Genomic DNA, 63168 nt, shown 5'->3' with positions numbered 1-63168 from the left:
CATGAATGTAAAAACTGCAGACTCTCTCTTCCTTTGAGCTGGAATACCTCTGCTGTCTCTGGCATTTATCTAAACACCCTGCTTCATTTGGATTTGTGTGCTGCTGTGCTGTGTCTCTTCCACCCAGAGTAAAATCCAACAGTGGAAACTTCACTGATCCTCTCAAAGAGGATCCTTCAGTTTTCAGGGGAGGTGGGTCTGTGGGGAATGCCACCTTCCCCACCAAACCTCCCAGTCAATGTTTCAACTGGCATCTAAACACTACAGCACAATAGGTGAGAATTTCTTGGGACTCCCCCCTTTCAGGGAGGGGCCCAGACAGCCACACCTCAGGTCAGGGCTTGTTATCTAGGGAACCATTAAAAATCTGTGGGGTTGTGGGCTGTCCTTTCTGTGGAAACCCCCAGAAGTCCAGGGTAATGTCCGCATTTCTCTTTGTTGACGGTTTACCTCCGTGCCATCCACTACTAGGCAGGAATAATGCTTCTCTGGTAAGAAAGAGAGAGATGGTAACGACCGAGTTTTCTGATGGGGATGTCATCGGTAGGGGTGTCTACACAAATCCATGAAACCACATCATTGCTGACATTTTCCTTGGTCCTGTTCTGTGTAGACGCTAACCAAGCACAAGTTCATTCATCCACAGAAAGCAAAAAGGAGTATCATGTTTGGTCTCCTTTGGGACCCTCTGACTTGGGCAGCATCTTGAGTTACTGACCCTTGGAAGGGATGGGGGTGTTTTGTTCACCCTGTGTGGCCTCCTTGGTAGGGTTTTTCGCATTTGCATGGCACTTTGTCCTTTACCAGGGGTGTATTCGTTTGTTTGTTTTTACATTCCTGGGCTCATTTACTCTGCTAACGACCCCACAAGACAAGGATTATTACAGATTGGGAAACTGAGGCATGGGTGCATCAAAGGATTTACTAAAATTATACAGGTGAGAATGGCAAAGCCAGGGTCTGCACCCAGGATGTGTTGATTTTGTTCATCTCAGGGACTCCCAGTATTTCTCCAGAGACACCAGATGGCAGGTGGTTTGGAATGGCTGCTCTCCTATCCCCCACATGCATTTGCCTCTTTTTCCTTCCCTATCTGTCTCCTGCCCAGAATTCTCCTTTACAGGAGACCTGTTTCTGACTGGCCCCCTGGGTGTCCACCCTCCCTATCCCTGCCCCATCATGCTGCCCCTCCTGTGCCTTCATTCCCCTTATTTATTAGGCAGCTTTCTCAAGAGGTCATGCTGTGTCCTGGGATCACAAACTCCCAAAGCTGATTCTTAAATAGGGGTCTGTGGAGCTATCCATAAGGAGATGGAAAGCTTGGGGTCTTTGGGGCCAGCGGGTCATGCAGGTGAAGACCCCATGGTGGGAGTGATGGTGATCTCCACCTGGGTAAAGTCCATGGTTGGGCTTTAGGGAGTCCTTGTAAAATTGGACATTTACATGGGGGTGTGCAGTTTTGCCAAGGGGAAGAAGGAAAGCTCATGCCAAGTTCTCAGAGGGGCCTATGACCCACATATATTTAAACACCACTGTCCCGACTTGATCTCCCCCCATCTTCTCCAGGCCCTGGCTCCCAGAACCGGCTTCAGCACATGATGTTGCCCAACAAATGTGCTGATGGCTCGTCTCTCTTAGCCACTGCTTTCCAACTGCACCTCAGGATGTGCATGGAGATGCCTTTGCAGTGCCAAGAGGTTCTGGGATTCTGCTCAGAGGACGGAGGAGGGTTGCTGCGGATGTGGATCCAGAGGGATGATGGGGGCAGGGGGGAGGTTGTGCAGGGGAAGAGTGTATGATAGATTATCAGATGGGGAGTGAATAGGAGAGGTCCTTCCTCTCGCCTGTGCCCCAGGGAGACCACGTGTCATGAACTAGAAAGGATGGGGAATCCTTCTCCTTCATCCCAAGCGTGAATTCAGCTCCCAGCTCTTTTGGTGTGTCACTGCAGGAGACCACAGGGAACAGCTGAGAGCCTTGTTAAGAGCAAGTTGAAGAAGCGCAGGCCCTGTTCTCTTTGGGGCACAGGCCCTGACATAAACTGACCCCTGGTATGCCTTGAACAGGAAGAACTAGCAGGAGAGGCACTCACCCTGCCCGATACCCAGAGCCCCACGCTGGGTGCAGTGGGAAGTGAGGAGTCGACCAAGGCTGCTGGATGGGGAGTCACCACCCACATTGTACAGAAGCCCCCAAAGCCTCTGTGGGGAGGGGGCTTCAGCTGTTGTGGGAAAGCTGGGAGATGGAAAGCTTGGTGTACTGGGGGTCAGTGGGTCATGCAGGGGGAGACCCTGAGGTGGGAGTGATGCTGATCTCCACCTGGGTGGGGGTGGAGGGGGAGAGCTGGTAAGGAAGCAGAAAGAGCAAGAGAAGGGAGGCCCAGGCTGTCTGCACAGTCATTTAACAGCTCCTGCATCCTCAGAGTTTGGGCTCATACTCTCCATCAATTTTCCTCCTGTGCTTTCACCTCCACTTCCCTTGCCAGCTGGGAGATGGAGCTCAGCTGGGTTCCCATGGTTACTTACCATCGTCCCAATCTGCAGAAATGTCCTCCACTCCCAGTCCCTCACCCAGACCCACTGCAGTTCTGCCTGGCACCCCGGCCATTCTTGGGGACACCTGCTTCCGAGACACCAAATTGGGGAATGTCATGTTACAGCAGGTCAGCTGCTTAGGTTATCTTTCTCGCTGTGCTGGGAAAAGCAGATTTTGCCTTTGCCCTAAAACCTGGACAACCATCTGCCAAGGGATGAACTGCCTCCCCTGTTTCCCCCGAGAGCTGGAGGAAAGGAAAATGCCAGATGACGGCAGGAGGCAGGATTTAGGTTGGGCCTGATGATAAGGTGAGAGATGCCAGGCCAGGTGTCCTCACTGGAGGTTCAGCAGTGGCACCCGGCCCTCTGCCTGGCATCTGTGGGCAGCATCCCCTCCACACCAGGGCAGACCAGGGGCCCCCTCAACTCCAAGGCCGAGTTGCCTGCTCTAAACGAGGTGGTAACAACCCCAGGCTTTCAAAACCTGTGGGCACTGGTTATGTCAGATACACCTGGATGGGCTCCCAGGCCCACGACATCTTAGCCTCTGGACCTTAGAAGGCTTACCTACACTTTTATGGCCTCCATTTTCTTATCTGTAAAGTGGGGACAACAGTAGTATTTATTGAAGTAAGTAAATGAAGTAAGTAGACTTACTTCAGAGGGTTGACATTAACATAAATGAAACAGTATGGGCAGCACTTAGCACAATTTCCAGCACTCAGTAAATCTTTCTACTGTCCCATTGTCTGCAGAAGTTGTAGAAAATATCCGGAAATTCCACCACTGTGGTCATAAAATACAAACATTGTCGTGTTCCAGGCTGCATCTCGCCGTCTGACCGTGCGCCTCCCAGCTCATCCCTGCTCGGGCAGCATCTGGCCATTAACTGCAGAGCTAGAGGTGAAGGCTTTAGGGCATAAGCCCTCCCCACAGGAAAGAGAATTTCTTTTAAAAAGAGGATTTTTTTATACTTCAAGACCACAAGAATGAAGCTATAGGGAGGAATAAGAGGTGGGATCCCCCCCTACCTCCTGGGACGTGCCTGGCGGCACCCCTGTTCACTGGCTCGGCCCCCCATACTCGGTGCCTTCTCCGGGACATCAAGGACGTCGTCAGCAGGGCACATAGCTCCTTACATGTAACTCTTCAGATTCCCCACACGTGTGTCATTCCATTTTGACATCCCCCACTGGAAAACATTGGGCAATATTACTATCCCATTTCCCACCCGGGCACACTGAGCCTCTGGGAGAGTGTAGAGGTGGCCACAGTCCCAGGAGGAGCACTGAGGGCAGCCTAGGACTTGCACCAAAGTTCCAGAATCCCACTTCCGCCCACTCCACCCTCTTCCGCCTAAGTCCCTGCTCCCAGCGGAGAGTCTGATGTGAGCCCTCTGCCCCTTTCTAGAACCCACACTAATTACCAGCTCAGAAACATGCCAGGGATGCCTGGCTAATACCTTCTTTTTTGAGATGAAGAAACTGAGTTTTGGTACCAGGTGGCCACACCACCCCTGACAGCCTTGAATTTCAAAGCTGGAAAAGGCCTCAGGTAGACCAGCAGCAGGGGCTTAGTAAATACCACAGTCACTCTCAGGCACTGTGTCTTTATGGCTTTCTGAGTCTGGGTGCAGTGCTTCCCCCGGGGCAGTTAAGGCACCAACCCAGTGCTCCTTCCGGTTCACACCTCTGTGGAAGGGAAAAGAGCTAATAGGGTGCGTTCAGGGCAAGGCAGTCCAGCCCTTGCTTCATCGGACCCTCAACAACCAGGAGCTGGTGACCGTCCTGCTATGGGATCGACTGCATAGCCCTGGTCCTGCCAGTGCCTCTCCATGGTGGCAGGTGGCAGACCCCAGGTACCGATGAGGTGGAATGAGGTTCCTGCCATATCACCTTGCCCCAAAGCCTGATATCCTTACCACAGAAACTTATTTTATCAAGCGAGAGAGGATTACTGAGGAGAAGGCAGCCAAGATTGGGGCACTACCCCCTGGAGCCCAGAGGAGTTTCTCTAATCTCAGTCAGGCATGCCCTAGCAGTTAGCACAGCGTGAGTGAAGACACTCAAATGTTAATCTCTGAATGTTGGTAACAGGTGGTTTCAACTGCAGGATCATCCCATTCACCCTTCAAGGAACACCTAGAATGTTCTTCTAGCTCCACCAGGCATAGAACAAGAGGAAATCCACTGTGATGATAAGAGGAGAAACTCAAGGCTGATAACAAAAAGGACTAACCAACTACCCCATCACATGCAGAAGAGGAATGTGGAGAGTAGGAACATATAGATTGTTGGATCTAGCAAGCCAAGTCAGGGACCTGTCGCCCACACATCCCTTCCCATCTTCCATATATTTGAGGCTAACTTAGGACCTAGAGCTGAGGCAGGGGACCAGATGGCCTCACCTCAGTCCTTATCTCATGCACTCCTCTGCGTGCAAACAGGTGACTGCAACTGAATGTGGAGACTGCCTCCCAGGATCTTCTCCCCAGACGAGAATTCCCTTGTACTTGAATTGGTAATATGTCCAGGGATCTCACCTACCACCCCTCCTTCCCTTTACCATCTACCCATCCTCCAAGACCCAGCTAAGAAGTTACCTCCTCCTGACCACATCTCCAATGCTGATTGTTTATCCAATTTATTGAACAAGAATTAATCACTTGCTGTGGAACATACATTCTGCTGCATCCTTGGGTTGAAAAGATGAAGAAGACACAGTCCCTGCCCTCAAGAAACTCATTGTCCCCTAGGGGAGAGAGACTCATAAGCAAGGGAGCTGAGCAAATGCACAGCAATAGAGGAAGGTGGTGATGTGCGGGTCAATGTTTAACAACTGGTTGTCCTGGGCAGGGGGCTGATTTGAAGGAGTTCGTGATTTCTGTGGTGTAAGTACACCTACCATGGTTGATTTCAAAATTCTCAACATGATGTTACTGAACACAGAGCTGGGAGGAGAGGTGCACAATTGGTTTTGGCAGCCAGTGCAAGTCGGCTCCCGCACGTGGATGGAGGTACATACCAGAAGCCAAGGAAACACAGATAGAAGAGTGATGCAAGAGTCCAGGGAGACTTTCTAGAAGGAGGACATGTGAACTGACTTTTAAAGGATGAATAAGAGTTTAACACACAGTAAAGGAAAATAAAGGAACATTCAGAAAAACAGAGAAGTATTCGCCAAGACTTAGGAGTATAAAGATGTGTAAACTTTCTGTGTGTTTGGAGAACAGCCATCCCTCTCCTAGGCCTGGCCCAGAGGAGAAACCAATTGGCTCTGACCCTCCCGACAGATGCCCACCAGGGTTGCCCCCTGCAGGTTTTCAGTGATGACCTTGCCTCCCACCTCCAACCTGTTTCCATCCAACTCACTTCAACAGGGCCTGGCCCCTGAAACGCCCAATCTCAGGAGAATCCTCTAGGTGTCTGAGCAAGGGGCAGCTGAATTGATGAGCAAGCATCCCAAACCAGAGTTTGGCCAGATATTCTCCTGTATGTTTAATCGCTCCCATTCTATATTTGGTGACCTTGAAGGGCAGGACCTAAAGAAAAGGAGGGGATGCCAAACCTTTCAGCCCAAAGGCCACTCATCGTAGGCCTAGCTAACAGTGACTGTCCATGGCTGAGGCCAAACGTCTTTGGCCTTTTTGCTCCTCTCCCTAGTAGAAAGCAAGACCCTGTGCTGTGGGTGAGGAATCTAGCAGCATCCTAGAAATGGCCTCAGAAGCGGGGCCACCCTGACTGAACACAGCTTTCCCTGTCCAAGTCTTCTAGAACCTACTTCAGTAGCACCGAGTGAGGAGACACTTTTACCTCTGAGACAAATTCTCCACTGGTGAATTATGAAACTGGCTGCACTCTCCCTCCTGAACCCCACTTTCGGGAAGTGGCAGCCTTATCTCTCCTTGTCCCCTCACCGTGCTGGATGCTTGTCTTCCTAGAGGTGGTCACTCAGGGTCTTCTCCAGCCCAGGACTGGGCAGGTGGACCTAACTTGCCAGGAGCAGCCCATCCCATGCCACAGGAAACACTAACACTGGCTTTGGCAAGACACCCAGTAAAACTAACGGATGCAGGTTTTAGACCCTGAAGTGTGCTTTGCCATGACAAGTCTCCTTGCTTGAAACAGACCAGAAGGGCTCAAAAGTTAAGGACTTTAAATTTTTAAATTTAAGGACTTTGAGGGATTTTAATAGCTTTTGTTTGAAATAATCAGAAATAAATAAAGCATACCCTCCTCCATCACCATCATTTAGGAGATTACAAATCATTGGGACAGACAGATATGTACACAGCTAACTATATCATATTATAAATGTTAATATATAGGCAGGGAAATATGATAAAAACACGGAAGAGTGCTTTTTCTGTCCTGCAAGGGAGGAAGGATATGTCTCAGAGATTGTGGTGTTTAGCTGGGCCTTGAAGAAAATGTCAATGTTAGTTCACTATTAAAATGCACACTGACAAAAAAAAATGCACACTGACCAGAAGGTAGTTGTACATACTACTGTATGTACATACAAACAAAATCTAGAACAAAAACGAAAACAATGGTTTTTAGGTGAGGTGAAATTTCCTTTAATTTTACTTTTCTTCTGTATTATTGCAAACAATAATTGCTGTTTGTGCAATTTTTTAAGCGTAGATAAAAAATTCAAGGAATCTTACTTGGAGTATTTTGCAGCCCTTCCCTTCCAACATCTCCATGGAGTGGCTGGGAGATGGCAGCACAAATACCTGCAGCTCCTTCACACCGAGTTTTTTAATAAGCGTTTCTGCCACATTTCTAAAACTAAAAGGACTGAATGGTTGAGAGGAGGGGGCTGGAGATGCACCCCCAGTCTGGACTCTGCTCCACTGTAGTCCCCACCTGCCAGCACTCAAGGCTCCCAGTGGGTACGTAACAGGAACTTGAATCAAACCATCAGCAAACCATGTTTCATGGCTGAAAGCCAACATTTTCTCAACTGAGCAAACAAAAATGTCTTCCAAAACACCTGTCAGATTAGCTCAAACTAAAATCAACCTTTACGCTTTTTAAAACAATCAGTCAAAATATTCTGGAAGTTGAACCTGAGACTTAGGGAAGGAAAGGAAAAGAGAGAAAGAAGAACATGGGGTGGGGGGGGGGGAGTGTGGGGTAAAGAGACAGCCATGGGGTCTCAGTTCTTAAGTGATCCAACTTCACAACCAGGTCTTGAATCTCCCCTCTCGCGTCCCTGCCTTGGGAAAGGCCACTGTACTTGCATATCTCCAATGGCGATTAACTCATCAGCTCACAAGGGAGCCTCTAGCATCTTCGGATAGCTGGACCTCGGTGAGAGTTCTTCTTTAGAGCAACCCCTGTAACTTCCAAGCAAACACAAGCCTGACCCTCTTCCTTACAACAATTGTGTGGGTCATCATCAGTGAAAGTGAGCATCAGGTTTCACCCTCAGTCATCTTCCGTGATCTGCTTTCAAGTACCTTCTCTGCTCCAGTTCTTGTTTCCGAGCCCACACAACTTTTTCAGCGGGTCACTCAAACTTTCAAAATGCTTAGGACTGATCTCAACACCCAGGAACAGTACCTTTCTCTCACTATCAGGGAGTCTTTGTACCAAAAAAGGATTTAGCTGCTTCTTTATGGATTTATGATTACCAGAATGGTACCAAGAAAAAGTCTATTTCTTTTCATTGTTCCCAAGAAGGTTTTTGAAATATCCAAATAACCTACTTCCTTATCTTTCCCACCTCTGGGAGCCACTGTCTTGTGGTGACCCACACAGATCCCATCATTAAGTGTAGATGAGCCTTTGCACCAGCAGAGGATGCTCCACACCACTCAGACAGAACAAACAGGGCCTATTGACAGATTGGAAACTGGGTGTGGGCACCAGAGAGGGGAGGGGATAACCTTACCTGAACCCAGGAAGGTCACAAGTTGACTAAGGCTGCGCCATTTTTCCAATAATGGATTGTCAGGGAGTGCCACATTTCCTCCAGCAGATATGGGAGGGGCAAACATGGTGACACAGAGTAGCCCAGGGCATCGTAGGCATCTATCCTTTTAATGCAGAACTAACAATTGTTGGTGCTCCCCAAATATCTTGTGGGCATCTTTGTTCTCCCTGGCATCTGGCAGGAGACTCCAGCCAACTGCGGCTCCAGGAACCAACTCTGTGGACCATACTTCTGGCCTCCAACCATAGTCTGCCTATTAGCTGTGCCTTCTCCACATGGGAAGGGGTCTATAGTGCCCACTTCCTCTCGTCCACCTACCCAAATCAGTATTCTCAACTTGTAGCTCCTCAGTGTACCTTCAGCTCATATTGACCTCTTTTCCGGCTACTTCTTGAAATGTGCTCCCTTCTTGGTTTCCATGACACCAAGCTCTCACTTTTTTCCCCTCTTCAAAGACTCTCACTTTTCCTCATCTTCCTCACCTTCAAAAACTCTTTACACTCTTTACTGATCTCTTTTTCTTTGTCTGATGCTTAGGCAAAGAGGTCCCTGAATTCTGTTCTTACTTTATCATCCTTTTTTAAAGAGAATAAATTTCTTTAATAGCAAGAGAAACAAAGTAAGGGAGACATTTACACAATTCAGGGGTCTGCATAGTATACTCTGGGATGGAGATATGGCCTTTCCACAACCCCTTCCCCCTTCAGCACACACACACACACAAAAGAAAAAAGTAGAGTTGAAGTATGTGCCCCTTATTCTCCCCTGAATGCTCTATAAATGTCTCAGCCACAACAATGTCCTCAACAATGTCTAAAGCAGCAGTATTTCCCTAGGAATCTTTTTGGAGATTTCTGGGGACATTTTTTGCTTGTCACCATGATGTGGAGGACAGTTACTGACATTTAATGAGCAGAGGTCAGATTATACTAGACCTCCTATGCAAATTTTGAAACCCCCACCTTTCATAATTGTTGAGCACAGAATCCAACTCCACATCACATACAGCTATACAAAGTGTTTTTGCACAATTTGTAAAATATACTGAGCTGTTGAGGAATGCCACTCTGTGTAAATCAAGGGGAGACTGCACTTTCTTTTCACAGAAAAACTTAGAGGAATTTTTTACCTCTTTGGAAAACTGTGTCATCAATGGCAAAACTGCTTGTAGTATTTAGGTTGCCAATACAAGATAACTGTATCGGCCTGAATTTGTAGCTAGTTGAACTCGTGATGATTATGCCTACGGGTGCAAACATCTGACTGCTTCATTGTGACTTCTAGTGCAGTCTTGCCTAAACACTTTCAAAGTGAAATTTATATGATAGTATTGCCACCATTTCCCTTTTGTGTCTTCTTTACATTATACATTTAGGGCATTATATTGATCTTTTCAAAAATTACATGTGACCATAAGATATATTACGTAAATTTTTATTTTCCTGACATTAAAGTGGTGTCACTGTAATTATTGTTATTAAAAGGGGATAATGAGACTGATACCTTTACACTTATGGACCTAAGAAAGAATATTCTTTTTCCAAAGAGACTTATATCAATGTCCATAAAGTCCCTGTTAAATTTCCACACACATTTTTGGTAGAACTGAGCAGTTGTGTGGGACTTCTTCATGGTCCCTCTAAGGGGGCAACAGAAGGTTCCTGTGGTAGACAGGGTTTTCTAGGGAAACAGAACCAACACGAGATTATACATACATTATATATATATATATATAATGTGTGTATATACATATATCTAATGTAAATATTAGAGATTTATTATAGGAATTGGCTTGTGCAACTGTGAGGATGGGCAAGTCCAAATTCCGTAGGGCAGGCCACAAGCTGGGAATTCCAATGAAGGCTTTCAAGGAATTCCCCGGGAGAAGCTAACTAGCTGGCCCAAGTAGAGAGAGAAATTCTTCCTTCTGATTGTTGAAATCATCATTTCTCCTTTTAAGGCCTTCAACTCATTCTCTCATTGTTGAAGGTGATCTCCTCAGTTGACTGTAGATGCAATCAGCCATAGACACAATCAGTTACTGATGATTTAAGTCCACAAAATATCATCATAGTAACAATCAGGCCAGTGCTTGTTTGACCATACGACTGGACACCATAACCTGGCCAAGTTGACACATAAACTTAACCACCACAATTTCCAATCCAATGAAGTCTGTCCAGGGGAGTCTGGGTTCCAAGAAATCCACAGGCTCTGGTTCTCACTTTTGGAATTCTCACTCGCGAATGCTAGTGAATACCCCTGAGGCCAAGAAGACCCTTCCCCAAGGGAAGAATAGGGATGGAAGAGGAGCTAAGCTGAACTAGGATTTGAGAGACAAGAGTTCCTGGATTCTGCTGTTTTCCCAGCACCAGATTGTTGTCTTAGGCCTGAAGAAGAGAAGGTTAGTGGGGGGAGGGGTGAATTTGGGGGGAAGGTGGGAAATCCAGTATTCTCTAGAGTTAGTTGAATCCCAGTGCTCTATGAGAGAAGTGACTGTGCAAGAACCACACAATAACAGAATAAAACTTTTATCAGTTTTGGAAGGAAAACTGGCCACTGAACTGAGGTCTGCAAAGTTATAGCCATTCAAAGAAGAAGAATGGCCCAGAGGGAGCCCCATGGCTGGGGGCAGGATCTGTCCTTCCAGCTGCCACACAATGGGGAAGACATGTGGATCTAGACTCAGGGAGAGGAGGTGTCTTTGACATCTTAAGGTAAGGACAAAGTGCAGAAGTTGGCTCATAGGCTGTGGCACATGGGCAGCAGCCACAGCCCAATTTCAAAAGGCTAATCTGCTGAAGAACATGCAGTTCAAGCCCCAACTGAACATAGAAAGTCATATCTACTGAGGTGGGAAGGCTGAGGTGGCAGGGCATCTGAGCAAGGAGAATTAAAATACATACACATTTTGTTTGAATGGCATAGACTACCTTTGGGAAGATACTTAAGAAACTGAGAACAGTAATTGCCAAAGAGAGGGAGAACTTAGTGGTAAGAGACAGAATTTTACAGCACAGTTGTATTTGTGAATTTCCCTCCTTCTGAATATTGTTATTTGGATAAGCATCAAGTGTCAGATCCATTCTGGGCCCACCTAAGGGTGAGGTGTGTTTGAAATATTGGAGTCTAAGATTGTGGGAGGCCATCACAGATCTAGGGGACCTCAGTATCTCTGTTGGATAGCCCCTAAAGATTCTGTCCTTTAAGCTTTCTCCGTTTGAGCAAGCATCTCCCATGTCTCCCATATATATGGTTTTCCTACTGTGCATTCTCTGCTTTTCTCCATCTATCCCTTCTTCCTGAATTATCTGATTGTTTACTCTAACTTTCAAATGCTGCTGACTCTTCAGCCTACACGGATAGAGCAGAGGAGCCTTAAAAGAACTAACTCATCATCTCTCCCCACTAGCCCTCTTGCCACATTCCAAGTCGGAACTTGGAAGCCACCCTCAACTCTTCACTTTGCCTCACTCCACTCCAATCAATCAACAAACTCTGATGATTTGACTCCTGTCTATCTCTGGAATGCATACCCTCGGTTTTGGACACTCTACCACCTCTAAAGATTGGAACTAAGGTGAAAGCCCTGAGCATCCTTTGCCTATACATTTGCAACTGTCTTCTAAAAGTGATGCTGCCCTCTAGCCAGTTGATCCCTCCAATCTGAGTAGTACTTCAAAAACACCAATCTGGAAAGGGATTGTCTAAAGTCATGTATCTCACCAGTTAATACTATAAATAAAAATAAGTTCTTGCATGAACTACTTCAAATGTATGACACTTGTACAAAGAATTAATAATAGAGTGGTATATGGGGAAAATGACCCATTGCATGCTATGGACTATATTTAACAATACCACACCAGTACTAGGGTTAAAAATTGAGGGAGGGGGGCGGATATGGAGTGTCTTGGGTTTTCTTTTATGTGTGCCTGTGTATATCTGTTATTTTTCTGTAATGGTGAAACTAAGTCTACTTATAAACATACCTAAGAGTCACCCCCAGAGAACCTCTTTGGTTTGTCAGATGTGGCCACTCTCTAAGCCAAACTCCAAATAAACTCTTTACCCTCCTACGTGGGACACGACTTTCAGGAATGTAAGTTACCTTGGCAGTGTGGAACATGACTCCTAGGGATGAGCCTGGCCCTGGCATCTTTAGATGAACAATGCCTTCTTGACCAAAAGGGGAAAAGAAATGTAACAAAATAAGGTTTCAGTGCTAAGAGATTTCAAATAGAGTTGAGAGGTCATTCTAGAGGTTACTCTTTTGCAAGCTTCAGCCAGATATTGCAGATTGCCATGGTATGTCAAGCCCCAACCAACAGTATTCCTGAAAACCCTAAAGAAAACCCAGGGATCTATCTAAGGCTCTATAAAAGTTTTACTTATTAAGTTTATTTTCCAGAAACTTAAAACCTTCAAATTGTCCCCATGCCAGATAAGCCCTGAAACTTAGAGGTGCCAGTCTCTCCCAGAACATCAACCAGTTGCATTCCCCTACCCCATAATGTTGACACCCCTTTTCAACATGAAGAAGTTAAAATTGGTCATTGCCCAAATATCCTTGAATACCGAGAAAATGATCAAATGAGAGGGAGGAGTTGTAACAGAGAAGTTAAGATTTAACAAGTGATTACGACTACTGACTCATTATATAGATATTTCTTTTTAGTTTCTAATGTATTAGAAGAGCCAGAAGGAAATACCTGAAATTGTGGAACTGTAACCCATACTATACTTTGAAATTTGCTCTATAACTGCCTGTTAAAGTGAAATTTATCTCTTTTCTGTATATACGTTATATTTCACAATAAAAAAAAGTTTTTAAAAAAACACCAATCAGACTTATCACTCTCCTATTAGATCCCTTTAACTTTACTTAAATCCCTTTATGGCCAAAACAGTTGTTTCAGTCATAAAATACCTGAAAAAAAAGACATTTCCATGAACAGTATCTCCCATAGGCATAGGGGAGGGGATACGCAAGAACAAGACAAACTGTGGTTCATGCCTGATGCCTATTCTGCTAGCAGGATGGCAACCCCTTTCTCTCCCACTGGCCTAGTACATAGTAAGTTTTAACCAGCCAGTATCTCCCGAAACCCCATGTGAGAACCTCTGAACCATGAACTGGAGTCCAGGCACCTTAGAATGACCTATATGGCTCTTCTTGATTGGATCTGGCTGACCCTTCAAACTCATTTCTTGTCACTAATTTCATGCTCCTTCAGAGCACAAATATTTCATTCAATTTTACTGTTCCACGTCTTTACCCATGTCATACTGTCTGTTTCGAATGTCCTTCCTTTGCTTTGAATGTCCTTCTTCCTTGAATGTTTTTGTCTCACAGAAAAACTCCTGTTCATCCTTTAAAACCCTTCCAGAAGAGGCTAGGCCTGCTTATAATTGTGCCTAAGAGTCTCCCCCTGAGTGCCTCTTTGTTGCTCAGATGTGGCCCTCTCTCTCTGGCTAAGCCAACTTGAAAGGTGAAATCACTGCCCTCCCCTCTACGTGGGATCAGACACCCAGGGGAGTGAATCTCCCTGGCAACGTGGAATATGACTCCCGAGGAGGAATCTAGACCTGGCATCGTGGAATGGAGAACATCTACTTGACCAAAAGGGGGATGTGAAATGAAATGAAATAAAGTTTCAGTAGCTGAGAGATTCCAAAAGGAGCCGAGGTCACTCTGGTGGGCACTCTTACACACTATATAGATAACACCTCTTAGGTTTTAATGAAGTGGAATAGCTAGTAGTAATACCTGAAACTGTCAAACTATAACCCAGTAGCCTTGAATCTTGAAGATGATTGTATGACAATGTAGCTTACAAGGGATGACAATGTGAGTGTGAAAGCCTTGTGGATCACACTTCACTTTATCCAGTGTATGGATGGATTAGTAGAAACATAGGGGCAAATAAACTAAAGGAAAAATAGGGTGGGGGAGGGGGACAATTTGGGTGTTCTTTTTTACTCTTTTTTTTTATTCTTACTTTCACTTTTTCCGGTACAAGGAAAATGTTAAAAAAAATAAATTGGGATGATGAATGACAACTATATGAGGGTAATGTGATCAATTGATTATATACTTTGGATGATTGTATGGTATGTGAATAAATCTTAATTAAAAAAAAAACAAAAAACAAATTTCCCATGTTAAAAAAAAAAAAAAAAAAAAAAACCTTGCAGGCATCACTTTTAATCACCCTCACTTCTTTATGTACCACTTCTGTGCCTTGTGTTTCCCTTATTGCATGGGTCACAAGCATTGTGACGTGTTTACAAGCCCCCACTGCCAAGTCTCTAAGCTCTTTGAGGGCAAGAACCATGTTTCACTCATTATAGTATCCCCAATGTTTGGCCCAGTCCCTGACACATAGTAGGTGCATAGGAAATGCTTGTTGAACAGAATCAAGTCCAGAATATTCTTTACTGTCTTTCTAATGTTTAGGGGCATTTGATCTCACTCAATTTAGTTCTTCCTTAATACTAATTCACACAGAGTTTTCATTTAGTCCTTGTGACCTTACAAATCTTGATTAGTTTCACTGCATGCTGTAATGCTCTCTGTTTCATGCCTTACCTTACCAAGAAACCCAAGTGCAAACAAAATGAACAGGGGTATCCCCCATGCTGAAATATTACTAAAGAAAGTTGTAATCTAAGAAATAACCTATGAATGGGGATAAGAGTGCAAGAATAAACCACGAGTCTTTCACTAGTGTCCCTGGGAGAGATGCACTGTACCTGGTGGCCCCAGAGGTCCACTCTCCCATGGAGGATAAATCATCTCCCTGTAGGCCACCCAATTCTCATTGCTCTAATTCTACAAGCACCAAGCCACCCTTTGTGACTAATGCAGTTTCATAATAGGACAGGGAGGCCCTGGTATTACAATTACTGAAAATGTAGGTTCTTACACAAGCAAATACGTGGACATTCTGGTTTACACACGCATCACTTGTGTGTTTGTTTCACATAAATCCATCCTGAGACACAGATCCATCTTTGATGCATTAACAAAATCAACTTCCTGCACCTTCAGAGTTGTTATTGGACCACATTGAACATATTAAGTCACTTTTCTCCTTGATGGGCCTCAGAAGCCAGCCTCCTTCTTCTGCTTCTTTGTCCCTCCCTTTTAATTTCATGCAACTACTTCCGTATAGCATATTTACAGTTCAGAAAACCTTCTCACATTGTATCTTTTTATCATTAAACATAAACACTCCCATTCCCCCATTGCTCATCCCCACATTATATTTTTTATCTATAGGCAAATACCATCACCCCCATTTCACCTACAAGACAGCTGGATGGTCAAGATACTCAAATGACTTGTCCAATTATCCACACATCCATTAAGCTGTGGATTATTTTCCTTTGCCTGTCCCTTAGGTATCAGAGTGGCTTAGACCCATTTTCTCTGAATCAAAACCCTTGTTATTTCTACTCCATCATAATGATTCCCAAACTCTCACATCAGTCCAAGCGGGCAACAGCTCTGGTGAAGGGATGATTGTAAAGGAAGTTTAGAGCTCATCCTAGTTGTGTTTACATAATACTCTCATTGATCTAAATCCTCTTTATTCCCTTTAGCCCTGCTTGACACTGGAGCCAGAAAGACTTTTCCTAATTGGAAGCTAAGCAATTTGAAGTTGACTGATTTTTTTTTGTGGTCATAGAACCACCAGGATGCTGAGGCTCACTTGCTCCTTGGAGCAAGCATCTGCTGAACTATTTGGAGACTAACAAGCAATCTTACAATAGCCGGGTCATCGTCCTAATCATCGTTATCACTGTCCTCACCATGGTCATTAAAATCAACACTTGCTGAGTGTTTACTATGTGCCAAATCATTTTCATTCATCATCATTTTCAATTTCTCATAATAATTTCCATGAAGAAGGCATTATTATCTCCATTTTAGAGATAATAAAACTGAGGTGCAGAGAGATCCATATCATGTACATTACCACAGATCTAGTAAATGGTAGTGGTAAGATTCAAACTCAAGCATGCCTGAGCTCCAACGTCCATGCCTCTGACCACTGTGCTATCTTCTTGTACAACTTCACATTTATGGACTGTGTGTCAACAAGGAAACTTCTTAGGTTAAGCAGAGCTTTGGGTGGTGGCCTGGATGGGAGCGGAAATGGTGTATCCAACTCTCCATTACTTCTCTAGGTTCTTGAATTCCCCAGGCCAAAGTCTGTATTCTAGCTTCAATAGCTGCCTATCCTACTCATTGCCCACACCCCTCTCATCACTAGCTGTTCCAAATAAGCCATTACTTTTCCATGCAATACTTTCCCCTTTTCTCAATGCCAAACCCCTCCTTCCCAACCTGCTTGGTCACTGCCCTTATCAAGGCAGCTTTCTCAGATGAAACCTGCCACCCCCATCTCTCTGTTTGTCCATGACATCTCCACCCTCTGGGAAAGAGCTTGCTCTCCATTATTCCACCCTGGTTCAACATTGCCTGATCAGCCTCCCTGTCTTGTTCATGTTTGTGTGCCCCAATTCCCCCATATGCCATGTGGCCTTCGTGTCTTCTTCCATTCTTCTTTCACTCCCACAAAGTACCCAGTCAAGATAGACAGTATCATGAACAAAGGAGATTGAGATGCACAGGGAATTTCAAATGCAGTTTATTGCAGCAACACAAAGAAACAGGAAGTTTAAGACCTCTCCACAAAAGGCAAACTGGCTTACTCCTTATGTACAAAACCAAAGCAGCACAGAGCTTGCCGCAGGAGATAGGTTACAAAGGTGCTCTCCAGACCATGTGCTCCATGCATGGCAAAGAAGCCATGGGTCTAAATGGCCCTCTTTGGCTGGTTTAAGGACTTGCTTTGAAATAGGATGTGTGCAGTGGTAATTGCTGGACTGTTTCTCAAGCAAAGCACCTTTCAAGATTGAAGCCAGGCGACTGAGATTGCCACCGATCTAGAAACTTCTTTGGGAGACAGAGCAGAAAAGAAAGAGCTGGGGAACTAGGATGAACCATATAACTGACCATAGCTCTTTTCTCCAGGAAGGTTGGGGCAATTGGCTGGTCTTGCCTAGCCTATTCGGGAGTGATGGAGAGAGAGAGCTAATAGAGTAGAAAGCACCCTTTTATCTGGACCCTCGGGAATAACTGGTGGAAACAAACTTCACGCTGGAACTGCCACCAGAGGTCTTGATGCCCCCAGAGCTAGATCCCTGACCTCCGGAGCTGTAGCTGCCTCCAGAGCTCCCGCCGCCAGAACCTCGGCCGCTGCCCCTTCCAGAGCCACCTCTTCTGCCCCCGCTGCTTCCTCCATAACTGTAGCTGCCGCCACCTCCACCTCCTGAGCTGTAACTGCCTCCTCCGGAGCTGTAGCTGCCACCGCCACTGGAGCTGAAGCCACCACCTCCTCGGCTGGCACCTCCACTGAGGCTAGTGTGGCTCGTGCTCACGGCTGCAAGGAGAGACTCGATTATCTCCAGCCTGGCTTTGTCTCTAACCCGAAACTTGCACATGCCCCAGAGAAACCGGTTTGTACTTACACACAGTCACGTCCGGGGGACACTCTCCTGACATTCTGTAGGAGAAAGAAAAGAAAAGCTCTCATGACTCTCCAGCTCAACAAACCTCTGCCCCCTGCCCTCTGAGCCATCTAGAAGGCCCTCTTCCCCGCAAGCTGGGTCCCTGTCTGGGGCTCCTCCAATCCACTGGATCTGAAACCCACTCTAGTCCCCTCTGGCCCCCCAAACCTCTGTCATTTTTCTCAGCATGAGTACAAACATGAGAAATTGCATCTAAATTAGACAAGAGTCTTGAAGCTAATGAAGGGGCCACTTCTAAAAAGATGTTGCCTTTAAGCCAGGTGACTTCTGGCCCAGCTAGATGAAGAATAAGTTGTTCCATCTCAAAGCTCTTTGTAGACATGCTACAGCCCTTAAAACTATATTTGGAACTGCGGCTCCCAAAGTGAAATCAAGTCTTTCCTCCTGCACCAAGTGACCTTTCCTTTGCTAGGACAAGCTGCAGTCAGATGGTTGTATCTTCAACAGTCAGCTTACAAGGAAGGAAACCCACAAAAAGTGATCAAACTGCCCAGAGTCCCTTCCTTACCTGACTTCCTCTCCTTCCAGGAGGGTCTTATAGGTGACAATCTCCAAATCCAGGGCCAGCTTGGTGTTCATCAGTTCCTGGTAGTCACGCACCAGGCGGGCCAGGTCCTCTTTGGCCCTCTGCAGGGCCTCTTCCAGCTCCTGCAGCTTGTTCTGGGCATCTTTGAGGGCTTTCTCACCACGCTCCTCAGCTTCGCTGATGGACTGCTGTACCTGAGCATTCTGAGAGAAGAGAATCCTGCACATTACACCATGTCTCTCATGTGACCTAATCTCACCTTTGCCTTCTCCTCCCAAGTTGGTCTCTCTACCCTAGTGAAGCCCATACACAGAATCCAACAGAATCACTGGATCTTACACATCTCATGCATTCTCCTGCCTGTGTCAGGAGATCAGGAACCTAGCGTATCACCATGTCACCTCCTTCAAAATCCCTTGAAGAGGATAAAACAGCCTCTCTTGGCCCTGAGTCGAGGCTCCTCTAACCATTACAAACTCGATGTTCCTCTAAATGCCTAACCCAGAGCCTCCTGACTGCCTCTCCTCTTACTAACCACCTCTTAAGCCTCACCTTGGCTCATGGGCTACATTACTCAAACTGCCCACCAAATCTATTTCTGTACTAGGTCATTTTCACACAATTATCTAGGGAAAAACCAGGGTGATGGCTGACTTCTGGAAACCGGGAACTGGGGATAATAAAGTAGCCTTATGTATGGAATTGCAAGACTCAAAACTAGAAAAGCCACCTAAAATGACCTGAGAGTGCCCCCCATTCCATACAGCTGAGTATTAAAAGGAAAAACAAGTACCTGCTTCTTGATATTATCAATATCACTTCTAAGTCTCTGGATCAGTCGATTCAGCTCGGAAATCTCCATCTTCGTATTTCTCAGACTGTCTCCATGTTTGCCAGCAGTGATCTGGAGCTCTTCGTACTAAAGAGGGTGGATAGAGTCAGTCAGATGTGGGCCATGGCTCAGGCACACAAGATATAAGAGATGACACAATGGTGAGACAAGACATTTCAGGGAGCCTGACTAGGCATTTAGGGGTCATTCACCTTGTTCTGGTACAGGGTCTCAGCCTCAGCCTTGCTTCTCTGGGTAATATCCTCATACTGGGCCTTAACCTCCTCAATGATGCCATCCAGGTTCAGGCTGCGATTGTTGTCCATGGAGAGGATAACATTGGTTTCACTGATGTGAGTATGCATCTGAGACAACTCCTGTAAGACACATTAGTGTAGTAGCGCTTAAAGTGTTAAAAAAAAACTGCTTAGAAAGAGGGAGGAATCAGGAGATGGAAGATACACCCATATTCTTTCCCCAAAGACTTTCCCCAGGGGTACACTTGGTTGAAATTAGAGAACTTACTGCCTCATAGAGTGTTGTTAAGAAGTTAATTTCCTGCTGCAACACGTCAGCTCTGGCCTGAAGCTCCACCTTGTTCAGATAAGCAGCATCCACATCCTAGAGGAGCAACAGACACCATGAAGCCATGTCCTTTCCAGGGTGGGTAATTCTCACCAGACGTCCAGGGGCTTTCCAAGCAGAAAAGGAGTTTGGGGTCTTTTCTGCATCTTTTTACCCCAGGCAGATCACAGTCCTTGGATTGCCCCACCCCTTGGTATCACAATCAAGGGAGCCTGTCTGACTTGCCGAGAACTTGCTTCATTGCTTACTACATAAAGTGCTGAGAAATCTGGAGAAGCAGAGTGCTTCTGGTTAAGTCCAGGTCCATGATAACGAAAAAAAAAAAAAAAAACTGCTTCAGATGTTCATCAAGGCTACTACTTGGTTCTCTATGTTTTGACTTCTTTCCAATAAGTGTTTAGAGACCCTCCTTTATTATTTATTTCGGAGGTGAGTTCCATCTACAGAATTTGCTCACCTTCTTGAGGGTCACGAATTCATTCTCTGCATTTGTGCGCTTGTTGATCTCATCCTCGTACCTGCAAGAAAGCAGAAGTGATTAGGAGGTGCAGAAGTCCAACATTCTAGACTAAAAGTGCCTTCAAAATCCCTTGAATAGGATAAAACAGCCTCTCTTGGCCCTGAGTCAAGGCTCCTCTAACCATTACAAACTCAACATTCCTCTAAATGCCTAACCCAGAGCCTCCTGGCTGCCTCTCCTCTTACTAACCACCTCTTAAGCCTCACCTTGGTTCATAGGCTACATCACTCAAACTGCCCACCAAATCTATTTCTCTACTAGGTAATTTTCACACAATTCTCTAGGGAAAAACCAGGATGATGGCTACTTTTGATTGCCTGCCATTGCTTCCTGTTACTAGCCTGGAACATCTTGGCCATCCCCTTCTTCCGAGGAATAAAACCACTAAACTGCTCCCAGCTTCAGAGAAGATGAAAAGTCTGCCAATGCCAACCTGGGTTGCCCCTAACCTGTGAAAAGGCATTGCAACTTACTGCTCCACGGTCTTAGCTTATCACTTTCTGGAAATCTTTTAGAACAAGAGTCAACAACTGCCCAGCCAGGCTTCCTTACTTGTTCCGGAAATCCTCTACCAGGTCTTGAGTGTTTTTCAGTTCCAAATCCATCTGAGATCGGTCTCTCTTCAGTTGATCCACTCCGTTTCTGAGGAAGTTGATGAATTTTTCAAAGAATGGCTCTAACCTCTGAGTTCTAGTTGTGGTATCCACCTGCTGCAGCAGTTCCCATTTTGTTTCTAGCACCTTGTTCTGCTGCTCTAGGAACCTCACCTAAGAACACAAGACCCCATTACCTACTGGTGCAGAAATGGGGACCCATGGCCACTGAGTACCAAGGACCACCATACAGTAAGGTTCATGCCTCATTTGGAAAAGAACTGCAATTCTTGTTGTCCCAGACGTCACAGAGAAACAGGAAGAACGTGATCAAGTTAGCATCATCTTCATAACAAAACCCAATTCACTGTTAAACTCAGAGAAGCTTTAATTTCTCTGAGAGCAATTAATAATCTTGTTTCCATTGGAATTTTGGTGGAAATAGCTACACAAATACCAAATAGCAAAGTACCTGTAAAATTACTGCAATTATGGTTTGAAATAGACACATGATACTGAAGAGATTTGCTTTTTGATTTCATTTTTCAGTGGATTACCATAAAAAATGGCTTGCATTCCCTAGGTACACATACAGCTAAAAAACATGTTGGGAAATCCAAAGCTATATTCCAAATTTATTGTGGATAACCTTGAATTGATATTATTGATGATTAAGCAAAAATTATATAAATGGTTCATGTATTGTTTCAGAGCCAATGCTTGGAAATATAAGTATTTAAAAAAATAATAATAGTAACTTCACCCTGATCCTATACAGCGATAAACTGCCGGAGAGCAGAGTTTACCAAAAGATGTTTAGCACGGACTTACTGCATACTTTCTGCTACAATATCACAATTCATTATGTTAATATTCAGCTCCCCCTTTATGGTTAGGAATACCTTTCCAGGGTTCTCATTTACACCCCAGAAGTTTCAGTTAGCCACATTTCTATTATCTTCATTCAACAGAGGTAGGTAGCTGAATTTAAAAAAAAAAAACAACTTAAAGGTAAAAGTCAATTGACACCATGTTTAGGTGAGCAACAGACCTCTTTCTCCAAGACAGTCTCTTCATTAGCATCATTCACAAGCATATTTCTAACTTATGTCCTAGAAGACCATTCCACAAAATATCCTTTTCTTCATCCAAACATAGAAATTTGAGGCTTGAAACCCAAACTTTTCTTGGCTGCCTAATCTCAGTTGGACCTGGAGCAGCACTCTCAGTCCACTGAGTAGAAAAACTCACCTTGTCAATGAAGGAGGCAAATTGATTGTTGAGTGTCTTGATTTGCTCCGTTTCTCTTTCCTTTACTCTTTGGATCTCCGGGTCAACCTCCACATTGAGGGGTTGCAGCAGGCTCTGGTTGATGGTGACTTCATGTATGCCACCAGGGGGGTAGGCAGGCCCGAAACCACCCCCGAAACCACCTCCACCAAAACCACCTCCACTGCCAAAACCACCACCACCAAAACCTCCACCAGTACCAAAACCACTGCCAAAGCTGCCACCACCAAAACTGCCACCACCAAATCCACCGCCACCAAAGCCGCCGCCACCATAACCACCACCGAAACCAGAGCGCCCACCTCCAGCCACACTTATGGAGATACTCTTATTGCCTCCAAGGTTATAAAGACTTTGGCTCCCAAAACCACCAACGCGACCACTCGCACTACCACAGAATCCACCTGATCTCCCACCACCTCCCCCGACACGCCGCACGGAGCTGGAGGTGCTCCTGCGTTGGTAGCTGATGGCCCCAGCAGAGCCAGAGCTGAAGCCCCCGCGGCTCTGGAATCCAGACCTGGAACTAAACTGTCTACTCATGTTGACTTAGAGAAAAGTAGGAGCAAAGGAGAGCGAGAGGGAAGGAGCTAAGCACTCCTCTACCCCAAGCCCAGAGACTTCCCCTTATATAAGGAAGATCTAGGGCTTGGTCCTCCAGAGTCAGCGGAGATGCAGTGCCTCTCAAGGGTTTGGCTTGCCTGCAGCCATACAAGATTTTTACGAGCCTCAACAATATGATAAACACTACACGCCTAGCTCCCAGGATAGGCTCTCAAAATTGCTGTGCACACAAGATCCGCTCATGTGGTAATCGTTTTATCAGACAAGATCTCTCTTCAAGTGTTTGTGGCTGGGAAAATAGGACCCCACTTCTGCTACCTGGTGCTTATTGGTAGGATTTCATAACTCCTGTCACAAAGATAAGTACATTTCCATTCCTGCCGTGCCCTTGTAAGCTGCTAAGCACAATCTCTCCTCACTCATGGCAGGTGCAGTTCCCCATTCTTGAATCACAGAAGGAACTCTCTGGGCCATTTCATTTTTGAGATCTGCCCTCCAAACCCCAGAGCTCAGCATGTCATATCTCCTGACACAGAGAATGGGCTTTAATAAGTAAACAAATCTAAAGGACAGCTTTTCTGACATGTAATCTTTAAGAACATACTGCACTGATATTAAAAGAAGAGACGGTGTCAATGAGCAGGATGGATGGGTTGGCTCTCAGAAAGGACCCAGGGGGGAAGTGTTCTTTTTTAAATTTCCCAGGTGCTCCATTTCCTCAAAGACAGCCCAGTGCAGGAGACAGACACTAGGACACAGACTCCAGAGGCAGGACAGACACACCAGCCACCAAAGCAGGTGCAAATGGGTAGCATGCAAACACCAGTTGAAAAAGCATATGAAGTCATGAAATGAGCATCTGGAAGTTATTTAATACATTTTGTAAGGTAAGAGTGTGGAGGTGAGGCTTGCAGGCAGATGGCTCAAGCCTCACCCTGGACTATACAGAAAGATGAAAAGAGATTTGGAAGGAGGACAATGACAGGAGCCTGGAAAGCCTGGTCTGAGTTTAAATTGTTTCTGAAAGCATAATAATAACAATAATAACTAATATTTATTTTAAAACTGCATACCAGGCACTGTTCTACATATTTCATATGTATTAACTCATTTAATTTTCACAACTTTGTGAAATAGATGTTATTATCATCCCCATTTTTAAAATGAGAAAACTTAGGCACTATCCCCATAAGTTTACACAGATGGTAAGTGGCATGGCTGGGATTTGAACTGAGGATGCCTGGCTACAGTGTGCAAGGTCCTAACCAGCATGCTGTATGACAGCACAGCAGCCAAATTCAAGGGTATAAAGCCAGTCAGCATGGAAGCTGTCCCACTGCAGGGAACTCCAAAGTCAGGAGGCCTGTCTTATATCTCTGAATCCTCCACTCTTGGCACATGGCAAGTGCTTGGGAAATGTCTTGTCACTTAATTCCAAGGAGGAGAGCTTGGAGGCACAAAGTTCGGTGAGGAGGTTTTGCTTCCATCCGGGTTCAGAAGTACCCAGCATGCCTTAAGATGGACTAGGAAACCCCCATGGACCTTCCTGGAGAGCAGCACTTGATCAACATTAATAGAAGATAGTGGCACTGAGATCCGGAAAGACCAGCACACCGGCAGACTTTCCTTCAGAGACTTCTTAGAAGACCGACCTGCTCCCCACTTTTGCATGTAAATACAGACTTGAAGACTCAGAGGGGGGAAGCCAGCTCTAACCTCAGCTGCTCCAAGCAGCAATGTGGAGGCTGCAAGTAGTAAATCATAGATCTGTGTGGGAAGTCTCCACCATGGAATACAAGACGTGTACAAGAAAGGGAGTCTAAGAAGACCATCCAGTCCCACGGCCAGGTGCTTCTGAACCAGGAAAGCTGAAGGTCCGTCCTCTCCACCCCACTCCTCCCCACCCCACTCCTCCCCACAGAGCCCTGTCCTTCCTCTCCTCCCACATTCACACTCCATGCCCTCCTCCAGAAAGTGCCCCTCCCCTCTCCCCCGCTCCCCTCTCCCCTCCCCATCTCCGTGGCACTACTGTCTAGGACTCTGTCCCAACCCTCTGTGACATCCTTGGGCTTCCAAACAAACTATCTCTGGAGGGAATGAGTAATCCAGGTCTTGCTCCCAACTGGGACTGGGATGGTTTTGGCGTGGTGCTCACTGTTGCCTAATGACCCTCTGACAGGCAATCAGAATTCTTCTGGTTCAGCATACTCCCTCATGAGGCATATCTGCACAATCGATTCCTGCTAGCACTTTGGAGGGGTGTGCGTATGTGTATGTGTGCATGTGTGTGTGCATGTGTGTGTTCATTCTTTCACCTCTGCCGGCCAAGACCAGATCTTTGCCATGCTCTGTGCTTCCATCCCCAAACTAAGAAACTCACATAGAGAAAAATCTAAACAGCAGACAATCAGGCAATTGGTAGACAATTTGTTTGCAGAGCTCCAAAACCTTTCTCTAAGTGCTAACATGAGGAAGGAGAGACACGGGAACTAAAAGGAATGAGGAGGCCTACAAATCACCATCAGCTGACATTTGCACAGTTTACCTCACAGTTCAACAAGAATATGCACAAACACTATCCCCATAAGAGCTTGGAGAAAGTAGGAGGTCAAGCTGTTATCAACTGATTTTACCAAATATAAGACTGAGGCTCCAAAAGATTAATTGAGTTGCTCTAGACATTCCAGCTAAGGAAGGCATAGCTAGGTTTATAACCCGGGTTTTCTCATTTCAATTCAAATGTTCCTCCTACACTGGAGAAAAGGTTCAAGGACAGGCTGTTGGAATTGGTACCTATGAATGAGTGCACAGAGAATCATAGAATATTCCCGTCCACAGGGACTCAAAGACTGCACCATCTGACCAACCTACAAGTGAGAACAAGGCCCAAAGAAGTAAAAAAAAAAAAAAAAAAAAAAAAAAATCCAGGTCATATTGATCAATTCCTGGGACAAGCACTCTGATTTCTTAATCAAACTCCTATTCTCTTTCCACTACTCACTTCTGAGGCAATCCAATAGGATGGGGAACTTTAATGAGACCAGTTGACCAACTTCAACATTTCCTATAATTTTCCCCAGAACTGTGATAGGTGCACGGGGATATTGAAAAGCAAATGTGAGATGGAGGTGTGAGCCACACACCCTCATTCTCACTTCTTTGTATACTCTGCATTTGTCAAACGAAGGTAAAAAGAGAGGAGAAAAGGATACTGACATCTGCCCGCACCACCTAGGAGCTAGGAGCTGCAAGTATTATCTCATTTAAATATCACAAAAACTCCATGCAATGGTAGTTTTAAAGAAAAGATAACAGGTTCATAGAGGTTAAACCCTGCACCCAAGGTCACCCACTTGGTCACTGGCAGAGCTGGAACTCAGCACCAAGCATGTCAGCCTCCTGAGTACATGCCTGCCTTCCCCCCATGGCTTCCCCTCGTCGTTGTCCTGCCTTCATCACCAACGTCACCTATGTCTTTTTCTTGACCACCCGCTCACCCAGCATCATGCCTCGACCCTTCCAAACCCATGCTTTGTCCTCTGTTCTGCTCCTTCCTCCCAGTCCACTTCTACCCTTCTCTTCTCTGCAATCCTTCCATTTGCCCTGGTGACTCAAGCTGCAAAGCCCTGTCCATAATCAGGCTCTAGGGCCCCTGAAATCTCAATCCCTGAGCATTTGGGCCCTGAGCCTGTTTTCAGTGCATCAGTCTTTGAGAGCAAATGCTTCTGTCTCTGTGGCTCCACCTGGGCGGTGAACAGATCTCACCTCCTTCAGGAATTTTCGTTGATTGACACCACGCAACCACTCAGTTCCTTTCTTTTTCAATTGCTACCAATTTCACGTACATATTGATGGGCTCTTGTGTGTGTGTGTGTGTGTGTGTGTGTGTACTGTGTAAGCCATTTGAGAGCAAGACTGAGTCCTCTCAGTGTCTCTGGGTGCCTTCCTAGCACTCCTTGTTTCCCCTGCCTCACACATGATCCCCTGCATTTGAGGGGTGCCCCATCAGTGCTGGATGACAGAGCACCTCCAATCCCAGGGCCTCCTTGCCCCTTCACACAACACACACCCCAGGCTGCCACAGGCAAGCTATGGGTCAGGGGCAGGGGCAGGTGTGGTGAGGCTTTGAGAGCTTTTTTACAAACGGGACTGAGAAAAATGCTGAAGAGAGACGTGCAATGACAAGCCACCCAGCCCTGCGGGATTCCACCACAGATGTGGGAGAAGGAAATTTCAGGGGAGTGGGGAAAGGAGAAGCCCGGGAGGGATGCAGGGGGACAGCAGACAATGGAGAGGCGGGGCGAGATGTCGAAAGCTGACAGCAGGCAGAGGAGGGGCCGAGGCTTCTTATGCAGGAGGGAATGGTGCAGAACTCGGGGCACCCTCTTCAGGACAGATGCAAAGGAAGAGGCTCCCAGGAGTCACTCACTTGCAGTGTTTTAGCAGAGGAGGGGCCAGAAAGGGGGAGGCCAAAGATCAGCTTGTAGAAGGTGGTGGAAGTTGTTTGCCTCTACAGCCTGGACCCGTGTCCCACTCCTGCCTGCAAAGTTCTAGCTATGGGACCCTAGGGCAGGTCACTTACCCTCTCCGAGGCTAAGTTCCCTCCTCTGTAAAATGGGATTTATACCTACCTTACAGGGAAACTGCAGCCTCGTAATTAAAAGACATAGAGAGGAGGGGCAGTTCCTTCTCACCCTTGCATTTGGAAGGACCCAGAAGCTGATTTTTAAAATAATGAGGAAAAACTTGGGGTGAGCCCCTGTTTGACTAGAAACAGTGAAAAAGCCAGGAAAGGATGTTGAAGTTCTTGAAATGAAGCCATCATACGGCAGAAAGCCTTAGGGGGTCCATAAATCTGTAATAAGGAAGCCACAAGAGGCAACACTATGTGCACAGAAGCTTACAGGAGCTAGGCTAGACCTGAGGAGCCTTCCTCTCCCTGTGGACAGCCTTTTCTGCAGAAGTGGGGTGAGCCCAAGGCTGAGCCCCGCCATGGAAGCAGAGCTACCACCCGGAGCCCCCAGGGGCCCTTCCAGGCCTGGAATTGGGGCACTTGGAACTAATCCTCCATGCCAGAGAACCTCCCAACACAGCTCAGCTTTGCAACAGAGCATTGATCAACCCAAGGACATCCAGGTGGTCTCCTGGTTCGATCTGAAAGCTGAAAAAGGCAGGGGAGCTCGTTGAGCTTGAAGCGGGACTGTCGGAGCACACAGATAGTCAATGTGAAGATGAGACACATCCTGGGCCAAAGGGCTGGGTAACTGAGGGTGAGGCAATGTTGTCGGGAGTCTCTTTCTTCAGGCTTTCCCAGCCCAGAAGCCCACACCTTGTCCAAGGTCAGTCGAAGTTAGAATTTTACTGAGCCAATGGTTGCTCCTCCTGCTCACCACATCCCAAGATCAAAATCTCTGTAGATGGAGAAGCTAGTGGAATTAGATTCCCAGAGCACCCTGCCCTGCCACAGCCTTTCAGAGGGAGGAGCAGCTGGCAAGCTTTTCCTGGGACTCACCCCACCCTGAGCTCCTGCCCGCCTCCTGCCCGCCTCTCTGTTTGATTAATGGATGGGGTTGCCTTACTCTCCCTCTGAGTATCTGCTTGTGGGAGTAGCATTGACCAGAAGCAGCGACGGAGGCCTCCACGGTCCCTGGAAGGGGCTTCTCCTGGGGCCAGTGAGCATCATCTGACATAATGCATGCAAGAGCATTTGTACAACCATAAAGGGCTGCAGAATTGTCGATTTTCATTGGGGTGAGCTGGAGGTGAGGAGCATTTGGTCTCTTATTGTCCCTAACAAGAAGAGAGCTGGTCTACACCAGGGCACTGACCCCAGCATCAGTTAGTGCTAGTATCCGCTGCTCAAGTTCTGAGAGTAACTTCCTCTTCTCAAGAATATCAAATCAAGACTCCTCATTTGGACTCCAAGATCCCTTTTCCCTAACTAACTCCTCTCCCCTCCAGTCTTTATTTTTCACAGTCCTGCCCCGTGGAATCTCCATTCTAATATTTGTAAGATTTAGGCACATGGTTCTGTCCACCTGTCCCCAGTCCTCCATGATTGAGATGGTCAAATCTTCTGGAGAGAAGAGGCAGGGTCCTTTTTCCCCTGACAATCCCAATTCCCACCCAGAAAGGGAAGGATGGGAAACATGGCTTCTGATTGGTCTTGCCCTTGTGCTTTTCCAAGAGCCAACCTGGATTTCTCAAGCACATTGTAAACACATGCATGATCCCAGGAATAATCAAATCTGCACCCTGCATTAGATCTGGTGGTACCAGAAAACAAGGATTCATTTTACCATCTTGGTTAAGGCCCTTGGCCTCTCCATGGCTTCATCCTCCCCAGGCATCTGACCTTATTTTTCCCAAATATAGCATAGACAGCACAATTCCTCTTCTCTTGGGTTCCACCGCATGAACTCACAGGGCAGCGAAGATGTGAAATGCCACCATCCACAACCCTCCCTTGACCCCAGGTCATGGTTAGCCAACCTCTGCCTAACTCCCCAAGTGGCCTCTCCATCTCTGGACCAGTAAAAATGTGCTTCTAATATTGAGCCAAATCTACTGTGGTTCCCACCTGAAAATCTGGGCTATCAAATGAGGTCAAAACTCTTTCCTAGGGCTTCCCTTCAAATCTTTACAGTTGGCCATCACATCTCCCCAAAGACTTCGCTTCGCAAGGGCCTTTAACAATTCCTCATGTGGTCAAGCTTCCAACGGTCATGTCCTTGGATCTCAGAGCCCCCAGAGTGGTCTGATGACAGAAGAGCAGAGAGTGCTCTGGACACTCCTCTCCTGCTGGTTCCCATCTCTGTCTCCACTGTGACCCCACCCAGTTGACTCATGTGTCCTCACTGTCAGCTAAACAGTCTAAGTCATTTTTATCCCCACTGCTGTTTATCCACGTCCTCCCTTCCTTTTCTTGTGTTTTTGCATTTTCTTCCAGTGGAGGACATTGTTCTCCTTCCCTGTAAGCAGCCCCTCTGCCCACCGTTCCCTTTCCCAGCCCGTCCCACTAGGCCTGCTGCCAAGACAGGTGAAATAGGAAGAACCTTCTCAGGGAAAGGGAGAGGTGTGCCTGGGAACACGGTATCTCGTTGATAAGGACTGCAGTCATGTTTGAATGAAACCTGTAACCAAATTCCATCTGTATTCTTTCAGGGGATGAGGAAGTAGGTCATGTCTCTCATGTGGCACCTTTAGACACATAAACACACAGGATAAGGTGGTAGCTTAACTTGCTCCATTCTTGAATGCCTGCCTCCCTTGCTCCCCTTGGGGGCATAGATTAAAGGCACCCCTGCCCCCTGGTTCCCCCTCAGATAATGGGCCTCAACCCTCTGTCTCCCCAGCTCTGATTCTCCTCTTCGGGTGGGCAGACCTGCTCCCTCTTGCTCACACACATGTGCCCTCTTATCTTTTGTTCCCCTGTCTAGAGGGCCCTTCCCTGACCTCCCTGCCCACACCCAGCCCGCTGTCTTCCCTGGGCTGGCGGACGTCCTGCTGGTGCCCACTGGGACTGCCCTTCCTTTCCCCATCGCTGATGCCTGCTGCCCGGACGCGCTGTCTTTTTTGGGTGGGTTTTCCTGTGTCCTCACCACAGGGCTCCCTTCCATCCTAGGGTTAGAACCTCCGACTTCTCCCTCTGAATCTTGCCTCCCCCGTGGTATATCATTTGAGTTATGAGCACCTTACAATTCAAAACCATTCAACATTGTGTTCCCAGTGCCTAGGACACTGCTGCCACACGTTAGGAGCTTATTAAATACCTGTTGAACAAATGCGTAATTGACTTTTGACTGATCAGCCACTTTAAGGATTAGTAAGATTATATCTGCGAGGTTATTCAAGATTGCGTATTACTTGTGCAAGAAAAAATAAGAATAAATTTTAACTTCTCAAATATGAATATACAGCCTGCAGAAATTAAAGAAAAAATAACTCATCTCCTGACCAAACAGCAGTTTGAGATCACAGAAAAATTTATTGTACAAACACCAGACATGTCAAGCCCTTTTAGGTACAAACTTAAACCAAGAAACGATGAAGTCACAAGCACTCCCCAAAAGGGCCCACACTGAGCCCATCAGATGCCCCAGGAGAATCAAGGACTTGGAGGTTGGGTTAGGACTCAGCAAACAACTGAAGGTGACTCCAGCTCTTAGAAGTAAAACCATACTCCCTTTCTGAAGGCCCATTAGTTGGCTGATGCTTTCCCCTATCTGTCCCCTCCAACAAATCTCAAGTTTCTTATGCAGGACCCAAAATCAGGAGTCAAATTCTCACAAATTGCTCAAAGCCACAGAGAACAAGCGGCAGAAAGGACTTATGGGGTCTGCAGAAGATCATACAGCTGTCTTGCAAATACCAGCAGCTCCAAGACTGATTCAGCATTGGAACTTTCACAAGACCCAAGACAGAGCCCCAGACCTCAGGCCCTCAGCTTCTGGACAAAGTGGAACTGGGCTACCTGTGCCCAGCCAGTGGGGCAACTCCCAGGAGGTCCGTCACGGAGCAGAATTCAAGAAGGGCCGGGCTAACAAAGCATGAAGCTGTCAGGAGGGGAATGGATGGAAGCAGATCTTGACTGTTTGTCCATCTACCCCCACCACCACACCCCTATCCACTGCTAAGAACAATCCTCTCTGCAGATAAGGACTCCTGTCCCAGTGCTAACTGGGGGTTAAGGCTTCTTTAGAGAGATTCAGAACAAGGTGTCTGATGTAGACAGTGAATTCTCACTCCCCATCAACATGAAAGGATGAGGTTTACCGAGCACAAGGCAGAAACTGGCCCTGGAACCGAGATTTCCTTTGCCAGGTTAGCTCACTGTGCAATCAGCTACTCGTCTAAAGCAATCATTTGCTGGGTTCGCTGAGGAATGGATTATTGTTCACAGAGCAACCCAGGTGCATGAAAGGGAGCCTGGGGCTGAGATCAACCCCCAATTAATCTGCCTGTAGATGCTCTGCAGGTTCCTTTTCTCCAGCACTCCCAGGCCCCTGGGTGTCCACAGGGACAGGAGCAGGCCTGAGTGGAGTCTGAATGAGACTGTGTCTGCCAGTGCCCCCCAAAGGCAGATCTACCCTTTGGGGTTATCTTCCCTGCTTTGCCACCTAGAGTCACATTTATTGACAAAACTGCTGAGACCCATCAGGGAAAGAGAAGTTAGAGAGCGTCAGGAGGGGCTTGGGGGGGAAGGGGACAGGAGAGAGACTTGTGGGACATCCGGTGAGTGCCCCACGCACGAGTGTCTGCCACTAGTCCACAATTTGCGTGCGGGAAGTGGTGGTAGAAGTTTGGATGATCTGCACCCGCGACGAGCTGCCTCCGCTTCTCCCCCCGTACTCGGTGCTGCTTTTGCTGCTTCCTCCGTAGCTCACGCTGCTGCTGCTCTCGTAACCACCTCCACTGCCCCCTCCAAAGCTGCCGCCGTAACTTGCCCCGCTGTCCCCTCCGAAGCTGCCGCCGTAACTTGCCCCGCTGTCCCCTCCAGAGCTGCCTGTGACAAAACCTCCGGATCCAGCGCCGTGGCCCCCGCCGCCTCTGCCGCTGCCGCCCACCGTCACTTGGCTGTTCTGCACCGCTGAGGGGAGGGGTCAGACCAGAAGGTCAGAAGGACAGGGCAGGAGACCCACCTGCACCCAACCCCAGGGCCACCCTCCTATCTCCTTAACCACCGGTGGCATCTGACTTGCAAACAGATACGTTGGAAGTTGGAAGTATTCTCATTTAAAAAGTATTCTTCATCCTACCAAGGGGTCTCAGGGTCCCCTTATGTAGCACATTGTCAGTGTTCATTAATATACCCTAAAGAGCTCTAGGCCACGGCTGATTATTAGCAATCATAAAAATTAAGATAAAGCAAAACTGAAATCCTAACAGCTTATTTAAAGAAATTATTCTTGCTTTGTGGTCGTGTTGGCTCACTTGGGCTTTCACTTTCTAGGATGGGAAGCTGAAGTATCAGACAGCCAGTTCACCTGGCAGCCCTCCTCCGGCCTCCCTCTGCCCAGTACCAGCCAGCCCCCCGCCCTGGGCTCCACTACTTACAGATGCTCAGTTGGCTCTGCAGCTCTCCCGACATCCTGTAAAACCAAAACCCACACGTCAGCCAGGCCCACAGAGGCGGAAGGAAAGAAGGCGGTGGTTTATGGACATTAGGGACAGAGACGTCACAGGCAGGGAGAGCTGTCCCCAAGTCTTAGAAAAATGCATGAAAGTGGGCAGAGACCTGGGAGCCATGGGCCAAAGGGGATTTTAAGCATGTTCCTGGAGACTTTTAACATTGGGGGGGTGATCACCTGGGGTGGGATGGGGCATGGGAATATTCTGCATGGAGATGGGGGACTGAGGACGGTGACTTCTCTGGACCCTGCCAAGTAACACGTGCTCTTCTACTTGAATGTGTCTGCTCAGCCTGAGCTACAACCTTCCCAGAAAAGCTGGGGTTGTCTTCTTTCCACATAGTCAGTTCCACTGTTCCAGGGGTGCATCCTGAGCTCTGGCCCTGCAAACACAGCTGCCAACTGTCCCCTGACACCCACTCCCCACTCCACTGCCCCAGGCCCACCAGCACTCCTCTCCCTCCAGCAGCCTGCGGTAGGTGGCGATCTCCGCATCCAGGGCCAGCTTGGCTCCCAGCAGCGTCTGGTAGTCACGCAGCAGCCGGGCCAGCTCCTCTTTGGACCGCTGCAGGGCCTCCTCCGTGTCCTGCAGCTTCTGCCCTGCATCCTGCAGGGCCTCCTCTCCCCTCTCCTCTGCATCCGAAATGGATGATTGTAACTGGTTTACCTGCTTGGGAGACAGTCACAGAGAGGAGCCGTGGGAGGATTGAGTTTCACGAGCCCCAGCTGGCAGGGCACTGTGGGAGGATGGGTGTCTGGTCAGCCCACCCCAAGCTCCCATCCCACCTGCTTCCTGATGTTGTTGATCTCTGCCTGCAGCCTCTGGATGATGTGCCTAAGCTCAGCAATCTCCGTCTTGCTGTTCTCCAGGTCCTCTCCATGTCTCCCCGCCGTGTTCTGGAGCTCCTGGTACTGAGAGTCAAAGACCACACAGCGGTCAATGCCTACTGCCTGCCACAAGCCCTCCAGGAGGGAGTGGGTCTGCCTTCCCAGACCCTGCCCCAAGGCTGCCATCCCCAGGGAAAGTTCCCAGAGTAAGCCCACCTAGAGCTGTGATTCCTCCCCCCGGCCCCCATGCTCACACCTATACCAAACCTCCCACATCTGAGCTGCGAACACACACACACACAGCTATGCCAAGTCTCTTTCTTTCCACCCATCCCTGGACTAGAACCACATCTCAGCCAGGCAAACCAGCTTCTTGATGTCCTTTTTACCTCCTTTTTCCCACACCTGTCTTCACACCGGCCCCTCGACACACTGTGACCCCCTCCTATTCTCCACCCCACCATAGTCCTTCTGACCGTTTTCCAGGATGAGTTCCCTAGCAGTCAGGATCTCATTTCCTCAGAGACCCTTAGCATGCTCCACATTCCTTTGCAATTCCCTCTCTAGCTCCGTTCTTGGGTCTATATTGCCCTATCAGCCGGAACCCCACCCACAGATGCAATTCTCAGAGGGGAAGGGGGCAGGGCCGGCTGGAGGGAATCACTGCGTTCTGATGCTCTCACTATGTGCCTCCCCAGCCTGATGCTGAAATCCGCTCCATCGCAGAATTCCAGTCTACAGGACGGTAGGACAGAGGTGAACTGGGATCGGAGTTTGCCCCCGGTGATTCACAAAGCAGATCAAGTGCCAATTGTTCAGAATTTAGCGACTGGGCAGTCAGTCTTTGATCCTGCAAGTGCAGAGTCTTTACTGTCAGAAATGTCTGGGCCAATTTAAGTATAATAAGTAACCGAAGATGGGCCCTAACGCTTAGCTACAAAGATGTTTATCTAGTGAATGAAATGTATCCTAAACAATGGAATACAGTGCCGCTGTTAAAAATGACGTTGAATACTTAATGTCATGCAAAGGCAAACAAACGTGGTAAGTTAAAAAGAAAAGTACAAACCAATATTTTAAAAGATACCACTCTGAAAAAGTAAAAATAAAAGCATGGGTTTTGTAGACGCACACCTCAGTTTAATTAAGTTCTAGCTCTGTCACTTACTAGCTGCTAGACCTGGGGGAAATTAGGTCATTTCACTCCGGTATCTATAAAATAGGATCGTGAAATCCTTACCTCATAGAGTTGCTGTAGGGATTGAAGAAAATAATATGTATAAAGCATCTAGTGCCTGGCACATGTGAGTTCTCCATAAATGTTAGCTTCAAAGAACTGGTGGAAAATAGACTGGCATGTTAGTAATGGCAGTGGGATTATGGCACATCTTTACCTGTGATTTCTAAACCGTCTACAACAAATATGTTTTCCTTTAGAAATAAGAGAAAGACAGTACAAGTCCCAGGGTGGCGTGCGTTTGTTTCCGGAGCACCGAGTCTGGGGCCGGCGCTCACCTGCGTCTGGTACCAGGCCTCGGCCTCGGCCTTGCTGCTCTGCGTCACCAGCTCGTACTGGGCCTGCACTGCGCCCACAATGCTGTCCAGGTCCGGGAAGCGGTTGTTGTCCATGGACAGGACGACGTTGGTGTCGCTGACGTGTGTCTGCCCCTGGGACAGCTCCTGGGAGGCACGCAGCAAAGGTTGAGTCCCACCACGCACCTCCCGGGGCCTCAGTTTCCCTCTCTGCCCCTCAATAGGGAGTCAGAAGCCTGGGCCGGGTGGGAGTGTTGGGGGAAAAGTTCTTTGAATTGTTGCTGGGTTCTAGAAAGTGCCTCACCCAAAGGTAACAGGGCCCAGAGCTAGCCCCCAGGGGAGAGGAAGGAGCCTGCCCTCCAAGCTCTGATGGACATCACCTGCCCCTCCTGCCCGCTCTCTCCTGCTGTCCTCTGGCTTGGCTGCCTTCTGAGCCGAGCCCTCTGATGGGGCAGACTTGTTCCTTGAAACCACCCTCATCCCTCCCCTCTCCCGTGCCCCCACAAGCTCTCAGGGAGTAAAAAGTCCTCCGGTGGTGAAGCCACTCAGATTCGCTTGAGTTCTGGCTCTACCATTGACCAGCTGAGGGACCAAGCAAGGCATGTAATTGCCTGTAGGAGGGAGAGGCTGATAACATGTGCAAAGCTCCTGGCACAGCAGCTGGCCTCGAGCAGGTGCCCCCAAGGTAGGCCTGGGCAGGACCGGAGGCGGTGGGAGCAAACATTCTCTCAGCACTGCAGCCTTGGTCTTCACTTGCCTTAGGAGCCACCTGGACACCTCCTGGGGAGTCCCCGATAGCCCTAGCAACTTCCCAGTACTGATGAAGAATTGACTCATTTATCTCAGGAAAGCTGCAAACTATGCATGATTTCTGCTCATCTCTGCCCCTGTATGCCATTTCCCAAACAGACCAGGGTGCAAAGATGCAGTGAGTATTCACCTTCTCCTACCTTGGGATTCTCCCCGCCCCATCGCCCATCCACCCACCCGGGACTCCTGGGAACTGGGGACCAAGAGGATGGCTGACCCCGGGCTGCAGAGTCGGGGTGGCCAGGGGTCTGGATCCCTGGGGGGGCAAGGAATGTTAGGCTGCCCACCTCCTCCTCTGACAGCCCAAACCCCTTGTGAGATGTGAGAAAGGGTTTCTCGCGAGGGGCGAACTCACCGTCTCATATAAACATTTCAGGAAGGTGATCTGCCCAGACAGAATGTCCGCTTTGGACTGCAGGTCCTCTTTGGTCATATAAGCAGCATCCAAGTCCTAAACAGCCAGAAGACACAGTTGGAGTCTGTAGCCCAGGTGCTGCCTCCCACCAGCTCACTGGGCAGCCGAGGGCAAGTGGCAGACTCTCTCCAGGTTTATCTCCTCATCTCACCAAACCCTGGCCCTCCTGGCCATGGGGAGTGACACCCAGCTCCACGGCTCAGTCAGGCCCACGCAGCTGCCCAGTCCCACCCCGGGTCCCAAGGTCAAATACAACCAACATTCAAAAGCAGACCTGCACCGGATTGAAAACTGACTTACACCTGCAGCATAAACCAAGAAGTATGCTTTTTCTCATTTCAGGGCCACAGCCTCTGGGCAGCACACACACACCAAGCTGGCCCCAGAGGTCACCCCATCCCCCATCATCCACGGGCAGAGGGATCTTGAGAGTCCTCATTCACTCAGCTTCCTGGGCCCCTCTGGACCGGCCTTCCCCTCACCTTCTTCAGGATGACAAAGTCATTCTCAGCAGTGGTCCTCCGGTTCGCTTCCACCTCGTACCTGTGACAGGAGGCAAGAGACACACCCAGGCTGCAGCCGCTGACCTTGAGGAGTCTCACTCGTGCCTGCAGGAAGATCATCTTCCCCAAATCTTTACTGCCCTGGATCTGGAGAGCCCCGCTCACAAGGCTGGCAGTTACTCCCCTGCCAAGGCCCGGTGCTCTCACCAGCACCCAGTTCTCCAGGCCAGCACCCAGCCTGGAGAACCCAGTGCCCCATGAAATGTCCCCAAGTGTCCATTTTTATTTTGATTTCTTACCATTGTAAATGTGTTGATCTCAATCATTTTTTTCAAACTGAGAACATGCAGTAACAATCATTTTTAATAAATTTTTTAAGAGAAAGAAGTTTCACCTGCAATTCTGCCCCCCCCCCCACAACACCTCCAGTGCAAATTCCCTTTTCCCTGTTGACTCACACACTCTTGCCTTCCTGCTGGCGTGATGCAGTGAGCATGTCAAGGTGATGCTAAGAGAAACTCCCCACACCCCGAGCAGAGAGAGGAAGGGAGAGGCTGCTCCAATGCCTGCAGTGCCCAAGAGAAGCTGATCTGGAATTAGGTAAGTCCCATCACCCCTATCATTATTATTAACGATTAGCAGTCATTAAGTGCTTATTATGTACAGAGAATTTATTAAGCCTAAATTCATCTAAAACAGTGGTTCCCCAAGTGTGATCCCAAGTCCAGCAGCACCAGTTGCACCTGGAAATGCTAGAAATGCAAATGCTCAGGCCCCATCCCAGACCTTACCAAATCGGAAACCCTGGCGTAGGGCCCAGCAGTCAATCTGACTTCAATGCATGCTAAAGTTTGAGAACCACAAATATATACCCCACAATAACCCAACAAAGGAAGGTACTATTAATATCCCCGTTTCACTAACATGAAAACTAAAGGCTTAGAGAGACTAATTCGCATGCAGCTAGTCAATAGCAGAGCCCCTGCTGGAATTCAGGCTTATCTAACTCCAACATCCATGAAGTTATCCTGCCCCTCCTCGAGCCCACACAATTGAGAGCTGACTGTCAAAACCTACCTACCAGGTGCAAAATGGCATCCCTGCACTTGCACCCTGCAGAGCCTGTACAGCTGGGCCTGTTGGCCCTGGTCCCGCCCCTTACACATAAACACTAAAGCAAAATTCTTGACCCTGTCAATCGAGTTCCCTGACACGCCTCTCCCCAGCTCCCTGGGGCCTCACTTGTTCCTGTAGTCCTCCACGACATCCTGCAGGCTCCTGGACTCCGCGTTCTGACGCATGAGCTCCCCATTGAGAGAATCCACCTGCCTCTGCAGCTCAGTGATGTAGTTCTCCAGGATGGGCTCCAGGTTGTTGGTCCAAGTGGAGGTGTTCACCTGCTGCAGCAGCTCCCATTTCACTTGCAACACCTGGTTCTGCTGCTCCAGGAATCGCACCTAAGAGCAAGAGACCCCCAGCCCAAGCAGGCCATGGGTCAGAGCAGCTTCCCCGTGGGCAGGGGTTCAGCAGCCTCACAGCATATGCCAGACTTCAGAGAGGACAGGTGGCCCCTCTTGGGGTGAGAGAGCTTGCCCTTTCTCCGAGACCAGGTTGGCCAATGGTTGTGAGATCAATTTGCCCAAAATGATCTTACAATTTGGCCACTAAGCCAACTCCGGTTTGGAAAGCTAACCCACCTCCAACCGACAGCCTTGTTCCCTTTGGCTGCCACCATTTACATCATAGCATTCTCACCCTCCACCCTCAATTTATCCCTGCCAACATAAAGAATTGGTGATTTGGAGCATCTGAAACATGAACATAGCCAAGCTTCATTTCTATTTGTGGTTGGAATGCTCTCTGTGATTGAGAGGAAGGCATAAGAAGAGAAAAAGAACAATTGGGTTAGAATATTAAACTCATTCCTGAGGAAACCCTCAGGACACCACTACCTTCACAGCCTGCTGGCATGTTTTTCGGGATAGTAATCTGATTTAAATGCCTTTATAACCCAGACACCTGTTTTTGCAGCTAAGAGCCTGAATTTACTTGAAAAAGTAAATTGTCTCATTTAGAAAATAATAGTAACAAAAGTCATGCAATGCATTCAAGTGCCCCAAACTAAGGGCTTTGGGGTTGTCCAGTGTTTGAGAAAACCCTTGCTGTTATTTCCTTCATTAGCACAGAAAATAGAGTGGACATCACCCTATGTTTTCATTATTTTTTACCCAAAACTGTGGATACAATCTCCAGGTCTCTAGATACAGGGTTGATAAAGGTGACTGACTCTGCAGACCAAGTGCACAGATTATCCTCCACATGCTGATGGTCACCCCTCAGCTTACCTCTCCCAGTTGCCCACAGCGGGGCCTCCCTCCCCTGCCCTGGGATGAGAGAGCATGTCCCTCTGGGGCCCAAGCTTGGCTCAGACACACACCCACACGCATCCCAGCCAGCAACCTGCTCCCTCCTCCAGGAGTTGTACATGTGGGCAAACCCACTGCTTTGTGCAAGGGGACCCTGGAGACCCTCCTCTCTGACGTGGAGCAAGGGAGGGGTCTGAATCCCCAGCCCTGGAGCCTCTGCCCATCTGAGAGGTCAGCACTTGTTAACTCCCCTGACGTTCTGACTCAAGGCTGGGAAATGTTCGCAGAGAACGCTCTTCTCCATGGCTCATTCAAGCAAGGAGTTGGACAGCCAGGTCTCCCAGGCTTGTCAGCACAACTTGTAACACCCCTGTGAGAAACTATGGCCTATTTTCCCCCTGTGGCAGCACTCCCAGGGAGGGAAAAACGCTTCCACACTCACTCACTCCCAGCCCTGTGCTTGGCGCTGCGGGGACCAAAAGAAAGAATGTTATGGTCCGATGAGGGATCTCCATGTGAAACAAGGAGAAGGCAGTAATTCTGGGTTCTCTGGATTTGGCCCACCCCCCCTCCACCGCTACACCCCAATATCGTACATGTGATTTAGTAAAAGAAATCACGGCTCTCATCAGATCACTCAAACCTCAAATGCAGTGGCCAGCTTCAGGCAACGACAGGCAATTTTCGGGTCATTTAACCACTAGAAAAATTAATAAAAGCCATTTGGTTTTTTCCCCGAGCCCCAGAAAGCTTTACTCCTGGACTGAGTCCCACCAGCAATACTCAAAGGAAGCTCAGACAGTGCAGATAAAATTTAACATCATAAAATCTAACCTTCTTACTGGGAGAAAACAAACCCTGCCCTCTGCATCTTCTCCCTGCTCCCTAGTGCTCATGACACCCCAGGCGGCAGTGACTTTCCAACACCCCACACCTTTCCCAGCTCTTCACCTGGCTAACTCCCACCTGCCCTTTAGACCTCAACTAAAATGTCACTTCCCTAGAGTCCCTCCTTCCCAACACCCTGTTCTTTCCCCCATGGCATGTGTGTAATTTGCAGCTGTTTGATGTTTTAGCATCTGCCTCTGCCCTGCCATAAGGAAGGACAAGTCTGCTTTTCTCTCCAGGAGACACAGGACACTGAGGCCCGTGAACACACAGCGCCCAACCCAGGGAAGACAGTGAGTGGATATCACAGACTAACAGAGACAAAGGGCTTTGGACTTGCCTGCTGGTTTGGGTTCTCCAGGCCATGCACCACCCCCCTGGCCCAGAGGCTTAAAGGGCAGCTGAACTCGAATGCCCCTCTGGCCCACACCCCAGCGGGAAGAGCTGGAGCCTCTCCTTTCCTTCCTGAGGTCCCTTTCCCTGCCCATTGCTTCTAAAAAGGCTTTATCTCCATTTCCACTTTTTGAGAGTCCAAGTCTAATCTGATTTTTTTATTAGCTACATGGTTATTGAGCAATTATCACATGCCAGGCATTATTCTAGGTGCTGGGGGTTCAATGGTGAGCAAAATCTATTTTGCCCATCATTTCTGCTCTCCAAGACCCTGCATGCTATTCAGAGCAACCTTAAAGAAATGAACATGTAAAATGGGCAGTGTCAATGGCTATGGGGGTCATGGAAAAAACTAAGCAGGGATGTGGACACGTATGCTGGGGTGGGGGTGCTGCTTTAACTAGGGTGGTCCGGGAGGGCCTCAGTGAGCTGATGGCATTTGAGCAAAGGCCTCAGAGGTGAGAGAGACAGCTGGGCTGCTCCCTGGGGGCAAGAATGTGACGCATGAGTGCAAAGGCCCTGAGCCAGGACCTTGCCTGGGGTGCTGGAAGGTGGCCAGAATGCAGTTGGGTGCTGGTGAGCAGGAGGAAAGCAGGAGGTGAGGCAGAGAGGGGCTGCAGGGCCACTGCATGTAGTAATGTGTTTGTACTCTGGGGGCTAAATTCCAGCCCTTATTCTGCTCGCTAAACCATGCAGCTTGAGAGCTGTTCCACTCAGTGGGGGCAATTTTCCCTAATTCTCTCAAGTGCATATCAGGGGTTAGCAGCAGCTGTGGGTTGGAGGACCAGATCATATGGGGCCTTGAAGACTTTTGACTTTCAAATAGAGGACTAATTGATATGTTTTTAAAGGATGGCTCTTGTGCAGTGTTGAGAACAGTTTGTATGGGGGTAAGGGTAAAAGCCAGAAGAGCAGCTCTGCAGCCAGGGGCAGACACTACTGCAGTAGCAACCTTCTAGAGAGGAGAGTCAGACCAGAGCCCAGCTGTGCTGAAGAACTTCTCCTCCAGGTCTTCACAGGCCATGCCCCTTAGGGAAGGACAGGAAGCCAACATCTTCACCTCAGCCTCTGCCCAAAGCCCATGCCATAACCTAATGGATACCCATAATCAAGTGAGAGTCTCAGGAGACAAACTGCCAGCAGCTTCTGGTCATTTCACTGACTCCCAAAACTTTCCTCTCCCTGGGCCCTGCCTTGACCTCCCCGTGGTGCCTCCATCAACTCCTTGCTCCTGTCAAACCTCCACCCCCTATGCGTTACATGCGATGATGTTCAACCTGAGTTTTCATCCACAGTGATGAGACATAGCCCAAAGCACTTTTCTCTGTTGCCCTCCTTTCAGCTGTCTCCAGGCCTCAATAGTTTTACCCCTTCTCCACCCCCATGCTCACTCCCTGCTCTCCTGTCCCCATCAACAATGGACTCTGGCCATGATCAGCCTGCAGTCAGACCACACACAGGTCAAGTTCTGGTCTCAACCCCAAACTCCTGTGGGGACCAAAGGAAAGTTACTGAGTGTCCAGGTACTCAGTGGTGCTTTCCCACTCATCCCCAAAGGCAAAGCGCTTTCTGGGGTGCCTCTACCTCTGGACAAAAAGGAATGGTGGAGGAAAGCTTTTATCATAGCTATTTCACCAGCCTCTGCTTGTTGATCTGGGGTTCTCTGAAGGCAGAACCCATGCCCTAGTCACCCCTGTGGCACCTGGTACTGCACCTGGTATACGGTAGATGCTTAGTAAATATTTGTGGAGTGGATGAGTAGGTGGATGGGTAGGTAGATGAATAGGCAGATGGATGGATGGAAGGAAAGATGAATGGATGGATGGTTGGATGGATGGTTGGTTGGATGGATGGATGGATGGATGGATGGATGGATGGAACATGAATAATGATGAATGAGAATGAGGTTATGACACCACATATTTTGTATTTTGTCTGTTGGGTATTTTCACACATCTTATCTGTTTTCCTTCCAAAAAGAATAGATACAAATACACACACACACACACACACACACACACACACCACAAGAAGTCAAATTGAGGCCTAAATGAGGTCCTGGGATACATATATCTGGAAGCAATTGTCACTACCCAACTGAGATAGTGACTGGTGAAAGGCATCAGGGCACGAGGCCTTCCCAGTCATTTGGTCAGTGTCCAAATACTCTGCCTACCCCTGAGGTACTCACCTTGTCAATTAAGGAGGCAAACTTGTTGTTGAGAACCATGATCTGCTCCCGCTCCTTTGCCTTGACCTTCTGAATTTCAGGGTCCACCTCCAGGTTAACTGGCTGTAGGAGGCTCTGGTTAATGGTCACCTCTTGGATGCCTCCCGGGGGACAAGTAGGGCCAAAGCCCCCAAGCCCAAAACTGCTACCTCCAAACCCAGCACCCCCAAAACCACCTGCTCCATAGCCACCACCACCAAAGCTACCACCCTCAAAGCCACCACCACCCCCAAAACCACTACCCCCAAAGTTTCTGCCTCCTCCAAACCCTCCTCCTGCTCCTCCACCCTGGCAAAAACCACTGGCATTTCTCCTCCCTAGGCTAAAGGAGAGGCTTTTATTGCCACCCAGATTGAAGAGGCTCCTAGAGCCAAATCCCTTTTCAAAGCCCCCACATCTACCACCGCCACTCTTCCCTCGGGCCTGAGATACAACATCCACCACAGCCAAACTCCCACCACCAAAACCTGTAGAAGAACTGGCACTAAAAGCCCGCCTGCTCCTTGAGCTAAACGCAGACTGAGAACTAAATTGGCGGCTCATGGTTGCTGGAGCATCCAGAGAAGCAGAGAAGAGAAAGGGCCCAGCTGGAAGGAGGCAGAGACCAGGGAGGGAAGGAGCTATGACTCCTTTGGCAAGAGATCTGGCTCAGCCACTATATATACTGCATTCACTGGGCTGGGCACCTTCAGAATCCTGGTAGGGGAGTATTAATAGTTTAGTTTGCCTGCCAGCCTCATCTGGTTAAAATTTCATACGTATGAGCCGCAGAAGTTGCATTGTAGACAAACTTCCCCATCTTGATCATTTATCGTGCGTCTCTTGCCATTTAGCAGCAGAGTGAAATAATCTCTCAGGATCTAGTTGCTGGAAACTCCTATACGGTTTCCCCCAAGTCATTAGTTGTTCTCTTCCTAAGAGACTCCACCATTGGGTTGTTTGTTTCAGGGTGTGCCTGGAAGATCTGGGGCAAAGCTAGACTAAGGAGTCTAGCTACTTTCAGGACCGCAGCCGGGCGAGGGTGGGAACATCTATTACAGTAGCATTGTCCTGGTGGGGCAAAATTTTTGTTCAGACCTCCCGCACCCTGCTTCCACTCCCCACTGTTACCCTCACCAGGCACGCCACAAATCTTATCACATGAAAACATGATCTCATGGTTATTGAGTGCAAGTGGAAGCCAGGAGACTCTGCCCAAGGCTACTGGCATCTTGCTGGGTACACCAAGTGCTGCTCTGAAAACCTCAGGCTCCTCAAATACAAAATAGCTGAGGTCCTTTAGCACTATAGAGATGTGACTATAGATTCATGGAGCATCAACCAGTACTAACATTGTGTTCTAGACCAGGAGACAAACTATCCCCAAATCTCATTTGTTTGTTTGTTTCATTTCCAATCTGCAATATATCAACACATTTGTAAAATAGTAAAATGAGAAAAACCAGGAAAATGAGATTTATGAAACAAAGATACCTAAAATAAATACAAGCCCTAATTTTTTATTTTTAGATTCAACAGTCATAAAATTGCTCTATTATTAAAACAACTTTTTTTAATTCCTAAATGCTCATTCTCAAATTCTATACTAATCTCATCATGAGCCAATTACAAAGAGTTTGGGGTCTACTCTGGTCTCTGGACCCACACTTGGTCAAGCACAGTCACAGATGACACACCTGGGATGAAGCTCATTCAGTGAGCATCAGTGTCAGCCAACAAAAATATGTATTTGCCCTCTGGACTCAAAAAGCTGGTGGCTTTCATCCAAACCTTAAACAAACACACAAACCTGAATGCCCAGTGTCAGGAAAATGGCTAAGTGATGTCTTGTCCACTTGGATCAATTATTTAAAATCATCATCATGGAGACCATGTAGCAACACTGGAGCTGGTTTCAGCTTCTTAGGCAAGTTGCCTAGTCTCTGAGCCTCAGTTAGTGAAAGGAGTCAGTGCTATAATTCCTGTGAAAAAGCACAGAAAATAATAATTTAGTAAACAAGTATAAATATTGCTGCCCACAAGTCCTATTAGGATGACCAACTGTTCACTTTGCTTGGGACTTTCAGTGTAAAACCAGGCTAGTCCCAGGCAAGGCAGGGCCTTTGGCTGCCCTAGTCCTGGACACGTCAGGTCTGCAATGTCCTGCTCCCGAGCTTGACTCCTCCAAGGAGCTCCCAGTGGGAGAGGCAAGCCAGGGCTCAGCCTCCAGGCTCAGAGTGACAAGGAGAAAACCACAGATCCAGAGGAAGAAAAGCAAGTGGAGCTGGGAACGGATGGGTTCATGTGAGAAAATTGCCTGAAGACAGCAGTGTCTTATACAGCTGTCCAAAACTTGGATGTAGTGACTTGAAATACAAAGGAAATAGCAGTGGAAATGGACATTGACAGTAAAAACTAAGAGCTTCCCCACTCTGTACTGTCCACAGGATAAGCAATTATTTCTTATAAGAATTGTGTGCCTGCCCTCCCCTCTACGTGGGATCAGACACCCAGGGGAGTGAATCTCCTTGGCAACGTGGAATATGACTCCCGGGGAGGAATGTAGACCTGGCATCGTGGGACGAACATCTTCTTGACCAAAAGGGGGATGTGAAAGGAAATGAAATAAGCTTCAGTGGCAGAGAGATTCCAAAAGGAGCCGAGAAGTCACTCTGGTGGGCACTCTTATGCACACTTTAGACAACCCTTTTTAGGTTCTAAAGAATTGGGGTAGCTGGTGGTAGATACCTGAAACTATCAAACTACAACCCAGAACCCATGAATCTCGAAGACAGTTGTATAAAAATGTAGCTTATGAGGGGTGACAATGGGATTGGGAAAGCCATAAGGACCACACTCCACTTTGTCTAGTTTATGGATGGATGAGTAGAAAAATACAGGAAGGAAATAAACAGACAAAGGTACCCAGTGTTCTTTTTTACTTCAATTGCTCTTTTTCACTCTAATTATTATTCTTGTTATTTGTGTGTGTGTGCTAATGAAGGTGTCAGGGATTGATTTGGGTGATGAATGTACCACTATGTAATGGTACTGTAAACAATCAAAAGTACGATTTGTTTTGTATGACTGCGTGGTATGTGAATATATCTCAATAAAATGAAGATTAAAAAAAAAAAACTTAAAAAAAAAAAAAAGAATTGTGTGCATCTTGTAAAATGCCTCAAGCATGCTGTTTAATTTAGAGTAATTTATTTTCTAACATTTTAACACAAATGGCTTTAAAAATAAAAAAGAAACAGAGTTAAAAAAAATTGCCTGAAGAAATCTGAATCAGGTGCAAGGCCAGGAAGAAGAGGCAGAGATCCAGCAGACAAAAAAGAGTGTGTTGTGGGGAAGAGATGGTAGGTCCCAGGCAGGAAGTAGCCGTGGTGTGGTGTGAAAAGATCCTGGGGTTGGGCATCTGAATCCTGGCTCTGCACCTTCCCAGCCCCATGACTCGGTCACTTAACTTCTTCAGCCTCAGTTTCCTTGCCTGTAATATAAGGATAATTGTACCATCTTCACAGGGCAACTGTAATGAGTAGCTGAGATCAAATGTGGAAGGGCACTTAATAAACTCCAAAGGGTTGTGCAGCTGTGGTTTCTTCCCTCACCAGCCTCTGGTAGTGAAGGTGTTCTTCAGGTAGGTATTCTTTCCCTGGAGACGCCATACCACATCATCCTGCGTCTTTCCCTGGAGACGCCATACCACATCATCCTGCGTCTCTCCCTGGAGACGCCATACCACATCATCCTGCGTCTTTCCCTGGAGATGCCATACCACATCATCCTGCGTCTTTCCCTGGAGATGCCATACCACATCATCCTGCGTCTCTCTCTCCTGCTACAGTACTTTTCTGCACCACTCACTTTCAATCCCAGTCAAGTAGAATCCACACAGTTAAACCCTTTACATATGCTCCCACTGCCAGATAAATAAATAAGAAGCTCCTAGAGGTTGGGACCAAACTTCACAAACCACAAGCCTCTTCTACCCCAAGAGTTCCCATCATATTGCTGGGCACAGAGTGGGCCAATAACGAAGACCCACCTGGCTGAGCTAAACTGAAGACTAACACTGGAAACTCTTGACAACCAAGACTTGGTCCAGAGTTAAGCAGCCCTGAGGTTGATTCCCAGCTCCACCATTTACTAGTTTTCTGATTGAACTTGTTATTGAACCTCTCTGAACCCTACTTATCTGATACTTAAAGCACATAGCACAGTGCCTGAAAAAAATGAATATTAAATAAATGGTTGCTATTATTATTGGGTTATTTTGCTGCTACGGTTATAGCATTGAGACCAATAAAAGTACTTTTAGGGTTTTCAAAAGAGAAGCAACTGGAGAAGGCCCCATGGAGGCAGGCACCAGCTGGAGGTAACCCTGAAGGAGGTGTTACATGTGAACAGATGGGGTACTCAGGGGGTAAGGGATTGGGACTGGGGAAGGACCCTAGGAGCCATTGAAATGGACACAGTGAGGGAGGGGTGGGATGGGTGTAGCTGTGGAAGGTCATCCTGCCTTGAGAGAAGAACAAGGAGACTGCAGGCAGAGCTCGGCTGCAATACAGAAGGGGCCACCAAGATATTAGAGGGAAATGTGTTCAGCACTTACCCAGGTTTATATTTACCCTCACGATGAATATGAGAAATTACAAAATTGTGATCAAATAAAAGAAGCCCCAGAGAACAGAGCTCAGATTTGTTTGCCTATGACCAGCTGCCAACATCCAGTGCCAGCACCCCCATCTCTCTCCTGTGGGGTGGGTGGACCCCTGTGGACTGCCGTCTCTACCCTGAAGGACTGGTGGAAGGGTGTCCATCAAACACGACCAGCTGAGCCTTTGGTGTAGGTTGAAGGCTGTTCCCTACTGCCTCAGAACAAGAGAAAATTGGCTTAAAGTGAAGCATGAGAGATTTTGGTTACCTCAAAGGAGACATTTAATCTCAGATCAATATTAGACAGTGAATGAAGTTTCTAAGACAATCACTATCCCTAAAGGAAATCCTCCAGCTGTGAGGATGGCAAACAACCGTGCTTCCTAAACTTGCTGCATATTGGCATTACCTGAAGGACTTTTAAAACTACTGGTGCCTGGGTCCCACCACCAGAGACTGTAATTTAACTGATCTGGGATGTGGTCTGGGCTTTGGAATTTATGAATGATCCCAGGTGGTTTTAATGGCCAGACAAGTTTGGGAACCACTGGCTTAGAGGAAACAGAAGGATGCGTGAAACGGCCTCTTGAGATTTCATTCTGTCTGAGGACAAAATAAGAATAATGATTATAATAATAGTTAACTTCCTCTTGGGTGCTTTCAGAGTGCCATGCATGGGGCCAAATCCATAACAAGGTGGTCTCATTTAATCTTAATAGCAACATCCTAGGGAAGGTATTCTTATTATTTATCCTCATTTTACAGATGGGGAAAATGAGATTTAAAGTGATAAAGCTATTTGTCCATGAACACACATATGAAAGTGGTGGAATTTTAACCCAGACATTCTGACTCCAGATCCCTCTGTGTTGCCAAGGAGGTGGGGTCCTTGGCGGGAGATGCTCCCCCTTCCTCCTCTCCCCATCCCTCCCCATCAGCCACCAGTGTTTTCCTTAAAAGGACTGCGGGAATTCAATCGAGGCTCCAACTTGCTCAGCCTGTCTCCCAGGTCCCAAAACCCAGGGCTGCCAAAAGGGCAAGGCTGTTATCAGCCCCTCAGATCGCAGCAGCAAGAGGCAGGGTTTCAGATGACAAGACGGCTGCTGGCACAACTGGCAGAGAATAGCCGCAGAGGGGAGGCAGTGACATGACACGGATGGAGGAGAGCAGCCTTCTGGGACTGAATAGAGCTCCTAGCCTCGGTTCCCCCTACTCTTGGACCACTTGTCTCCTGCAAAAGTGTCAGAGCTGGACACACAACAGAGAATCATCAGCACAGTGCCTTCAATTTACAGAGGAGGAGAGAGGTGCAAGGAGAGGGAAGGATTTGGTCCAGGCTACAGAGCAAGTTGCATCTAGAACTAGAGCACAGATATCCTTGTTCCCAATGCAAAAATAAAAAATTAAAATAAAAAGATTGGTAAAGCCTGAGAAAGTTTCAGGCAGTCTCTGTGCTTCGGCAGTGAGAGATGGATGCATGGTGCGCTCTACCTCCAGTCTCTAAGCAGGTCTTGTATCCCAGGGGTAGGAAGGTGGTGCTGGGTACACAGGAACATCTCTGGTGAAGCCTTCCGATTTCTGGGTTAGGATGGGTGTTTCGGGCAGACTCTAAGCTTCTCCCCAGGCCTCCAAACCAGCCGTGTGTAAAGACAGCCAGAACCCCACCACTGATTATCCCTTTGACCAGAGTCCCAGGACCTGTCTGGAAACAGAGAATCAGGCAGGCTCCCTTCCTCTCATCAAACCCAGTAGGTGCCCTTGGCCCTGGGGATTGTGTGGAAGTCCAGGCGAGGTCTCAGAGCAGCCCTTGCACATCCCCATAGCCAAGATCCAGAGGTAACATTGTCCCGGGCACATCAAGGCTCTTCTAACCAACATGATGGGAGTCATGACTATTTATGAACACATCTATAAAGCTGGCAACTCTCTCTTGTCTCTCTGGCAAAAGGAGCAGCTGGGCAGGTGTGGGTGCCAAGGAAAATAAGACCGCAGATTAGACTTGAATTGAATTCCAAGAGAAACAGTGCACTCCTGGCAGGGGACTGGAGTTGCCTGGGCAGAGGATACTTCTAAACATTAGATCCAAAGGGGAGATGGGACAGATTCAAGGTTATAGGGCTAGTGAGTGGTGGAGCTGGGATCAGAATTCGAATTCCAAGTGGTGGAGCTGGGGGGGTGCAGAAAGAGACCTGTAGGAAATTCCCAGTCCATGTCTCATCTCGTCCTCAGTGGAAGCAATTAGAGTGCTAAACATAAATAATTAACAACTTACTATTATTATTCCCTCAATTTAAAGAATAAGAAGCTTCCTGAAATGTTGGACTGGTACAGAGCCTGGGCCTCAGCCTTGCTCTTCCGGGCAATCTCCTTGTACTGGGCCTTGACCTCGGTGATGACACTGTCCAGGTCCAAGTCCTGGTTATTGTCCATGGAGAAGACAACACTGGATTCCCATAGGACTCGGTTGTACTCCTGCCAGCACAAAGCCATTCCTGTTCTCATCCAGTTGGCAGGCCCCCACCACAAACCCACAAGGTTAGCTTTTCAGTGAGGCCGTTAAAAAAATGTGATGACCAAGATGTGGGCAAAAATATCAGCCAACAGACCTAAAGAAGAGAGAGGCCTCTGTCCACATGGGTTTCTTTGTGCAGGTGCCCTGGACTGGGGAGAGGACTCTGAGAATATTATCCACAGGTGCTAGTGATCAAGGTGTGGGGGACACAGAAGGTGGGGAAGAAAAAAGAAAGGGAGGTTAGGACATTTGATGGATGGATAGTTTTCAGGTGGCAGTGCTCCCAGATGTGGTCATAAATGTAAAGGGGAAAAAGCAAGGAATTTAAAAAATAGGGCTTGAGAGTATAATTATCTTAAACCCAAGACAGAACAGAACAGGGCCGTACAGAATCATGGGAGGCCTTCAGGAAGTTAATCTCCTCCATCAGCCTCTCCACTTTGACCTCCAGGTCCACTTCCAGGTCATGCAGGAATTATTCACTTCCTGGGGAGGGAGAGTACAGGACAGCAATTGGCATATTCTCATTTGTTTTAAAATACAGACTTGTCAATAATTACACTTTTTATGAAGGGAAATGAAAACCACTTTTTCACTGGTCATTAAACCATCTAGAGTCAGAGTGACTTGAAAACAGGACTGATTAAAGAATTAAAGAAAGTTATAGTATCCGATGCTACTGTATGATTACAGCAAGACAGTGATTATATTCTAAAGAGCTCAAAACGCCTGCTGAGCCCTTCTAGTGTCTGGAAGTAGCTCAATCACAGGGGGAAAAAAGAAAAAGAGAGAGTAGAATTTATGCCTTTCAAAGAGATAAGATACCAGTGATGGTGGAACTTGTGCCCCTTTCTGCAGCCTGGGAAATAATCTCCTGAGAAGACGCTTAGGCTCAGGGAGATTGTCTCCACATCTCACTCTCCCCATCACCGCCTCCCGCCCCTCCTTCCCCCCACGCCCCTTTAACATTGGTCCAGTGACAAGGGAAGCAGAGTGTGTCATTTGAGAGGCAACCAGGCTGCCAGCTCTGAGGAAGTCCTGGGAAGTCACACAGGCATGATGGGAACTTGGCCTGCCCCTCTGAGGTGCTTCCTCCAACCTGGCTTGGGTGCCAGTTCCCCACAGCTGCCTTCCCCACCCAGACCATCACTGCTCACCTCTTGAGAACCACAAAGTCACTCTCAGCCACTGTGTGCTGCTTCATCTCCTCACCACACCTGCGGGAGGAACAGAACATACCCCGGTTCAGGTGCAGCTATGCCAGCTGGGGTGCCCTGGCCAGTCTCAGCTCTGCCCTTCCTGTCTAGTCTGGGGCTCCATGGGCAGGCCCCACAGAATCTGGCTTGGTCAGAGGAACACTCTGAGCCTAGAGTGCTCCCAGCCCTTCCTCAGCATTAAAGGATGATGGTAACGGGCTATATCCTAGGATAAGAGCCCTTATTTCTTCAGCCCAAGTAGAAGTTGGAGGAACGGTCTCCTCCTCCATGTTCCAGCCCTGCCCCACACTCCCAGTCCTCTGCTTTGCTCCCACACCCCTCCCCATTCTCCCAGCACTGTCGTCTGGACCACCACACACACACAGACACACACACACAGACACACACACACACACACACACACACACACACACACACCTCTGGGTCTCTCCCTGTCCCCTGCCAGCCTGTGGGGCTGGGAACACCCAGTGAGCACCCCTGGTCTCTGCTCTCTCTTGCTCCTCATCGGCCCAACCCCTAAGCCACAGCCATGACAGAGGGTCCACATAGAGGGTCTATGGAATCGGGGACCATGACCTCCTCACTTACGGTGGTGGCCCCACACCTGTGCAGGCCCAGGCACAGAATACACACTCCATACACTTTATTACAATAAATAATTATGTACTTATTAATTAGTATCATTTCAATATTAATGAAATACTAATTATTAATAATTTTTTTGGTTATTGGGCCTTTCATTAATATCAATTAATAATAATAATGTGTCACTATGTGCCAGGCACTATTTGAAAGCTCAACTTCTGTTGAACTCATTGAACTCTCAAAACAAACCTCTGAGGTAGGTAGAACTGTTATCTTCCCATTTCACAAATGTGGAAACTGAGGCACAAAGAGGTGAAGTAAGTTACCTATGATTGGGCAGCTAGAAAGTGACAGGCAAGCTCACATGCAGGCTGTCTGGCTCCAGAGCCTGGGTTCATAAACACAAGCCGCATGGCAGGTGTTCAGCTTCTTCTTTATTCTTATTGTCCCAACCCTGCATGGTCCACAGAGGTCAGAAGATCTTCCCCCACTCGGCACCTGAGCCTCATCACTCAGAGCACTCCTTCCCACCCTCTCCGGTACTCCTCCACGGATGCCTGCATGGTGCCAGCTCCCCATCTAGCTGACCCCACTCAGCCAGCAGCCCACCCAGGTGGGCCTGGAGGCAGCAAGAGCTGCAGGTTGTTGGTGCTGGCCTTGGAGGTGGCCGTCCACTCCTGCAGGAGGCACCACTTGGTCTCCAGAACCTTGTCCTGCTGCTCCAGGAACCACACCGGGGCCAGCCACAGGGGAGGTCACAGCCTGCCCAAGCTCCTGCCCATGAGCAGAACTGTCTCCCAAGCCCAGGCTTCCCCCCACCCCCAGAGGCCCCAGGACACCAAGGGCACTCACCTTTGTCGACGACAGGGGCAAATTTGTTGTTAAGGGTCTTGATCTGTTCCTTCTCTTGGGTCGTCACTGCCCCGATCTGGGGGTCAGTCCCCCTGTTCAAGGGCTGCAGGAGGCCCCAGCACCCTCAGATCTCAGCTCCACCAGAAAGCCCTCCAGAGATGCCAGGTACCCCTCCAACCCTGAGGGAGCCTCCTCCAAAGCCTCCACTCATGCCCCTCCCTCCAGCCCTACACAGGACCTCTCCAAATGCACCAGAGCAACCCTGGGCTGAGTCCCCAGCCAGGACGACAAGACAGCACCTTCAGCCATGCTCAGCAAGATCTTCTTGCTCCTCCCAAGGCCACACAGGCTCCTGCTGCCAAAAGTGGCAACCCACCCCTCCCACCCCCCGCCACAGCGTGGCACAGGCCACCTGTGACCTGGTGGAGCTGGGGCAGCTCTGGCCAGACACCACAACAGCAGAGCAGCCACTGATGCCCTGGGTGGCCTGGGAGGGCCTGCTGGACTGCCAGGTCGTCATTTTCCCTGGAGGCAGGAGGACGTCCTAGTTCAGAAAGCCTCTGAGGAAAGGGTGCCTTCTAAGATATGGAGGGGGTAGCCCCTTTTCTAGGTCCCAGGTGAATTGGCTCATTAATTTGACAGTTTCCAGAGCTTAGTTTTCTATTCGAAACAGTCAACACCCCAAATCCTGAACACACCTTAGTCCTATTCCTGGATTTGCCAATTGCTTTGCTTTCCTTTGTCATTAGTCTGATTTTGTCTTTACCAGATCCAAGGCAGAAAAATACTTAGGCTCCCCTTTGATGGACAGGCTGCTTCCTCCTGGGACCGATCCAACCCCAAAGTTCAAGGCATCTGCTCATTGTCGAGGTCTAATTAGGTGACTTTCCATGGTCCTCCCATCTCCAGTGACATGGGGTGTTGGCTTCTGTCACTCAGATACAACTCTTAAGAGAGAAGAGGCTCATGGGAGAATGTTGTGATACTTCCTAGAAAAAGCCTCTTCATCACTCCTGGGAACCACATCCAGTGGTGGAGGAGGGACCTCAAGATGCTGCGGTCGTTGGGAGTCTCAAAGCAGGTAAATCTTTCCCTCTCTTCCGAGTAAAGAACTCTCCTCACCTCTGAACAGTGCCTGGCTGCTGGGACAGGCCCTTCCTCTCCAGTACGTAGAGCTTTATGCCTGGACCACCCCATGCCTGAGGAGTTCAGCAAAGCCCAACCCCAGCAGACCAAATGAATGGACTCCACACTCCAGGCCTCTCTCCAAGGACCCAGCACCCTCCCACTAGGTTGAGGGGGCTCCTGGACTTTTGCAAGGAATAAAAGAGGGAAGTGGAAGTCAAAATGACCTGCTAACACTTATGTATTCACCTCTGCATGCCTCTCTCCCTGTTCCAAGCTCAGCACAGGCTCCTGAACATGGAAGCTCCAAACAGATGTAGAGAAGTAGACGTTCTAAATTATGACCTCTAAAAACATACTTTTGGGAAATGTTTCTCTCTCTCCTGTCAGGGTTATTTGTCATGCCCAACTCAAGTTCATTAGAAAAGCAGCTGACTCTTGGTTGTTCCCATAATTCGTAGGAGAAAAAGCTTAAATGGTATGGAACAGGCACCCAGCCAGGAATCATGGTGTTTGGCTTTGGGGCCACCCACACACACTCGCTGTCCTCTGCCTCTGGGTGCCAGATCCCAAGCACCTAACTCCTCACCCCAGCTTGGGCTCTTCTGTTGGCAATCTGCCACCCATTGGAGTGGGGAGAAGGCAGGTAACAGAGGGTATGTGGGAGATACGGACTTGGACCCATGCCATGTTCAGAGCAACAGGAGAAAATCCATGTAGATCATGAAGGCATAGAGGAGCACCGTGTCCTGCCATCTCCTGGGCACAAAATGAGGACAGGTGTTGCATTTCACTAATCATGTCTCAGGCGAGATATTAAGGAGAAATCCCTGTAGCGGAAGCAGACACTTTGTAATTTCATTCTCTGCAGATCTTGAGGAAAAATGGAGAAGATGGGCTGGCAGTGATCAGCCCTCTGGCAGGGGACTGACTTCCGGTGTCCAGACACAAGAGGGAGTTCAGAACTGGGTGGCATCAGAGCATCACTTTCTGTGCATATCTTCAGACAATCAAAGTGCTGGGGGCAAGTGAAACCATGATATATTCATGAAATCACAATAAATTTAGGATATAGAATTTGAGTGAGGAGATGTGGGAGAGGAGGCTAGAGAGGTGAGTAAGGATTGAACCACAAGGAACATTGTTTGACATGCTAGGAGTCTGGACACAGGAAGGTCACTGAAAGATTTTAAGCCAAAGGGTGACACCATCTGATCTGTGTTTCAGGGAGAGCACTTGGATGTCAGGGTAAAGAATAGACTGGAAAGAGGCTCTTTGAAGTTTAATGGAAAAGAAGTATTTAAACCCAGGAGAACTTACAGAAAGGGATATTCTCTATTCCCTAAGCTACTCACTAGTCTTAGTGTCTTCTAAATCTTGGCAGCAGATTAGAATCACCTAGTGAGCTTTAAAAATATCAGTGCCTGCATCTATGGCCTACTGATTTTTTTGTTGTTGTTGTTAATTTCTTTTTTTTTTTTTCATTAAATTCAGTTTTATTGAAATACATTCACACACCATACAATCATCCATGATATATAATCCACTGTCCACAGTATGATAACATAGTTATGTGTTCATCACCACAATCTGTCTCTGAACATTTTCCTTACATCAGAAAGAACCAGAACAAGAATAAAAAATAAAAGTGAAAAAAAACACCCAAATCATCCCCCCCTTCCCACCCCAATTGTCCTTTAGTTTTTATCCCCATTCCTCCACTCATCCATACACTAGATAAAGGGGGTGTGATCCACAAGGTCTTCACAATCACACTGGCACCCCTTGTGTCTACATTATTATATAATTGTCTTCAGGAGTCCAGACTGCTGGGTTGGAGTTTGGTAGTTTCAGGTATTTACTTCTAGCTATTCCAATACATTAAAGCCTAAGAGGTGTTATCTATATAGTGCATAAGAATGTCCACCAGAGTGACCTCGACTCCATTTGGAATCTCTCAGCCACTGAAACTATTTCGTCTCATTTTGCATCCCCCTTTTGGTCAAGAAGATACTCTCAGTCCCACGATGCCAGGTCCACATTCATCCCCGGGAGTCATACTCTGCGTTGCCAGAGAGATTTACACCCCTGGGAGTCGGGTCCCACGTTATGGCCTACTGATTTTTGACAAGGGTGCCAAATCCACTCAATGGGGAAAAATAATCTCTTCAACAAACGGTGCTGGGAAAACTGGATGTCCATATGCAAAATAATGAACGTGGACCTCTACCTCATGGCGTATACAAAACTTACCTCAAAATGGATCAAAGACCTAAATATAAGAACCAAAACTATGAAACTCCTAAAAGAAAACATAGGGAAATATCTTCAGGACCTTGTGTTAGGCAATGGTTTCTTAGACTTTACACCAAAATCACAAGCAACAAAAGAAAAAATAGATAAATGGAACTTCATTAAAATTAAAAACTTCTGTGCTTCAAAGCACTTTATCGAGAAAGTAAATGGAAGAAAGAATGGAAGAAAATATTTAGAAACCATATATCTGATAAGTGTTTAATATCCAGGACATATAAAGAACTTTTACAACTCAACAACAAAAACACAAACAACACAATTTAAAAATAAGCAAAAGACTTGGATAGACATTTCTCCAAAGAAGATATACAAATGGCCAATAATAAGCACCTGAAAAGATGCTCAACATTGTTAGTCATTAGGGAAATGCGAATCAAAACCACAATGAGCCACCACTCCACATCTACTGGAATGGCTACTATTTATTTTTAATGTAAAATAACAAGTGTTAGAGAGGATGTGGAGAAATAGGACCCCTCATATATTGTTGGTGGGATTGTAAAATAGTGCAGTCACTGTGGAAGACAGTTTGGTGGGTCTTCTGAAAGTTAAATATAGAATTACTGTATGACAGGCAATTCCACTACTAGGTATATATCAAAAAAAAAATTGAAAGCAGGGACTCAGACAGCTATCTGCACACTGATGTTCATAGCAGCATCATTCACAATTGCCAAAAGGTGAAAGCAATCCAAGTGTCCATTGGCAGATAAATTGACAAACAAATGGTATATCCATATAATGAAATATTATTTGGCTATAAAAAGGAATGAAGTCTTGATGCATGCTACAACACAGATGAAACTTGAAGATATTGTGTTGAGTGAATTAAGCCATATATAGAAGGACAAATATTGTACAGCCTCACTGATTTGAAATAATAAGAATATGCAAATTCATAGAGTCAGAAACTAAAATGCAGGTTACCAGGGTCGGGTGGGTTGGGGAATGGGGAGTTAATGCATAATAGATACAGAGTTTCTGTTTGGGTGATGGAAAAGTTTTGTTAATGGATGGTGACACAAACTGTGAATGTAATTAACACCAGTGAATTGTATGTCTGAAAATGAATAAAATGGAAAACTTTAATCTATGTATGTTACCATAATAAAAATTTTTTTAAGGTCCATAGAATGGCACAACACAAAGGGTGAACCCTAAAGTAGACTATGGACCATAGTTAATAGCATAATTATAATAATGTTGTTTCTTTGATTGTAACAGTTACCACACTAAAGCAAAATGTTAATAATAAGGAAAACTGTGAGAGGTGTATATGGGAACTCTGTGCTTTCTGCATGATTTTTGTGTAAACATACAACTGGCCTAATAAAAAAGCCCCAAGGATAAAACTTCATTTTATAAATGACTCTCAGACTTTGAAATCTAATGAAGTTCACCCTGCAGGTTTTAGGAACTGTTTTGGTCCCATCACCCCTGTTTTCCTTCCAATTTCTCCCTATTACAATGGGAACATTTATCCTATGACATCCCTACTTTGTATATTGGCAGCAGATAACTTGTTCTGAGTTCCACAGGTCCACAGCCAGAGGAGAATGTTAGGACTTTGTACTTATCTGTATTGTGATAGAATGAATGCATTTTTGCATTTGGAAAGAACATGTCTTTTGGGGGTTCATGGGGTGGAATGTGCCAGTTTGGATGTGTTATGCCCCCCAGAAAAGCCATATTCTTTAATGCAATCTTGTGGGGGCAACTGATTAGTCTGTTGATTAGGGTGGAACCTCTGATTAAATTATTTCCATGGAGGTGTGGACCCCACCCATTCCGGGTGGGTCTTGATGAGGTCACTGGACTACTTAAGAGCACACCGGAGCAGGAGCAGAAAGAGATGCTTAGAGATGCTTGGAGATTTGGACAGAAGGACGTATGGAGATGCTAAGCTAAGAGATGAAGCCCAGAGTTTGCCTTGGAGAAGCTAAGAAAGGACCCCCAGATGCTTAGAGAGAAGCACCCTGGAAGAAAGAAGCAAGGATGCATAGGAGCTGAGAGAAAGGAACTAAGACAGAAGCCCAGAAACATTTTGGAGAAAGCCATTTTGAAACACTATCTGGGAGCAAAGGACCAGCAGACGTCAGCCTCATGCCTTCCCAGCTGATAGAGGTGTTCTGGACACCATCAGCCATTCTTCAGTGAAGGTATCCTCTTGTTGATGCCTCAGTCTGGACACCTCTATGGCCTTAGAACTGTAACTTTGTAATCTAATAAATCCCCTTATAAAAGACAGTCCATTTCTGGTATTTTGCATAATGGCAGCATTAGCAATCCAGAACAAGTGGTATTATTTGTTGCAGGGAATTTATCACAACCAGGTAGACTATGCATTGTCACTATGCACAACTTGTGCCAGCCCCTGGGAGTTGGCATGGACTTTGCAATGCAGACTACTACTTGGTAATGATGTAATGTTTCTAAGACAAGATTACATTGTGTTGTGATCCAATGTGAGATGTGACTCCATCTCATATCCTTTTCAGTTGCCTGTTCAGTGCGGAAAGCTGGTGGAAGGTGAGGAAGAAGATGCAGAAAGGTGAGATGCAATCCCCTTCGTGGAGCCCTTCCCATCTGACAAGGAGAATGGCAGGCACATCCAGAACAGCAAGAAAAAGCCACAGAGATCTGGAAGGAGCTTCAGGACAAGTGCTCAAGATAAATCTGGGGAGACCTGCCCCCTCCAACCCCACAAACACACACACACATCATGAGACTGCAGTGGTCTACAAAGCTTTACTAAAGGCACATTATAGCAGACTGTTTTAATCATATTTTCAATAGGGGCAGCCTGCTTGACAGGCCAGAAGATGCTATAGATGCAGGGAAACAGGGTGCCAACTGGTTTGCTCATGAGGGAGATAGAGAAATCCTTGGAGGGAGGACAGCACCATTAGACACATCTGGGTCAGGCTGAGCACCATCCTCTGGGCTGGACAATTGGTCAGAACCTCCAGGGGAGCGTTTTGTCCTCAGCCTTAGCTCATTCCCTAATTATTTAGTATCCACTCTGGGCCCAAAACTGCCAAGTACTGGGGTCACAAAGACAAAAGAAAGCCAGGGCCTACTCTCAGGCAGGTCACAGTCACATGGGGGAGACAGAGATGTCAGTGCAAAATTATTATGTACAGAGCCGGCTGCAAAGAGAGGCTTTGTGCAGGGCCTGGTGGTGACATGGGCCAGGGTGAGTGACTGTGTTGAGGGTCGGGGTGGGAGCTACATGGAGACTGATCAGCAGCAAGGTTATGGTTGCACAACATGCATGCATAACACTTGTAACTGTGTTAAAATTTATACAACTGTATACCCAAAAAAGTCCATTTTAATATATGAGAAATAAAAATATAAATACAAGAAAGCCTATGCAAAGGACCCAAGGCTTGAAAAGAGTTGGATACATTTAAGAAAATGTAAATAGTTCCCTCTGGCTGGACTAGGCAGTACAAAAAGGCATTTGGAGTTTAGGGATAAATTTGGACAGGCAGGGTCCAATCAGGATGTCACCTGCAGATGTCAGAGTGTGTCCTCAGGCAGTGAGAAGCTCCGAAGGGTTTGATGGGGCAATGATGTGGTAAGGTTCATGTTTTAAATGTAATCAGATGTTCCCAAAGTCCTCTAACCCCTGGCGTGTCCTTTTCCTTTAATATTCAGCCAAATGGTTCCAGCCCCCATTCTAGTTCTGTGGGAATTTCAGTGGCCCTCCTCCACATTCACTGCATTTCAGTGCACTCCCCACATGCCCCCAACTCCTGGCATCCCTGAGCAAGACTCCCTCCTGGGTCCCTCTGTACCGTAGATGCTTTTGACCTGCTGCTCCCAGCTCCCAAGGTCACCACCCTCCCAGCCAGTCCACTCTGCCCACAGCAGTAATGACATGCAGTAATGAGAGGTGGGTATGGTACAGTTCAGGAAAGCCTCCAATTCCTCATCAGACATCCCTGTTAGTAGAAATGTGGTGGCCATCCCCCAGGAAATGCCTTCCTGACCACGGCCCCTAAGTGCCCACCAGGTTGCAAAGGCATCACTTTCTCCTGGGTCCTCCTCCCCACTCTCCTCTTTTCTTCAGGCCAAGCTCTGGCCCATCTCTCTTGGCCCTTCTTGGAAATTCAAAATTCCTCTAACTTTGTTGGGCAGAGTAGTAAATGCCACAGGTTTGTGCCCATAGAGTGGGGGAGGGAATGGAGTGCCTCATTTTTCAAAAGCAAGGAAACCCATCAATGTATTTTTCAAAACAAAGAGGCACACTGCTCCATGCCTATTAGAACAGCTAAAATTAAACAAAAAAAAAAAAAAATACAGACAATAGCAAGTGCTCCCGTGGGTGAGGTGCAACTGGACCTCTCACACATTGCTCATGGGAATGCAAAATGGCACAGCCGCTCTGAAAACAGTTTGGTAAGGTCGTAAGAAGTTAAACATACACTTACCATATGGCCCAGAAATCCCGCTCCTGGCTGTTTATCTTAGAGAAATGAAAACTTATGTTGAAACTAAAACCTCTAGACGAGTCCTTGCAGCAGCTCTATATATAATCACCAAAAACTGGTATCAACCCAAATGTCCTTCAATAGGTGAACAGACAAACCATGATACATCAATACCATGGAATATTCTCAGCAATAAAAAGGAACAAACCAGTAATACACGCAATAACTTGGATAAGTCTTAAAAAGTATTTGGCCGAGTGAAAGAAGTCTATCTCAAAAGGTTACCTACTGTATGATTCATTTATATAGCATTCTCAAAAAGACAGAACTATAGAGATGGAAGAGATGAGTGGTTGCCAGGAGTTATTGCCGGGGAAGAGTGCGACTATAAAAGAATAATATGATGGGGATATATGGACAACTATGTGATGATACCGTGAGCCATTGATTGTATACTTCAGATGGTTTGTATGGTGTGTGAATATATCTCAATACAATTGCGTTAAAAAAAAAAAAGAATAACATGAGGGAGCTTTGGGGGGTAATGTATCCTGATAGTGGCAGTGATTCATGAATCTTTACCATGTGTAACCATGTTAAAATTCATAGCACACCCAAAAAAAAGGTCTACTTTAACATATAATAATTTAAAATATATACCAGGGACAGAAGAACACGTTAAACAACATCACAAGAGGAGAGGCACTAATTTAGAAGGACATTAACAGTACCTGACAAATCATCTGGTTTTCTTCACCGAATAAATGGCAAGGAATAAAAAGAAGGGAAGTTAATCTAGAGATCAAGAAAGACTTAAAAGACATATCAACCAATTGCAATGTATGAACGTTATTTAGATTCTGATTCAAACAAGTGATTTTAAGGAAAACATCCATAAGACTTTAGGGGAAATGTGAATGTTGGCTGGATTTTTGATCATATACAAAAATCAATGTTTATCCTGTTAAGGGTGATAATGATATTTGTTTTTATGTCTATGTTTATGTTTTTAAAGAGTCCTTATCTTCTGCAGAGACAAAAATATTTATGGATGAAATGATATGATGTCTGGGATTTGTTTCAAAATAATCTGGAGGGGTGGGAGGAATGGGTAGGGTAGAGATGAAGCAAGATAATTAATGAGCTGATGGTTGAGCTGGGTGATGCATACAGAAGGATTCATTCCACTATTCTCTCTACATCTCTAGATGCATCTGGGCACATGGCAAGTGAATACAGATCCCCATATGTCTCCTTAACAAAAATATCTAACCTGGGTGCTGCGGCTGGCCATGCCAACTCTTCTGCCTAGACCATTCATATCCAAGTAGCTAAACCATGCTGGAAAGCTCCAATGGTCATTTGAGCTCTTACCAAGGGGTAATGGACACCTGCTTTCCATCCTCTTAGAGACCTCAAAGAAACCCCCAAAACTCAGCCTCACATATCTCCTGGAGTCTTGGAGCCATAACCGCTGAAGGAAGATCGTTCTACCCAGAAGATCATTCTATCCAGAAGATGATGGATGAGAGAAAAGGTAGCATGAAGCCCTTGCTCTGCATGGCGCCATTTGAAGCCCCATTGCTGAAGCTTCCAACCGGGATCCCAAGAGGCTGCAGAGCCTGCTGGGTCCAGATGCCTCGGGCATCTCATGGCACCAGTGTTATAGGCCCAGGCTTTGGGGAGCTGCACCCACCCGCTTCTTGATGCTCAGCCTCCAGATCATCCTGTGGAGCTCTGCAAGCTCATTCTGGGTGCACCTCAGGTCATCACCATGCCTGCCAGTGGTGGTCTGAAGCTCCCCAAGCTGGAGTGAAGGTTGGGAACAGGTAGGGAGAGAGGATCCCTGACCTTCAAATGTGTGTATGAAAATGGGAGCAGGACTGTGTGCTGGTTTGGATATATTATGTCCCCCAAAACACCATGTTGTTTAACGCAATCTTTTGGGGGCAGATGTATTAGTGTTGATTAGGTTGGAATCCTTTGATTGAGTGTTTCCATGGAGATGTGACTCAATCAACTGTGGGTGAAACATTTGATTGAATTATTTCCATGGAGATATGGACCCCACCCATTCAGAGTGGGTCTTGACTCAATCATCGAAGTCCTATAAAAGAGCTCATAAACAGAAAGAACTCAGAGCAGCTCAGAGTGACATTTTGGAGATGACCACTGAAAGCAGACTTGTGCTGACACTTTGGAGATGCTAGCCCAGTGTTTGCTCCAGAGAAGCTAAGAGAGGATGAAATGCCCCAATAGCAACATTTTGAAGAACACACAGGAGTTGAGAGAGGAGCTAGAACACAACCTAGGATCAGCAGATGCCAGCCACGTAACTTCCAGGTCAACAGAGGTTTTCCAAACACCATTGGCCGTTCTTCAATGAAGGTATACT

The 63168-nt window shown here is 47.2% G+C and overlaps 2 protein-coding genes across 2 annotated transcripts; both read right to left on the bottom strand.

The window, feature by feature from the left end:
- Positions 1–17151: 17151 nt before the first annotated feature.
- Positions 17152–23002, bottom strand: LOC119541519 (keratin, type II cytoskeletal 1-like). Its single transcript, XM_037845625.1, has 9 exons — positions 22388–23002; positions 21096–21310; positions 20481–20541; positions 19964–20059; positions 19651–19815; positions 19400–19525; positions 18589–18809; positions 18021–18055; positions 17152–17932 (listed from the first exon to the last, which is right to left on the bottom strand). The coding sequence occupies exons 1-9, from the start codon at positions 22967–22969 to the stop codon at positions 17607–17609; spliced, it is 1827 nt and encodes a 608-aa protein (XP_037701553.1). The 5' UTR covers positions 22970–23002; the 3' UTR covers positions 17152–17606.
- A 9113-nt stretch (positions 23003–32115) lies between these two features.
- Positions 32116–43629, bottom strand: LOC119541653 (keratin, type II cytoskeletal 1b-like). The gene is made up of 9 exons (XM_037845736.1): positions 43048–43629; positions 38452–38666; positions 37189–37249; positions 36647–36742; positions 35464–35628; positions 33907–34032; positions 33567–33787; positions 33047–33081; positions 32116–32579 (listed from the first exon to the last, which is right to left on the bottom strand). Exons 1-9 carry the CDS (start codon positions 43627–43629, stop codon positions 32254–32256), a joined length of 1827 nt encoding a protein of 608 aa, XP_037701664.1. The 3' UTR covers positions 32116–32253.
- Between the last annotated feature and the right edge of the window lie 19539 nt (positions 43630–63168).

Source organism: Choloepus didactylus, chromosome 8 (genome assembly GCF_015220235.1).
Source record: "Choloepus didactylus isolate mChoDid1 chromosome 8, mChoDid1.pri, whole genome shotgun sequence".
Taxonomy (NCBI): Eukaryota; Metazoa; Chordata; class Mammalia; order Pilosa; family Megalonychidae; genus Choloepus; species Choloepus didactylus.
Note: the sequence above shows the minus strand (reverse complement) of the source record. Positions and strands in the feature narration are given on the sequence as shown.

Bases quoted from the DNA above. Each gene is read 5' to 3' on its own strand.
- LOC119541519 (XM_037845625.1), bottom strand. From the start codon at position 22,969: ATGAGTAGACAGTTTAGTTCCAGGTCTGGATTCCAGAGCCGCGGGGGC. The intron at 20,060-20,480 runs GTGAGCAAATTC...TTGCTCCTCTAG, and splicing joins AATTCGTGACCCTCAAGAAG to GATGTGGATGCTGCTTATCT. The intron at 19,526-19,650 runs GTGAATGACCCC...CACCCTCTTTAG, and splicing joins AGACCCTGTACCAGAACAAG to TACGAAGAGCTCCAGATCAC.
- LOC119541653 (XM_037845736.1), bottom strand. From the start codon at position 43,629: ATGAGCCGCCAATTTAGTTCTCAGTCTGCGTTTAGCTCAAGGAGCAGG. The intron at 37,250-38,451 runs GTGAGGCCCCAG...CTCCTGTCACAG, and splicing joins GTGGAGGACTACAGGAACAA to GTACGAGGTGGAAGCGAACC. The intron at 35,629-36,646 runs GTGAGTTCGCCC...CGTGCCTCCCAG, and splicing joins TGAAATGTTTATATGAGACG to GAGCTGTCCCAGGGGCAGAC.